Source organism: Hemitrygon akajei, chromosome 23, assembly GCF_048418815.1.
Source record: "Hemitrygon akajei chromosome 23, sHemAka1.3, whole genome shotgun sequence".
NCBI lineage: Eukaryota > Metazoa > Chordata > Chondrichthyes > Myliobatiformes > Dasyatidae > Hemitrygon > Hemitrygon akajei.
In genome coordinates, this window is record NC_133146.1 from 20,620,148 (window position 1) to 20,692,236 (window position 72,089).

At 43.2% G+C, this 72,089-nt stretch overlaps 2 protein-coding genes across 7 annotated transcripts in view; one reads left to right on the top strand and one right to left on the bottom strand.

The window, feature by feature from the left end:
• Positions 1-9,278: 9,278 nt before the first annotated feature.
• Positions 9,279-47,413, top strand: LOC140715239 (inorganic pyrophosphatase-like). The gene is made up of 11 exons (XM_073027139.1): positions 9,279-9,480; positions 10,138-10,202; positions 12,007-12,060; positions 17,371-17,490; positions 18,635-18,721; positions 24,488-24,614; positions 29,471-29,598; positions 30,510-30,595; positions 36,796-36,865; positions 46,048-46,087; positions 47,227-47,413. Exons 1-11 carry the CDS (start codon positions 9,294-9,296, stop codon positions 47,256-47,258), a joined length of 996 nt encoding a protein of 331 aa, XP_072883240.1. The 5' UTR covers positions 9,279-9,293; the 3' UTR covers positions 47,259-47,413.
• A 3,226-nt stretch (positions 47,414-50,639) lies between these two features.
• slc25a16 (solute carrier family 25 member 16) overlaps positions 50,640-72,089 on the bottom strand; it is a 67,015-nt gene continuing 45,565 nt past the window's right edge. For all 6 annotated transcript variants that reach the window (XM_073027140.1, XM_073027145.1, XM_073027142.1 and 3 more), the window contains 4 exons: positions 69,294-69,360; positions 68,721-68,883; positions 63,613-63,681; positions 50,640-52,347 (listed from right to left, as the gene is read on the bottom strand). In XM_073027140.1, the coding sequence (XP_072883241.1) occupies positions 52,191-52,347; positions 63,613-63,681; positions 68,721-68,883; positions 69,294-69,360 (456 nt within the window). In that variant the 3' untranslated portion in view covers positions 50,640-52,190. The remainder of the gene's footprint in view (positions 52,348-63,612; positions 63,682-68,720; positions 68,884-69,293; positions 69,361-72,089) is intronic.

Below are 72,089 nucleotides of genomic sequence, written 5' to 3' on the forward strand. Positions count from 1 at the left end.
CTGATTAAACCCCTCAGGCTGGGAATCACCCTGCGGGTGATAGGGCATGGTCCTCGACTTCTCAACTCCAAGCATGCCCAGTAACTCATAAATGAGTCTGCTCTCGAAGTCCTGTCCCTGGTCACCATGTATCCACCTGGGAAGGCCATAATAAATGAAATACTTCTCCTATAACACTTTTGCCACTGTAGTCGCCCTCTGATTCTTGGTAGGAAAAGCCTGAGCATATCTGGTGTAGTGGCTCGTGATGACTAAGACATTTGCCGTGTTGCTGGCATCGGGTTCTATTGACAGGAAATCCATACACACCAGGTCCAAAGGCCCTGCACTCTGCAAGTGGGACAAGGGAGCTGCCTGCGTAGACAGTGTCTTCCGCTGTATACGTTAAATGCACGACTTGCAGTATTCTTCAACCTCCAACTTCATTTGGGGCCAGTAAAACCGGTCTCTGAGCAATCCATAGATCTTGTCCACCCCCAAATGTCCAGAATCATCATGAAGTGACTTCAACGCAATCCTCCGATACTCCTCGGGCAGAACCAGCTGGCAACGCCGAGGCTGGTCCGTGGGTGACGTGACCCGGTGTAGGATCTCCTTCCGCAACTGCAACCGAGGCCATTCTCTCAGTGATGGAGGCACCGCTGCATGTTTTGTCTTCTCAGCCTGAGCCACGTCACCCTTTCTGACTGCTGACCAAAAGATACCGATGCCCAGGTCACCTCGCTGAGCAGCTGCCACTTCCCCAGAACTCAATTCTGGTAACTGGTTTGTCTTCAGAGCAGTCAGGTTACAGTAAACATGGGGGATGGCATCATCAGAAGCCCCCAATTGATCCACTGTTCAATCCGGCCTCTCCTTTTCCTCTGCCTTCACAGTGATGGCAAACTGACACATGGCCTTCACCCCAGGGGCAGGAACGCTCTCCCACTCCTCGTCCCTGACCAGTCCCTCATGCCCCCGTCAGGACAAAGCATCCGCATCAATGTTCCGGCTCCCCGGCCGGTACTTCAGGCTGAAATCATAGACGGACAACACCACCAACCACCGATGGCCAGTGGCATCCAGTTTCACCGAGGTCAGGATATAAGTTAGGGGGTTGTTGTCTGTCCTTAACTCAAACTTGGCCACGTAGAGATAGTCACTCAGCTTATCCACCACCGCCCATTTCAATGCCAGGAATTCCAACTTGTGTGTGGGATAGTTTCTCTCGGGGGTGACGAACTCTGGCTGACAAACGCCATGAGCCTCAATCCAGTGCCCTGATCCTGATACAGGACGCCCCCTAAACCCTCTCGGCCGGCATCTGTGTGGAGCCCATGGGGCTCCACAAAAGACAGCACGGGCGCCTGCATCAGCAATTCCTTCGGTGACTGAAAAGCCTCCTCACATTTTACATCCCACCTCTGTCCAAAGGGCTCCGACGGTTTTAAATATTCTCCACCCTCCTGCCCTTTCTCCCCCCTTCCTTTCTTCCCCAAGGGAGGGTAACCACACAGAAGCTGATTCAAGGGGTGACTCACTTTGGCATAGCCCTTCACGAGTCTCTGATAATAACCACAGAACCCAAGGAACGAGCGCAGAGCGCTCACCGTCCGGGCCCTTGGCCAAGTGGTCACCACTTCTATCTTAGCCAGGTCTGTAGCTACTCCATTCCATGAGATTATGTGTCTGACATAGCTAACAGATGTTTGGCAGAACTGGCACTTGTTCAGGGAAAGTTTTAACCCTTCAGGGACCGTCAGCAGCCTCACTTCGTGTTCCTCCAAGGTGGATCCAAATACTATGAGGTCATTCAGATACACCAAGACTTCAAGCAAGTTCATATCCCCCACCGTCTTCTCCATGACCCGCTGGAAGGTTGCAGGGGCTCCCGATATGCTCTGGGGCATCCTTTTGAACTGGAAGAATCCCAGGGGGCATATAAATGCCGTCTTCTCTTTGTCGGCCTCCCTCATCGGGATCTGGTAATATCCATTCCTCAAACCCAGCACACTCAACCACTTCGCACCACTCAGACAGGCCAGCGCGTCTTTGTATACTGGTCAGGGACGGTGCGCCTGTTCAGAGCCCTATAGTCCACAAACATGCTTACCTTCTTCTTCCGGGCCACTACTATTGGAGACGCATAGGGGCTTTGAGACTCAGTGATGATCCCAGCTTCCTTCAACTTACACAAATGCTGCCGCACATCATCCATGTTTGCGGGGCCAGTCGCCGTGATCTCTCGCTGAATGGGGTGTCCTCGGTCTCCCGGATAGTGTGACGAGTGCTCTTGGAACAACCCACATCAATCAAACTTGTCAGTGGAAAAGACACCTTCCAGCTTCAACATCTTCTCTACCAGCCTCCTTTTCCAACCCGGCGACACCAGGGAGCCCCGAAGTTGAACGACTCAGCGGTCAACTTTCCCCCTTTTTCCAATAGTTTCTCCCCGGGGCCTCTAGACATTACTGTCACCAGGAACAAATGCGCCAGGGGCGTCCCCCGCTTGAAGATGACCTCCCTCTTCGTACTGTTCCTGACTATCACTGCCATCCTACTCACCTGTACAACCAAGGGCTTCTGCAATTCGGGCCTCGCCAGTACCCCAGCAGGAAATCCCAACTCCCCCTCGTGGTCTTCCGGAGCGTACACTAAGAGGGCTTCACCCTCAGGCACTCCGGGAAATTTGGGGGTTCCCATCACTCTTGCTACTTCCCCGGGCCGTATCACCATCGGCTTTGACTGGGTGAACCACACAGTCCCTCGTTTAAGTTCGGTATCTGGCCCAATGCAGCCACGCACTTCCTCAAAAGCAGCTCAAAACACTCGGTGCACGGACAATTTCCCCAAAAAGCTCTCACCCGCCTTCTCCTTGCAGGCCCCCATGAGACTCCTCACACTCCTCACTCCTCACCAGAATTGAAACGCCGCCCGTCTCAACAGGGTCCAGGCAAACCAGCACCACTGTATCAAGAACCTCGGACACTCCCACATCGGCCTCCGAGAACTCCAGTTTCACTGACAAACAACCGTCGTATGAATAATCACCTGCACTGATACCCCAAATCTCCAGTGCCCTGAATGGTGTCAAGGGTAAATGCTTCAGATACCAGTTGTAAAACGAACAGTACAGTAACGTGACCTGCGACCTGGTGTCGAGTATGGCTTTAGCGTATATTCCCTCTATTCATAGCAGCATACTGGAGCGTGGTCGCACTAAGCCTTCAGGAATAGGGTCTTCTGCTTTCGGGAGTTCCTTGGTACATTGCTGGAAACATGTTCCCCCAAAGACACCAGGCCATTCCCTCACCGGGTCTCCTCTAAGTTTCCTGACACCTCTCCCTGCTTAGAAACCCGGGGGCTCGCTCTCCGAGGGGCTTCTGGCTGCTCACATTCCTACTGGAAATGTCTCTCTTCCCCACAGTTATAGCACACACTACCGGCTGCCCCTCTTCTCGTGGAACCCTGGCCACCCGCAGCCCTCTGCACGGACCATCCCCTGGGGAGGGGCCCTCGCTACCAATCCTATCATACAGAGGGTCCACACCCGCCGTGAACCCCTGGGACATCTCAGCTCTCAGCTCTGCCACCATCTCCTTTACCATTTCCCGGGTGGATCGGCCCCGGTCACTTCACCACAAGGGGTGACTACCGAGGACAGTACCCTGCTGATGGGGTCCTCTCGCGCCCCCAACGCGTTCTCCTCCCACACCTCTCTGATCAGCTGAACCAATGAGAGAGGGGGCGCGTTTTACGGAACTGTCGGAGACCCTAAGCAATCATGTTCTGGGGCAGGGCGCCCTTGGCTATCTAGTCCATCTTTAAATTACCCACCTCAGCCGCCCGAATGACCCCCCCCCCCCCCCCCCGGTGCCACATACAATTTAGCCGTCTCTCTTGCCGAAAAATGTACGTAGAAAGCTTCTCCCCTTCTCCTGTTCTGAACCCCCCCCCCCATGAGATCCAGTGGGCTCCCTGTCATACCAAAAGCTCTTTCTAATGCATCTAGATACTCAGCAAGGGGAGCAGAGGGCTGGTTATCTGTCACAGTTCGTACTACATCAGCCACCAACCCCCTCAAACTTTCAACGAATCTCTGTCGCTTTTCATCATCTGCCACTCATCTAACAACTGAGAGGTCTGCTCCACTCAGGTCTCATACTCCTCTCCCCCTCGGGGGTGGGCGTTATTCCAGAAAAAATTCTTAGCTTCCGGTGGGTCCCTCTGCCTGTGCACTGGGCCACTTATTCACCAGGGAGGTAAGGGCTGATGCCAACTCAGAACCCTCACTTCTCACTGGGGGACGGGGACTAATTAAACTTTCCAAATCCCACCACTCTTTCCCCTCTCTCCTCAGAAACAAGAGAACCCTGTCTTTGAAATCTGCGCCCCCAACTGCGGGCAACTCAGCTTGTGACCCAGACTGCTGGGCTCCCTTCTCCTCCTCCCCGACAGTATGGACAGGCTATGGCCTCGCCTCACCTGGGTCACCGATAGAAGCTGGCAGTCCCACCGCCGTTATGTCAGCACTGATCTAAATTAAAACAAGGTCTGAGCCCACCATTTTATCAAACCTTCACGCTACGATTTCAACTTTGCCAACAGCTTTAACCATACTCAAAAATCAAATTAACAATTCATCCAGGGTACGAATATCCACCCCACTCAACATGCACGCATTAATTACCGGCAACCCCAAGGAGGCACGCCACTGCTCTACCCCAGCAGCATGCATACCAGCACAGATTTAAACAGGGCAATCACACAGCAACCAATGGAATCAATCCCAGACGAGCCCCCACAATTGTACCCCTCAGGCTCGCCCAGCTCGTGTTCATCTAGGGAAACAGCCTTTGGCCCCGTCAAACTGAGAAATCACATTTCTGTGGATGCTGTGTAATGTACCCCCAGTTACAAACTCACAATTTAAAATATCAGACAGTACACCATATGCAATTAAATGATTGAACTCTATTAATCTTAATCTGAATATAGGGTTAGTAATGAAAATTTTAAAAAGGGCCCAAGTCAAGTCAAAGTCACATTGGAGCCCACTCAGTAGTCCTTCTTCCACCATCGGTCTCCTCTGTGCGTCGCCGACCTTCGGACCCTCAGATCCCAGTCCACTCCATCCGGTGGTCTACCAGCTCTCTCCACACGTGTCTTCCCTCTTCATCTCTCCTTGACAAAAGACTGCGAAAAAACATCTTTCCAGATTCACAAGACACAGCAACAATCTCTTATTGGCTAAGATGCATCCTGTTACCTCCAGTCATAACCCAAACATTGCTGCTACAGAGAAACCGTTATATCAGGAGTGAACATTACAAAGAAGCCATTACATTAGCAGTGAAACTTTACAGCACGTTACAATTGCTTTAAACAGGTCCACCAAGAGTTGGAGAATTCCACTACCATGCCTCTGATGTCACACCATGACCATAAGCGTGTCAATACACCTCTGGACCAGCCAGGACACCTGCTGTAACTCCACCCATGGAACACAGGACCTGAGTCGGGTGTCTTGTCCGAGTTCCAGACAGGTTCGTTATTCCAGTTTCAGTGAATTCTTGGGAGGGGGCAAGCAGGGTAATGTGAGGTGTAGGCTCTGATGCTTAACTCACAACCACCGACATTGAGTTGGGGTTCCATTTAAGAGACTGATGGCGTAATGACAGGAATTGTTTAGTGAGCTACAGTATGTTCTCTGTTTGAAGGACAGTAAGGGAGGTGTTACCGTTTCCCTTAAACTTACAACACCTGTTGTTTTATTTGCAAAAACCTACACTTTATTTTATTCCTGTTTTCACTGATTTATAGCACCAGTGGTAAAGCAAATACTTCTACCAGACAGTTCTTCCTCTCTAACCTTTTTCCTAGCTCCCTAAACTCTGTCTGGGGCATCTTGTCATAATTTTGTAAATGGTTTTTAAACCTCTGCTTAAACCATAAGAGAGGTAGGAGACAGGGAGAGGGAGAAGGAGAGGGAGAGGGAAAAGGAGAGGGAGAGAGAGAAGGGGCGGGAGAGGAAGAAGAAGAGGGACAGAGGGGGAGGGGTGGAAGAGGAGAAAGGGAGGGGGAAGGAGCAGGAGAGGGAGAGTGAAGGAGAGAGAATGAATTTGACTGAGGCTTTGACTGTGGGGGAGGAAGTTTGGTGAGGTGGGAGAAGCAAAGAAGAGTAACGACAGATGAGAGAACTGGGGAGGGTGAGGTAATGTGAAGAGCGTATAAGATGGTAGGAAATGCGATTGCAATATTAAACTGTTTGGAGGCTGAGAAGAAAGAGAGAGGATACTCAAAAGAGCTGAGAGGGAGGAGCGGGTAGGTAGCGGGGAAATGGGCAAAGGGAGGAGGACAAAAACGTGGAAGAAGGTCTGTGAGAACTGGGAAACAAACGTGTGTTACAGAGGGTCAGGAAGGATTGCGGAAGGAACAAAATATGGTTTTTGAGAAGGAAGAACTGTGGTCAAACTCTTGAAGAAGTGTCAGAGTAAGAATTCTAGGCATATGGATGGATAAAAAGCTGACGTGGAAGCATCATATCAGTGAAATAATTGATAAATGTAAAGGAGCATTAAATATTCTCAGGTGTCTAAGTGGGTATTCTTGGGGTACTACACGAAAATCTTTGTTGACCATTTATTTTTGTTTGATTAAATCTGCACTTGACAGATCTGTGTGGGTTATGGATCAGCTTCATCTTCAACTTTAAAATGATCGGACGTGATACAAGCACAGGCTTTAAGCTTGTGTTGTGGTGCAGTAAGGTCGTCCCCCTGCTTTGATTTTACTGGTTGAAATGGGGCAATTACCCTTACAATTGTGGAGGCTGAAGTTGATGATCGCATATTGGATTAATTTGAGGGGCAAAGAAATGACAATCCTGTTGGAGGACTGTTGGGAACATCACAAGAAGTGTGCTTTTAGTTTTGGGTGGCTGGGTTCTTATCACACTAGGATTAGGGTTTTGTTGGAGTATGCAATATGTCCCACTGTAGCTTTCTCAGTAACCCCACCTTGGTTTTTGCAATGGTTTTGGTTGATTTTAGGTTACATGTTTTAATAAAGTCTAAGGATTCTGTTACGCCTGAGAGTATGTTGTCCATCAATATATTAAGGCAAATTATTATGATATGTTAACTATTGTTACTGATGGATCAAAAGATAATTTAACTGGGAATGTTGGTGTGGCTGCTTTGTGCCTGAATTACAGGTAACAATAAAGAATCGTCTTACTAACCATTTATCAGTATATACAGCTGAATTGGCTGCCGTCATTTTGGGCACAGTGAGTGGAGGAAATTTGCCCTTGCAAAGTTGTAATTTGTTCAGATTCCTTTTCATTTTGATGAGTCTTAAAACAGGTCATTCTAGCAGTAGGTCAGATTTACTGTCGTAAACTCACCAAACTTTATTTCATATTCAAAGTATTGGTTTACATGCCTTCTTCTGATGGGTCCTTGCACATAGAGGTGCTGAAGGTAATGAGTGGGTTGATTGTTTAGCTAACAAAGCTGTTAAAACTTCAACAGTGGATTTATTTCTTCCACTAGCAAATCAGAAGTGAAGGGGTTGGTAGGATTAAGAATTATGGAGTTTAGGTAAGACTTGTGGGATAATGGGCATAAAGGGGAGACAGCTTTAAAGAATACATAAAACTGTTGGGTTTATGAGAGAAGGGTGTAAAACAAGGGAAGTATATTGACTCAACTTAGAATTGGGCATACTATGCTTAATTAGTCCTTATAGCTTGTTGGAAAATATCATTCTGGGTTGCGTAGGTTTTGTCATCATCATTATTAAGCATATATTATTACCGTTTGAAGCATATAAGGTTAATAAAATCAAACACAGGCTTCATTACAATCTTTCGGGATTAATAATTTTCATTTTAAAACTTTATTAAGTTATGGGAGTGACTTTAATTCACAGTATCACCTTTCACTACCTAAATAGGGCCTTTTGGGGTAATTTTGTTTTCATTTGAAATAGAAGGAGTAAAGGTTTTATTTCCCAATTCTCTACACCACACTCTAATAATGTACTTTTAAGTTGGACTGCCAACTGCTATTAAAAGGCAAAAGAACAGCGAGGAGGTAGCGGGTTGAGACCTTGGTAAGCCCGTTCATCATTCTTAACATGGACCGCCCAACAGTGCGGCAGATGATTTTTTTAAAACATTTTTTAATTTTTATTGAACACAAACAAAAACAGAAACACTAAACATTTGCTAACAAAGCCAGGGAATCACACATAAGCAGCAACAAATATATAACTATTAACTTTAAGTATACAAATAAACAAGAAAATCCACTCTAAATACTTTTGGACAGAAGGAACTATATCTAAATGGAGTCACAAAACAGAAACATTCACAGAGATAACCCGAAACGTTGACAGATTTGTACAGTCTTTACAACCTTCTGGTTATGGGAAGTTTTCGGAGTATTAACGTATAGTTTGAAGTCTGACGTAAAAAATATAAATGAAGGTTTCTTATTGCTGTATTTGCATTTATGGATATAAAATTTGCTGTAAATTAACAAAAGATTTATGATAAAGAAATGATCCCTATGAGATTTGGTATTATTAGTAAACCCAAATAAGGCATTTTCAAAACAAAAAGTAAAATCCACATTAATATATTGATCTATAAATTGACAAACATCAACCCAAAATGTTTTAACATATTCACAATCCCAGAACAGATGAAATAAATCCTCTGGATATAAACCACAAAAAGAACAGTTAGTTTCAATATCATAATTAAACCTTGCCAAATAAACATTGGTTGGATAATATCTATGTATAATTTTAACAGTAATTTCTCTAATTTTATTCCTCAATAAAAATTTATTAAGTAAGCCCCAAATACTCCTCCACCTCAGATTCTCCAAGCGACTATTCCAAAAACTAACAGCCGTGGGAATAGAAGTAATGTCTTTTTGAAACAAACTTCTAATACCTTTATTATTTTTTTAAAAAGGACGGAGGAAAACAAATCTTTCCTACAGCTGTACTGAATGGATGCAAGTTGGGTAATTCAGCTACCAAATATGATGTATTTCTAAACAACATAGTTACACCAGAGGGAATTGCATCCATAACAACAGCAAATTCTTTTGGAGTCACAGGAAATTCAAAGGTGGATAAAAACTCAGTACAACTCAATAAAGTACCGCTTGAATTAAGTAACTGTTTAACTAACAAAATATTATTATCAAACCAATCTTTATAAATCAAAGATTTATTCTGATAAGCTGTGTTGTGGTTACACCAGATAAAGTAAAAGAAATTGAAACAAATGGACGATGCCAGCGCGGCAAGGACGCCGGTGGCGTCAGCGGAAATGGGCGGAGTCTGTCGGAAGTGCGCGCAAGAGCCAACGGCGCGCTGCAGCGAGAGCGGATCGGATCGGATCGGAGACGTCAGCCGGCGCCATGTACCGGGTGGAGGAACGGGGCCGAGAGTACACCAGCTCCTACAAGCTGTATTTCCGTAGGTTTTGTAAAGCAGGGACACGGGGGGATGGGAGGACGGAGCGGGGAAGGTGGAAGGAGGGTCATTGCCACGTACCGCGTGGAGAAACGGGGACGAGTGTACTGTATCTCATACAAGGCGATGAGGGAATTGAGCACATCAGGCAGCATCTATGGTGATGAAAAGAGTCGCGCTGAGGCCCTTCATCGGGACTCGGCGCGAAATGTCGAATGTTTCCATCTCCATAAATGCTGCCTGAGCTGTGCTTCCCTCCAGCGTTTTGTACGTGTCATTCCGGATTTTGTGTGTATGGCAGACTATATATACCTCCGTGGGGTTGTAATGCAGCGCTCCGCTACACCTGCCCACTTTGGGCATCCATTGATGTTCAGCTGTGTGCAAGGGGACGGGGATGAGAGGGCGATTGAGGCGCATGGAGAAGGCGCGATGTGGGACGTGAAAGTTGGGAGGAGGATGGGTCGGTGCAGGGCGTGGGAGAGGGGAGATTGGGAAGGAGGAGAGGAGCTAAGGGGGAGAAAAGTGATGGAGGTGGGAGTCGAAGCAGGTTAGGGGTGAGAAACTGAGTTGGAGAAAGGGGGGGTATTTGGAGGCTGAGTGGTAAGGGGAAGAGGGACGGGAGCGGTCACTTACGATTCTGTGTTCTGTTATTTATAGGCAATGCTCAGGGTCAGATGATTTCTCCTTTCCATGATATCCCACTTTGGGCTTCAGAGTCACAGGTAGGACACTAGGCTAAAGTGTGTTTTTGCTCATCTCTCCGTGTGTGTTCCTCTTCATCTGTCAGGTGTCACTTCGTGGTGAACTCTGATTTTGCTTGGAAGGCAGGGTCTTCATTTTAACTGGGTCTAAATCCTGATTCTCATGCCCCTACTACGTGGTGGGGGGTGCACGAGGCTTTAGGCTCAAGTAAAATAAGCATTACATTCAAGACTGGATGTTATTTTCTGGCAGATATATCTTTCCTTCTCTTGACTTTTTATGGCAGACTTCTCTACATTGGCTTTTTTTGCCATGCTAACTATCACTGTTAGAGTAGAAATTTCCTAAATATTAAGAGTGAAGGTAGTACATCAGTTGTCCATTATTGATTCCATCCCTCTCTTGGCCCTTGACCCCTTCTCAAACACGCATTGTCTTCTGACAGTTAGTGATATAAACCTGAAGTTTAGGTCTCTTTATTTCAAAGCTTTCTAGTGATATTTCACCTGTTGAGACTTCTAAAAGCAAAGATTATCCATTTGCTTCTCCACTGAGACCTTCCAGATGTTAAGCTCAAGCTAGAACAGGACGTGAAAGATGGTGTTGGCAGGAGATGAGATGCAGGTTTATGATCTGATTCTATTTTTGTATTTTTTCTTATGAAATAGAAGGCCATGACAGAACAATCCCATTCCTTCACTGAAACCTAATTCTTTGTGCCCATTATTTATTTAGCAATACAGCCCCTTACTGCCCTTTGAGCCACGCCACCCAGCTGCCCTGTTGCATGGTCATGGTACAACTTACAATGTCCAACTAACCTACGAATAGTAGGTTAGACTAAGACTAATAGGCACTGGAGAAGTTTTTTCCCTACTGCGATCACTTTGCTGAACAGTTAACTGCCGGTTAACTGTCGGCTAACTATTACTTGGATTGCACTACCTGTATGTATAATCTATATTTTCATTTATATTTATCATTATTATTGTTATGAGCAGAGAGACAACATCTGCCGGAAGTAAATTCCTTGTATGTGCATAGGTACTTGGCGATTAAAGTCTGATTCTGATTCTGATTCTTTGGGCTGTGGGAGGAAACCAGAGCACCAGAGAAGACCCACGCAAAGTATGGGGAGGAGGTACAAAGAGGATGCTGGGATTGAAGTTCAACACCCCAAGCTGTAACAGTGTTACGCTAACTGCTACGCTCCCCTTCATTATTTTTCCCTGTCATTTAGTGCCCCCTGATTTTTTCCCCCCACTTGGCACATACACCAAATAACCATCAGGTCTTTGAAATGTGACAGTAAACCTGAGCATGTGGGGGAGGTCCAGGGAGAATGGGAAGACTCCACAGACTGGACTGGATGTCACTGACTTTATACGTATAAAGACACGCTACATTTGGCTTGAATACTGGCGACAAAGTTAACAGCTGCTTTTTTTTTTATGGGCTGCAAGCCTTAAATATGCCACAGGGAGAGGAGGGAAAAGTTTAGTTCTTGGATTTTCCTAATCATGTTATAAGAACTTAAGAAATAGGCCATCTGGTCCATTGAGCCTGCTCTGCCATTCAATAAGATTGTGGCTGGTCTAGCTATGGATTCATCTCCACCTACCTGCCTTTTCCCCATAACCTTTAATTCTCTTGCTTCGATGTTTGATCATTACTAATCTTAAATACAGTCTGTTATTGAATTATTGCTGCAATTACTCTGATGACCTTTCATATGTGTATAAGGGCGTGTATGCGCTGGCAGGCCAAACAATAGGAATCTGATAAATAGTGTTCATTAATGCGTAAATATGAATTCACTTGCAGAATGTGTTTAACATGGTTGTGGAGGTTCCTCGCTGGACCAATGCAAAGATGGAGGTAATTCTTATTTCTGTCTATTAATAACTTCATTGTTAAATAATTTGTTATTTGCTTTCAATTTTAGTTATTTCTTAAAAGTTTCCAACATATTGAATAGATTATTTTTAAAAAGTTTGTCAAATGTGTTGCAAAAATTGATAATCTGGGTTTCAGCTTCATGGCAATCAGTAGCCCACACCTTTTATTGGACATAAAAATGGGATCTTTTGTTACACTTGTACATTGACCTTGACTCAGTACACCTGTTGCCTTAATTGATCAGTACTTGGAACAGTGATTAGGTTTTGATTATTGAAGTTGACTCACGCCACTTTCTGTCTGATGTAGTGAGATTTATATTCAGTTATTTTCTCCTGCATTGATTGATGAGCTGAGTTGATTTGATGCCTTGGCACTCAACACTGCGGGATTACGTATAAATCCTCTTAACAGGTTGCATCAAAAAGTCGTTGATTCAAATAAGATTTAAGAGGATTTGTGGATCTGCAATATTTAGTGGTAAGATATTGGGCTAGAATGTCTGACTTGTTGGCCGGCAGCTGACTATTATAATTGCTGATGTTTCCTGTTAGATCTTACTGTAAGGTAGATTTTAAAGTCACTTGTCAAAGCTAACAACTGACTAGTTGCCAATGAAACTGGTCCCTTGCCCTGTGGCTGGGAAATGAATCTGAATTGTAAATGGTGACATGTGTAATACATTTGAACTTTGGCTTTTGCATTGGTTGGTAGCTTAGATCCCTGAGAAGCAGCAGGAAGGAAGGAACAGGGGCTCTAATAGCACAGAGGTGTGATTCAAAAAAGATTGATGTGAAATCTTTTCCTGGAAATGCAATATAATTGATTACACTTAAGGGAAGGTGAAAGGTTTTGATTCTATGTTGCTATTATATTGATTAGTTGTTCTCGCTACTGATAAAGTCTCATGCTATTAAAGCATTAGAATACTGTATTCCTCACTGCATATTGCATCTACTGTAATGTGCTTGTTTTTAAACAGCTATTATTATACTTCTCACTCTTATGATTAATCTGCGCACCCGTGAGTCTAAATAAGAGATTAACTGTAGGACTGTAAGATAGAGGAGCAGAATTAAGCCATTTGACCCATCCAGTCAGCTCAGCCATTTGATCGTGGCTGATCCATTTCTCCCTCAGCCCAGTCTCCTGATTTCTCCCCATATATCTTCATGCCCTGGCTAATCAAGACACTATCAATCTGTAACTTAAATCTACTCAATGAATTGGGTTCCACAGCCACCTGTGGCTATGAATTCCACAGATTCACCACTCTGACTAAAGAGATTCGTCCTCATCTCCGTTTTAAATGGATGCCCCTCTATGCTGTGGCTGTGTTCTCTGGTCTTAGACTATCCCACCATAGGAAACACCCTCTGTATTGAGGCCTTTCACATTTGATAGGCTTCAATGAGATCTCCATTCTTCTGAATTCCAGTGCGTACAGGCCCAGAGCCATCAATGATCATCTCATATGATAAGCCTTTCATTCCCAGAATCACTTTTGTGAACCTCCTTTGAACCGTCTCCAATGTTAGCATGTCCCTTCTTAGATAAGGAGCTCAAAACTGAGAATCAAATGGGGCTGCCCCAGTGCCTTAACGTTATATCCTTTTATGTTCTAGTCCTCTCGAAATGAATGCTGACATTGCATTTTCTTCCTCACCACTGACTCAATCTGCAAATCAACCTTTAGGGAATCCTGAACAAGGACTCCCAAGTCCCTTTGTACCTGGGATTTTTGAATTTCCTCTCCATTTAGAAAATAGTCTGTGCTTTTAATTATTCTATCAAGGTGCATGACCATAGACTTCTCAACACACTGTCTTCCATCTGTTACTTCTTCACCTATTCTCCTAATCTTAGTCCTTCTCTAGCCCCTCTGCTTTATCAACACTACCTGCCTCTCCAACTATCTTCGTATTGTCTACAAATTTGTCCACAAAGCCATCAGTTACATCTTCTAGATCATTGACATATTATCATCATCAGGTGCCCTGCCCAGTTTGAGATTTGACTACCATAGCCACACACTCCTGTTTTGGGTCAAGTGGATCAATTCATTGGTATTCATTTCCAGTTCTCTGGCTGCTGTCTCCATCATTTGTCAGTGCCTTCCTCTTGCTTTCTTCCCTTCAGTCTTTCCCTTAATTACCATGCATTCTAACTCCTCTTTCCTAATCACATGTCCAATGAAGTTACGTTGCCTTTTCATCATCTCATACATTATTTCTCTTTTTGTGCTTGCTCTGTTCATGACATTCTCGTTAGATATTCGTTTCGTCTATGATATTTTTTGCATCTTCCTCAAAAACCATATCTCCACTGCTTCAATTCGTTTCTTCATATTACTAGATATTGTCCAACATTCTGAGCCATATAACATAACTGAATAAACGTAACATTTCAGTACTCTGAGGTTGGTTGTCATGCCTAGTTTAGTGTTGGTCAGTATACTTTTCATTCTCGTAAAGGTGTCTTTTGCCATCCCTATTCTTTTGATGTCCGTGTCGCACCTGCCATCTGATGTCACCCAGCTTCCTAATTAGCAAAACTTCTGTATTTGGTTTATGATTTCCCCGTTTATTCTTAGCCTGCATATAGGATTCTCCTTCTTTTTGGATATCAGCATACGTTCTGTCTTTTTGCAATTGATAGACCCATTTTTGCACTTCCTTCAACAACTATATCAATTAAGTTTTGTAGTTCTTCCTGCATACTTGCAGTTAACACAGTGTCATCCGCATGTCTGAAATTATTGATGTTTTCACCACCAACTTTGATTCCCAAGATGTTTCTTATTTTTTGTAAATTGTTTCACTGAACACATTAAACAAATCAGGGGAGAAAACACACCCTTGTCTAACGCCTCTCTTGATTTTCGTAAACTGACTCACTTCCCCATCTATTCTTACAGTGGAAGTTTGTTCCCAGTACAGATTTCTGATTAGGCGGAGGTCTTTTGAATCTAGTTTCCTGTAATATTTCAAATAACTTCTTGTGCTTCACTTTATCAAATGCTCTTGTGTAGTCAATAAAACAAACAAATCTTTTTGCACTTGAATAGCTCGTTCTAATAGTATCCTTAACATCAATATAACGTTTAAAAAAAAGCAGCCCCACCACTGAAACACCACTAGTCATTGGCAGCCAACCAGAAAAGGTTCCCTTTATTCCCAGTCTTTGCCTCCTGCCAATCATCCAACACTCTAGCCATCTAATATCTTCCTGTAAAACCACAGGGTCTCAACTTTTTAAGCAGCCACGTGTGTCAAACCCTTTTTGAAAATCCAATTACACATCATCCACCAATTCTCCTTTGTCTATCCTGCTTGTTGTTTCTTCCAGGAATTCTAACGGATTTGTTAGACAAGATTTGGAAATCATGCTGACTTCAGCCTATTTTTAAAGTGCATAATATTTATAAGATGCATGTAATCCAATGTACCTGCATGTGGTCTACATCCTTCCATTCCCTGTCTGTATAAATGCCTCGGAGTATGCTGATATATCTGCTTCCACTAACTATCCGGGCAGTGTGTTCCAGTCATAACTATCTGTTTAAAACAAAGATCATGCCATGTAAATGTCCTAATCTTTCCCTTCTCACCTTAAATCTATGCACTCTAATTCTGGAGATTTCTGCCCTGTTGGAATGATTCCATCTACCCTGTCAATGCATCTCATCATTCTATCAGGTTGCTCCTCAGCCTCCAAAGCTCCAGAGGAAACAGTTCAAATATGTTGATCCTCTCCTCCTATACTTCCTAATGCAGGTGTTACAAGGATTACCTCTTGTAATAATGATCAGAGTGACACAGAGACTGTCTGTAATTAGCCACAAGTATCTTTATTGTCTAAACTAACAAGTATGTGAATTCATACACTGTGTACCTGTGTGCACACCTGCTAGGTATCTCTGATTCTTGGATAGTCAAAGAGTAGAAAAGGTAATACCCAGGTAATAAAGGAGCCTATGTTGACTAGGCATTCCTTGTAATCCTAATTCACTCTCTCCATGTGTTCCATCGCTCACCCTTGTACCTGTGATGGTTATTCTTCGAAGTGTCTGCTTTTATATTCATTCCATACCAATTCAAGTGTGCATTTCAGTGTTATTGGCTGTTACATCATCCGAATGACCTTTAACACCTTTTTGGTAGCTCTGTTCCAAGTCAGCATCCATTTATTGCCCTTCTTTCACAAATGACAACTAGTAATTTATGGCTCTTTGCTCTCAATCAGTAACCAACTCGAATCACTCAGGATAGACATAGACCCCAGCATTCACAAACCTGCATGTTATATGCAACCAAAGAACACCGTACAAATAACTTCTTATTTGGAAATGATCTCTAATCCAGCTGATTACGTGGAGCTTCATTGTGTCTACTTTACAGTACTAATCAAGCCAAGCAACTTCAGTTCACTATATGAAAGACACAGAGCTGTTCCACAAAATCCTTTTTGACCTCTTGGTAAGATCAAAGACAATTGGTCTGTGTGCTTCCACTCTCATTGATTCATTGGAATTCACTCAATTGCAGACTGTAATTTTTTCTGGCCAACACAGACAACATCCTGGTAAAGAACTGCTACAGGCTCTGCAAAACCTCTACATCCTTCCTGTAATGCAACGCCCATACTCCAAATGTGAGCTAACCAAAATTTTGTACAGCTGCAACATATACTTCCTGACTTTAATTCTTAAGATTAGTGTCGTGGAAACACTAACTAAGAACACCAGAGTGACTTCGAGTTTCGTTTTAAGAGTTCATTAACATGATATCATGGAGAGTCTACTGCAGTCTCCACCACCACCAGAACTCTGAATTCTAGGTTATACAGAGCTCATTTATACTGCAAGACTAACAACTTCACATAACTTTGTTTGGCATCCCATAGTCAGTACAAGATCAATAATTTAAAACACGTCAGTTATCTCTCAGTGCGAGTCTAACAGTTCTTCCTGCTTCCTGTTATCAGGACTCATAATTTACCCTAGAGACATCCTCCCTCCTGGTTCCAGGGGCCTAGTATCTTATTAATTGGAATTCTTGATACTGCGCTTATCATCCAAGGTTATTCTCGATACGTATCAGCAGTCTTAAGCCCAGCTGCTCCAGAATGGTCATGTATCCCATCAGACACTAGTTTTAAACATTTCTGCCACAATTAGATACAAGATTAAATTCTGTGGCTGTTGATCAACGATTCCCCATAGAATTGCCTTTGTGCTTTCAATTTCCTTAAAAGGGCAATGAAATTTAACTGAATTTTTACTTTCAGATTGCAACAAAGGAACCATTGAATCCAATCAAACAAGATGTTAAAAAGGGGAAAATGCGATTCGTGGCAAATATTTTCCCCTATAAAGGATATATTTGGAACTATGGAGCTCTTCCACAGGTAAACGTGAAATTATTTTCTGTACATTTTACTTAATTCTCATGAGTCCACAATTTGCTTTAAGGTTCTGTCTTGTTGCAGATTACCCACTTTGATTTGAATTCTGTTTTAGAGTAGCTCGATCAGAAAAATGCTTATGTACTGCAAGGGTGAAAGCTGAATTAATTTTTAGAAGGTTAAGTGAATTTTGCTGTATTAAAATAAAGTCAATTTGGGCAAGCAATTAAAGTTCCCTGACTTAATCACTTATCATCCCTGAGGTCTGACATGGTCGTTCTGTCAAAAACCTCAAAGAAGGTGGACGTGGTAGAACTTGCCATTCCTTGGGAAAACCCGAGGTGTTTGAACATAAGAAAGCCAAGTACCAGGAGCTGGTAGAGCAGTGACACTGCTGGAAGGCACAGTGTGAGCCGAAGGAAGTGAGATGTAGAAGCTTTGTGAGCTGCTCGCTGTGCAGAACCTACTCTCTCCTTGGCGTTATGGGGGCTGCAAAGAAAGCCATCAGGACCCTCACAGAGGCTGCTGACTGAGCAATGGATCCAGAGGTGTGACCCATGGATCACAAGCCTGGGCCTGCTCAAACCTGGCTGTGCCACCTGGATGAGTATATGTGACGATGAAAGACCCAAAACACCTGATAAATCCAGGTTACATCACTGATAATGTGGCTCAATTCATCCTAGGGTTTATGTCAGCATTATTCTTTGTGAATACTGATGTGATTGTGCTTGTGTTATTGGTGATTGTTCTTCCACTGGTGAAAATTTATTTCTTCTTTAGTCATTCTTCCCCTCGTTACAGTTTTATAGAACCATTTTCATTCACCTTCAGAGACCCCTGTTGTGTACTTCTGCAGGATCTGATGAAGAGTCTGGATCAGAAATATCAACTGTTTATCCCCTTCCATAGATGCTGCCTGACTTGCTGAGTTCCTCCAGCATTTTGTATGCGTTGCCCAGGATTTCCTGCATTTGCAGAATCTCTTGTCTTGGGGTTAAATTAATTACTGGACAGGATAAGTAAATGGTCTGAAAGGAGTAATATGGTCAGAGGAAATTGTTGAGCTGTGTGGATGTTATAAACTACGAGCAGTTAAGCCAATAGTCCTTTATCTGTAATTCTCACTTTGCTTTTCTTTCTCCAGACATGGGAAGACCCTACCCATACTGATGATTTGACTCAATGTCGTGGAGACAATGATCCTATTGATGTCTGTGAAATTGGAACCAAAGTACGGCAGTTGTCTGGTGCTTGCGAATTACCTTCTGTTGTCTTTGTGGTTTTTCTGTACTGTCATTCCCTTGTGTCTTTTTGATTCTGGGTGTTTTCCTTGACCGTTCTAAAGGGTACAGCATATTTTAGTCTTTGCTGTCTGTCTTTGATGCCCACTCCTCCAAACTTTTGGGGCAAAGTAATTAGATGGCAATCAGTCATAAAGCAACACTGCATAGATGTGGGTTCTTTGGCACAATTAGTCCAACTGCCCAGGATTCCCTCCCAGCTAATCTAATTATATTAAGTTCAGACCAATCCATGTACCTACGCAAGTGCTTCTTCAGTGCTGCCACCTCTGGCTGCTTCACCCATATACTGGTGTGAAAAAGTTGCCCCTCAGCTCCCTCTTAAATTTTTCCCCTCACACCCCCTTTACCCCCTAGTTTTGGACCACTACCCTGGAGAAAATATTTGCCACCCACCATGCCTCCCATAATTTTAAACATTTCTAAGGTGTCACCCTTCATTCTGCTACATTCCAAGGAATAACACCTTGCTGGGCCAATTTCTCCCTGTATCTCAGGCCCTCTAGCCCTAACATCATCTTCTTTAGCTTCACTGCACTCTTTCTAGTTTAACCACATCTTCCCTATAACACAGTGACCAAAGCTGGTCATAGCACAGTTTGATTTTCCAAAATATATCACCTCGCAGTTATCTGTATTGAAATCCATTTTCCATTCCTTGGTGCACTTTCCTAACTGATAACAATTCCTCTGTAATCTGTGATGACCTTTACTATCAACAACACCTAATTTTGTCATCTGCCAGTTTACTTTTCCAGCATTGTGTATTCCCATCCAAATTATTTATATAAATAATGAATAACAAGGCAGGAACCTACAGGTAGATCTGAGGTCTTTGAGTTTGATTCTGCCAGTTAATGTTGGATACAGAGAAACAGTTCAGTGTAAGTCTGTGGGCAACAGGATGTAATCTTAGGCCACACCTTCACACTATCAGTATATTTACCTTCAGTATTAGCATTGGTTTAGGGACAGAGAAGAATTTTCCACACTTTGATCATAAAATTACGCATGACCTAATTAGCTCAGGAAGGAAGTAATTGAAAATGTGAATTAGCAGTTCTGATGTTAGATAATGTTACAATTTTATAAATAGAAAATTTGTATTTGTTTACTTTTTTATATTTGATTCAGTTTTTCCTTTCTTTCCATTTATCTTTGCATTATTCTGTTTCCATCCTCTCTCTACAAAGAGTTGACACTAATCTCCTTCACAGCTAAAAGATAACATTAGAAGCGAGAGAAAAATCTTGGTGATTAAGGACAATGGACAGATTCCAGAAGACATGCCAGTATATAGAACATGGAACATAGAACAGTACAGCTCAAGAACAAGCCCTTCAGCCCACAATGTTGTTGTTCGTAAGCCCAGCATCCATACTGAGTATAGGCTGCCAACAGCAGCTCACCAGAGTCTTCTGTCCTGGGCTGATAGACGGTTGATTGCCCGTGTGGCTTCCACTTTTAACATATGACAATGCATGTTCTAGGCGAAGATTCTTCCTCTCCAAAGATGAGGTCTTTGGAGCCTCTGTTGGTGTTTCTGTAGTTCTGGGTTTTTGTGGGATGGTCCCCTTGTCCAGCCTTCCTTTCACAGTTGGGCTTGGGGGGTGGAGTTCCACAGTGTTGTGCTGAAACAATTAAATTAGTTATTGAAAAGTAACTAAACTAATTCCTTCTACCTGTGCAATAACCATCTGCTTTCATTTCCCACATGTTTGTGTGCCTGTCTAAGCACCTCTTAAAAGTCCCTAATATATCTGCCCCATAGAAACATCAGGATTTTGTTTTGGGGGTGGGGGGGCCTACCACCCCACGCAGCACATTCCAGGCACCAAAAAAAAACTTGCTCCTCACATCTTTGAGCGTACTCTCCCACACTTTAAATACGTGTCCTCTGGTATTAGAAATTTCAACTCTGGGGGAAAAAGATACTATTTGTGCCTGCCATAATCTTAACCTCGATCAGACATCCCCTATCCTTGGCCGCTCCAGAGAAATCAACCCAACCTTTATTTTTAATAGCATATACCCTCTAATCTAGGCAACATCCTGGTAAACCTCTTCTGCACCCTCTCCAAAGCCTTGAGATCCTTTCCAAAACTATATAATATTCCAAATGTAGTCTAACTAGAGTTTTATAAAACTGCAACATAACTTTATGACTTCTGGACTCAGTGCCCCGACTACTCAAAGCAAGCATGCCATATGGGTCTTTAACCATCCTATCAACCTGTGTAGCCACTTCTAGGAAGCTATGAACTTGGACCCCAAGATCACTCTACTCATCAGTTCTTGGCCTTAACAGTGTACTGTCTCTTTACATTTGACCTAACAAGATGTAACACTTCACACTTGCTGGGTTAAACTCTTTATCTGCCATATCTACAACTGATCTATGTCCCGCTGTATCCTTTGCCAGTCTTCTATAAAACCACCAATTTTAATATCATCTGCAAATTTACTAACCCACCCATCTACATTTTCATCTAGGTCATTTATATACATCAGGAGCATCAGAGGCCACAGTACCCATCTATACTCATCCCAAGTACACACACTTGTGTTCATAATCTTCTGTGCTTATCATTCAGATATTCTTGTGCCACCACTTTCAAGAAATATGTTCCAAACTTCACTGATGGAGAAAGCCTTGCTGAAATCTGCTTGTGAAACACAATTAACTGATCTGAAAGCAGACGCTGGAGCAGCTACTGGGTATTGTGATAGTGTGGTAAACCATGGATTGCTGTTCATATTGACACTATTGACAATAGACAGTAGGTGCAGAAGTAGACCATTCGGCCTTTCGAGCCTGCACCGCTATTTTGAGATCATGGCTGATCATCTACTATCAATACCCAGTTCCTGCCTTGTCCCCATATCCCTTGATTTCCCTATCCATAAGATTCCTATCTAGCTCCTTCTTGAAAGCATCCAGAGAATTGGCCTCCACTGCCTTCCGAGGCAGTGCATTCCAGACCCCCACAACTCTCTGGGAGAAGAAGTTTTTCCTTAACTCTGTCCTAAATGACCTACCCCTTATTCTCAAACCATGCCCTCTGGTACTGGACTCTCCCAGCATCTGGAACATATTTCCTGCCTCTATCTTGTACAATCCCTTAATAATCTTATATGTTTCAATCAGATCCCCTCTCAATCTCCTTAATTCCAGCGTGTACAAGCCCAGTCTCTCTAACCTCTCTGCGTAAGACAGTCCAGACATCCCAGAAATTAACCTCGTGAATCTACGCTGCACTTCCTCTACAGCCAGGATGTCCTTCCTTAACCCTAGAGACCAAAACTGTACACAATACTCCAGGTGTGGTCTCACCAGGGCCCTGTACAAATGCAAGAGGATTTCCTTGCTCTTGTGCTCAATTCCCTTTGTAATAAAGGCCAACATTCCATTAGCCTTCTTCACTGCCTGCTGCACTTGCTCATTCACCTTCAGTGACCGATGAACAAGGACTCCTAGATCTCTTTGTATTTCTCCCTTACCTAACTTTACACCACTCAGATAATAATCTGCCTTCCTGTTCTTACTCCCAAAGTGGATAACCTCACACTTATTCACATTAAACGTCATCTGCCCACTCACCCAGCCTATCCAAGTCACCCTGAATTCTCCTAACATCCTCATCACATGTCACACTGCCACCCAGCTTAGTATCATCAGCAAACTTTCTGATGTTATTCTCAATGCCTTCATCTAAATCGTTGACGTAAATCGTAAACAGCTGTGGTCCCAATACCGAGCCCTGTGGCACCCCACTAGTCACCACCTGCCATTCCGAGAAACACCCATTCACCGCTACCCTTTGCTTTCTATCTGCCAACCAGTTTTCTATCCATGTCAATGTCTTCCCCCCCCCCCCCCCCCCAATGCCATGAGCTTTGATTTTACCCACCAATCTCCTATGTGGGACCTTATCAAATGCCTTCTGAAAATCAAGGTACACTACATCCACTGGATCTCCCTTGTCTAACTTCCTGGTTACATCCTTGGAAAAACTCCAATAGATCAGTCAAGCATGATTTACCCTTGGTAAATCCATGCTGGCTCAGCCCAATCCTATCACTGCTATCTAGATATGCCACTATTTCATCTTTAATAATGGACTCTAGCATCTTCCCCACTACTGATGTTAGGCTGACAGGTCGATAGTTCTCTGTTTTCTCCCTCCCTCCTTTCTTAAAAAGTGGGATAACATTAGCCATTCTCCAATCCTCAGGAACTGATCCTGAATCTAAGGAACATTGGAAAATGATTGCCAATGCATCCTCAATTTCCAGGGCCACCTCCTTTAGTACCCTAGGATGCAGACCATCTGGACCTGGGGATTTGTCAGCCTTCAGTCCCATCAGTCTACTCATCACCGTTTCCTTCCTAATGTCAATCTGTTTCATTTCCTTTGTTACCCTATGTCCTTGGCCCATCCATACATCTGGGAGATTGCTTGTGTCTTCCTTAGTGAAGACAGATCTAAAGTACTTATTAAATTCTTCTGCCATTTCTCTGTTTCCCGTAGCAATTTCACCTAATTCATTATTCAAGGGCCCAACATTGTTCTTTAACTATCTTCTTACTCTTCACATACCTAAAAAAGCTTTTGCTATCCTCCTTTATATTCCTGGCTAGCTTGCGTTCGTACCTCATTTTTTCTCCCCGTATTGCCTTTTTAGTTAAGTTCTGTTGTTCCTTAAAAATTTCCCAATCATCTGTCCTCCCACTCACCTTAGCTCTGTCATACTCTGATGTAGGACTGTAAGACATAGGAGCTGAATTAGGCTATTAAGCCCATTGAGTCTGCTCTGCCATTCCATGATGGCTGGTTTATTATCTGTCTCAACCCCATTCTCCTGCCTTCTCCCCATACAGTAACCTTTGATGCCCTGACTAATCAAAAACCTGTCGACTGCTGCTTTAACTATACCCAATGACTTGGTGTCCACAGCTCTCTGTGGCAATGAATTCCACAGGCTAAAGCAATTTCTCTTGATCTCAGTTCTGAAGGGACGTCCCTGTATTCTGAGGCTATGCCTCTCTTGTCCTGGACTCCCCCACTATCGAAAAATCCTCTCCATGCCCATTCTGTCTGGGCCTCTCGGTATTTGATAGGTTTTAATGAAATTCCTTCCTCATTCTTCTAAGCTCCAGCAAATACAGGCTGAGAACCATCAAACACTCCTCAGACGTTAACCCTGTTGTTCTCAGGATCATTCTCGTGAACCTAACTCGTGAGGTTAGAAAGTAATTCTGAAATAAGAGATTGGTGTGCTGTGATTTTTTTTTTTGTCAAATCATCTTCCAAAGGCAATTGTCTGAATATTCTGCAGATCAGTTTAGTCCTTCCATCATTTGTTAGAGATGATGAGTCCAATCAGACTATACTCTGATACTTACATACCCAAATATTGTACACCCATTCCGTAGCAATCATTGTGGCCCTAATAAAATGTGGGATGATCCTCCAAGCACATGTAGATTGATTTTTGAATAGAGATTAAAAAATTGAAAAATTAGAAGCAACAACTTACAAATGAGCATGGAATGAGGTAAAACTGCCGCGATTTCTGAAATCTTCACAATTTATATTGAGTATATTTTAGCCACATGAAAAAAAATGTTGACAGTGAAATGTTCTGGATGCAGCTTATAACAATTTTAAGATTTTTTTAAAATTTGGTTTCAGGTGTGTAAAAGAGGTGAGGTTATCCAGGTAAAAGTTCTGGGTATCCTGGCAATGATTGATGAAGGTGAAACTGACTGGAAGATTATTGCAATTAATACTGAAGATGCTGATGCAAATAAATTTAATAGTAAGTGTTTACAGACTTTAACTTGTGCATATTCATTCACTTAAATTCGGTTCAGAAATTTTTATATCCCTTGTGTCCAAGGGAACTTAGCACAGTAAATCAGTTGTAAAATATTTCAAACAAAGGCTATATTTTCCTACACAACAATGAGTATTACAAAAGGTGAAATTGGGATGAATTGTTGGCCATGATTTTTGGGGACTGGTAGAATAGCTCAAGGTTTGGGGGATCGCACACTAAGAATAGTCATAGAACACTACAGCACAGAAAATGCTTCTTCGGTCCATCTGGTCCATTCCGAACCATTAATCTGTCAAGTTCCATTGAACTGCACCTGGACCATAGCCCTCAGCACCCCTCCACCCCTCCCATCCATGTACCAATCCAAATTTCTCTTGTATGTTGAAATCAAACCTGCTTTCACCACTTGTGCTGGCAGCTCATTCCACATACTCACCAACCTCTGAGTGCAGAAGTTCCCCTTAAACTTTGCATCTTCCACCCGTAACTTCTGACCTATAGTTGTAGTCTTACCCAACCTCAGTAAAAAAAGCTTCTTTGCATTTACCTTATTTATACCTCTCATAATTTTGTATACCTCTATCAAATCTCCTCTCAATCTTATGCATTCTAGGGAATAACGTCCTAACTTTCAATCTTTCTTTATAATTCAGGTCCTCAAATCCTGGCAACATACTTGTTATTTGCACTTTTTCAATCTTATCTTTCCTGTAGATGGGTGACAATACTGCAAATGAGGCCTCACCAACTTCAACATAATATCCCAACTCCTGTACTCAGTAGATTGATTTATGAAAGCCAGTGTGCCAAAAGCTTTCTTTAGGACACTATCTACCTGTGAAACCACGTTAAAGGAATTGTAGATCTGTATTCCCAGATCCCTCTGTTTTACTGAACTTATCAGTACCATAAAACTCACTGTGTAAGACCTAACCAGGTTTATCCTCTCAAAGTGCAACACCTCACACTTGTCTGTATTAAATTCCATCTGCCATTTCTCAGCCCTTTTTTCTTGTTGGTCCAGATCCTGCTGCAAGCTTTGAAAGTCTTCCTTGCTGTCCACTACGCCCCCTAATTTCAGTGTCCAGTTCAGCATGTTGTCACCTACATCATTAATATAGATGTCAAACGACATGGGACCCACATCACCCGTCAGAAAGACAACCATCGACAACTACTCACTGGCTTCTGCAAAGCCAATTTCTAATCCAATTTACTACCTCATCTTGAATGCCAAGCGACTGAACCTTCATGACCAACCTCCCATGTGGGACATTGTCAAAGGCCTTACTAAAGTCCATGTAGACCAGATCCATTGCCTTGCCTTCATTAACATTCCTGGTAGCTTCCTCAAATAACTAAGCTTGGTGAGACATGACTGGCCATGCACAAAGCCATGTTGACTTTCCCTAATCAGTCCTATCTACTTGTATATCTGATCTCTTAGAATACCTTCCAGTAACTTTCCCATTACTGATATTAGGCTCATTGGCCTATAATTTCCTGGCTTATTCTTAGAGCCTTTCTTAGAACAACAACTATCCTCCAATCCTCTAGCACTTCATCTGTGGCTATGGATATTCTAGATATCTCTGCTGGGGCCCCTTCAATTTCTGCACTAGTCTCCCACAGGATCTGAGGGAACACATTGTCAGGCCCTAGCAATTTATCCATCCTAACTTGCCTCAAGTCTGCAAATACTTCCCTCTCTAATCTATATAGAGTCCATTGCCTGACAACTGTAGACTCTGTGTCTGTTTTCCAAGTAAACACAGATGCAAAAAAAAAATAATTAAGATCTCTACTACCATCTCTTTTGGCTTTGTACATAGATTATCACTGATCTTCCAGAGAACCAATTTTGTCCCTTATCTCTCAAAAACATAAGTTCCTTAAACCTTTTATCCTTGCCTTTTATTCTGACAGGAACATACAGCCTCTACTCTCAAAATTTTGAAGGCTTTCCATATACCAATTACACCTTTTCCAGAGGACAACCTGACCAATCCACACTTATCAATTTTGATGGTATCAGAAAGCCAGATCCTTTCTGATACCATTAAAATTGCCCTTACTTCAATTTAGAATATGAACCCAAGGACTGGACCAGACCTATTCTTTTCCAGTGTTCCCCTAAACGAACTTCTGTCACCTGCCCTGTCTCATTCCCTAATAGGAGATCTAGTATTGCACTCTCTCTAGTTGGGACTTTTTTGTAGTTATTAAGGAAACTTTCTTGAATGTTTTTGACAAACCTTAAATTAAAAAAGAAATAAGGGGTAAACCATTAAGACTGAGTTGAGGAATTTCTTCACAGCATGCTATGAACCTGTTTATATCTCTTACACAGCAAGTGGTTAAAGCCCAATGATTAAAATCTTTCAAGAAATTTTGGGTATTTTATGGGTTAGAGGGAGGAACTTGGTACAGGGCACTGAATTTGGATGATCAGCCATGATATTGAACAGTAAAGTTCAACAGGGATGCCTAATCCTATGGTTCCTATTTTTCTATACATTGTTACTTCTTTTTATGCTGTATGTAAATGATTTAGATGATGGAATAGATGGCTTTGTTACCAAGTTTGCAGATGATATGAAGATTGGTGGAGGGGCCGGTAGTGTTGAGGAAATGGGTAGGATGCAGAAGGACTTGGATATATTAGGAGAATGGGCAAGAAAGTGGGAAATGAAGTATGTTGGAAAATGCATGGTCATGCACTTGGTTGAAGAAATAAATGTGCAGACTATTTTCTAAATGGGGCGAAAATTCAAAAATGTGAGACGCACAGAGACTTGGGAATCCTTGTGCAGAACACCCTAGGGTTAACTTGCAGGTTGAGTTGGTGGTGAGGAAGGCAAATGCAATGTTGGCATTCATTTCAAAAGGTCTAGAATACAAGAGCAGGGATATGATGCTGAGGCTTTATAAGGCACTGGTGAGTCCTCACCTTGAGTATTGTGTACAGTTTTGGACTCCTCATCTTAGAAGAGATGTGCTGGAATTGGAGAGGGTCCAGAGGAGGTTCACAATGATAATTCTAGCAATGAACGGGTTATCATACAAGGAGTGTTTGATGGCTCTGAGTCTGTACTCACTGGATTTTAGAAGGATGAGGGGGATCTCACTGAAACCGCTCAAATGTTGAAAGGCCTAGACAGAGTAGATGTGGAAGGGATGTTTCCCGTTGTGGGAGAGTCAAGGACAAGAGGGCACAGACTCAGGATAGAGGAGCACTCTTTCAAAACAGAGATGCGGACAAATTTCTTTAGCCAGAGGGTAGTGAATTTGTGGAATTTGTTGCTACGTGCAGCTGTGGAAGCCAGGTCATTGGGTGTATTTAAGGCAGAGATTGATGGTTTCTTGATTGGATGTGGCATCAAAGGTTATGGGGAGAAGGCTGGGGAATGGGGTTGAGAAGGGGGGGGGAAGAAGGATCAGCCATGATTGAATGGCGGAGCAGACTCGATGGGCCAAATGGCCTAATTCTGCTCCTATGTCTTTGGTTTCATATTCAGATCTACGTTGCTGCAAAGGCCAGCCTTTATTACTCATCTAATTATCATTGAAGGCTGTGGCTGGAAGTCTTCTAAAAAGAATATTTTCACAGTACTGACAGATGGAGAGTTTCAGGGTTAGATGCAGTAACCAAAAATAAATACTTTAAGTGGATGCTTCAAGACTTGGAATGCCATCACCTGCAGATTTTCCTTTGTATTTGTGGTGAAAGAAGTCATCTGTTTGCAATGCTGTCAGTGGGGTTGAGCAAGTATCTTCAATTCAAGTTTAATTGTCATTCAACCATACATAAATACAGCCAAATGAGACAGCATTTTCATTGCAAATAATATTCCAACCAGTGGTGGTGGGAATAAATATTTTGTGTAGTTAACTTCCCAACATGTCCCTGAGATGTGGGAAAAAACTGGAGCACGAGAGAGGGCCCCAGAGTCAGGTCTCTGGCGTCGTGAGGCACTGGCACTACCTGCTACATTACCATGTGCCGCAGTTTTATTGTTCCTTATTTTAGGGTGCTTTTTTATTTTCTCTACTAAGCTGCATCACTTGAACTTTATTAATTTGCCTCTAAACTACTTCAAACTTGTTTAAACTGTTGCATATTTCCATAAAATGGTTGGTATCATCTTAAAACTTTGATGTGCCAAATGGCAGTGAACTTGTCCCATATAACTTGGACTCTGTACTTGCTTAGTATACCCCTGATTCCATCTAACAACACATCTAAAAGTTTGGAAATTGGTTACAAAAATATTATTTCATTCCCAAAGAGGAACAGATTCAGGTTTTCCTGAACAATTTAGCATATAGTTGTAACACATTTGTGGTTTTACAGGGTCCTTCCCTTGTACAAGAAGTTGCATCTTGTGGCGGCCACCACTCCCTGGCCCCACATCTGTACTGAAACCTGAAAATACCCACTATAAGGAATCAAAGCGACTTGTACAACAACAAAAAAGCCAACTTTTAGTTAGCTTTTCTCTCACTATCACTTAATGACACAATGGGAAGTACTTGGAAATTAGCGTAGAATGTGCTGTTTGCAACACTGTCTCCCCATAAGTTAACAATTTTTAGCCAGTAATTACAGCAACGTCTTCCTGTTGTAGTGGGGCATTTTTTAGAATCCTGTTTTATCACCTGAAAATTTGCACATCGTTCCACCTCTTCCCTGCTCTCTTATTCACAGTAGTTATCCTTACAGGAAATAGTAAAGCATTTTATTTTAATTCGATGTATTTTGTTCTCAGAACCCAGAAATATCCAAATTGCCATCTTTTTTGAATTTTCTGACTGATTTTTGTGATTATTCCTAGATATTGATGATGTGAGAAGGCTAAAGCCAGGCTATCTGGAGGCCACCGTTGACTGGTTCAGGCGATACAAGGTGCCTGATGGAAAACCCGAAAACCAGTTTGCATTCAATGGTGAATTCAAGGATAAGGTATTGTGTCAAACAGTGCATTTCACTCTGTTTCCGTATACATGTTATAAATAAAGCCAATCTTTTTCTTTTATCTTTTAGTACTATTTTGAGTTAGCGCAGTTTCTTGTGGTCTTTGCAGTCATTTAGCAATCTATGGCTTTCTTTCTATAAATCTTATGTATGTATCTGTTTTACTTTTGTCTTATCATTAACAATATTTACTCCTCTCCAGCCTGATGAGACCGCCTTTACTGGTGTGTATAATCAAATGGAGTTTCCTTTTCACTCAGTGATCCTTCCTGTGTGCTAATTTGGTAGTTCCCTATACTTATTAGTTAACTCTTACATTCTTTTGCAACACACAAAATGCTGGAGCACCTCAGCACATAAGGTAGCATCTATGGGGGAAACAGAGTCAGCATTTCAGGGCGAGATGGGTTTTCTGTCAATTGAGCCTCATTAAGTTATCATTGGAACTCATCGACATGGCGTCCTCATCTTATGCTATAAATGATATTCCCTTTGTCTCCTCCATCCCATTGACATTTTCTCTGAAATTTCAAACTAATTTGTTTTTTCTATCCTAGTCACAGTGCTCCTTCCCAATTTTCTGATGCAAAAGTTTACATTTCCCTTTCAGCAGTCAGATTTGTTTACTTCCCAGCATTCATGTTTCTACTTATTCTCCAGCATCTTTATTTTAATTTTCATCACTATTCCAGAGATGTTCTTGTACCTTCAGTAAACTCAAGGTCATCTGCCTTTAACATCTTTTAATTACCATTCACTGTGAATCTAAAGGGCAATGCCCCTTCAATGTTTGTAAGTAACGATATTTTAATCTGCACATAACCGCTCTGTGGCTTGATTGAAATTACTTTTTAAGTAAGTGTGTTAAAATTTATTAATGCAAGGATATCTACTTTCAGGACTTTGCCATTGAAGTGATCAAACACACACACACATTTTGGGAAGCTTTGATAAAGAAAACTTCCTCTGTTGGAGAAATTAACTGGTAAATATCTTAATGATTAGTGATCAAATTTAAAGAAATAAATATGGGTTTGCTTATCATCAATCATTTTAAAGTGGCCTGACAGTGAAATACTCTGTGGGAAGTGAGTATGTGTGACTCTATTGAGTCTGTGCATCAGTCTGTCTTCCATGTTAGAAATAGGTATTCTGGAATTACCATCATTGGATCTGGTGGATTGGTGATGTTGGGTCTTTAAGTGCATCTGAGGAGTTGGTGAACTTGGACTGTAGGTTCATACTTTCCTTTCCACTCAGCGATCCCTCCAGCGAGCTATTTTTGCTAGTCCCATTTAATTGCTCCTGAGATAACTCTCACATTCTTTTGCAACATACAAATGCTGAAGCAACACAGCATGTCAGACAGCATCTGTGGAGGGATGCTTAGGTTTGTAGGGATGCTTTTGGGGAAACAGAGAGGTGAATTAGGGTTTAGGGATAGGGATGTAGGGGAATTAGAGATCAGGGCAGAGTCCAGGCCCCCCAGTCCATGATATGTACATGTGATGGTGTATATTTGTGGACAGAAGTTGAGCCAACAGCAAGGACTCAGGCTGGTTGGTGCCCCAGTCAGTGAGTCAACAGTAGGTTCTGGGATTCTAGGATTGGAGTTCCTTGCCACAGGAGGCATGAGGCCCAGTAACTCATAGGTACTTGAGTTGGCAAGACCAGAGTTGGAGGCCTAGTGTTTGGAGTTCCATGATCAGCGAGTTCAGGTTCTCATCCAGGGTCTGCATTCGTTATTTTAGTACGTCCTGGTATCAATGCCAAAAATTAAGACCAGAAGTTGATTCGAAGGTCGAGGCCTGATGGCCAAAGCCCTGAGTCTGCATCTCTGAATCCACTGGAGTCCAAAGACTGCTGTCCTGGGGTTGCAGGACTGTGTGTGGGTGGAAAGAAGAAACTGGCTTGTTTTGCTGTTGTTGTTTTATTGTTTATTGTGTTTTGTGTTGTAATGTGTGGTGACACATATGGGCTGCCTCCAGCACATCCTTGGGTGTGTTAACACAAATTATGCATTTCATCATATGTTTGTGTACATGTGATGTATAAATCTGAATCTGAAAATAATGTAGCAGTTGTGTGTTGCTGAGCTGGAAGTTGTGAATGGCAGGTCAGTCGTGTCCTCCGCTCCCAGCAAGGGGGGAGGGAGGGAAAAAACTAAATCTTAATTAGTGGGATTTCACTGATGTCACCTTACGAACCCTAACCCGTGCATCTTTGGAATGTGGCAGGAAGCCAAAGCACCCATCGAAACCCACACAGTCACGGGGAGAACGTACAAACTCCTGGATGATGGCAGAATTGAACCTGGATCACTGGTGCTATAATAGTGTTACACAAACTGTTGTTACCATGCCACCCCTAAGTGCATGTGGAAGGCACGTTCACAAACATTTATATGCAGCAAAGTAATTAAGATAAATGCTGGGACCGAGTGTGAGTGTAGGGAAGTCCTGCCCCATCTGTATGCAGTATTGATGAGACAATACCCAAAGGCATTTGGTAATGTGCATTTAGCAGGTTAATCTGTAAAGGACTGGCACACTACACAAACTCAGTGATAGCACTACTATTTGCAGACCATAGAAGATACTGGTGAACTGTTTTTCAGACTAGAGGTCTGCTGTTAAAGTGTTGGGACCTTAGTTTTGATCCCTATATTAATAACCTGAACTTGGGTATACCTGCAAGATGTAATTTCTAAATTTGCCCATGGCTATATTATGAACTAAGGAGAGGATTGTGATAGACTGTAGCTGGATGGTGGAATGGGCAGATAAATGGTATCAAGTGTATCGAGATTTCATTGGAACAAAGGAAATTACAGTGGTATGAGAGAGGAACTGGCCCAAGTTGATTGGAAAAGTAAGCTAGATGGAGGGATGGTAGAGCAGAATTGGATGAAATTCCTACAAAAAATAAGGAAAGTGCAGGAAAAATATATGCCAAGAAAAAAGAAAATCATGAATGGAAAAATGGCACAAATGTGGCTAACGAGAGAGGTTAAGGCTAAAATAAAAGCAAAAGAGACAGTGTACAAGGAAGCAAAAATTAATGGGGAAACTGAGGACTGGACGACTTTTAAAAACTTACAGAAGGAAACTAAGAAAGTCATTAGGAAAGAAAAGATGAATTATGAAAGGAAGTTGGCAATTAGCATAAAAAAGGATACTAAGAGTTTTTATAAATATATGAAGAGTAAAAGAGTGACACTGGTAGATATAGAACTGATTAAAAATGATGCTGGAGAAATTATAATGGGTAACAAAGAGATGGCAGAGGAACTAAATGAGTATTTTGCATCAGTCTTCACAGTGGAAGACATTAGCAACATGTCTGATAGCCAGAGGTCTCAGGGAATAGAATTAGGTACAGTCAAGATTACTAGAGAGAAAGTACTTGGGAAGCTAAATGGACTAAGAGTAGATAAGTCTCCTGGACCAGATAAGGTGCTCCCATGGGTTCTGAAGGAGGTGGCTTTGGAGATTGTAGAGGCATTAGAAATAATCTTCTAGGAATCAATAGACTCTGGCATGGTTCCAGAGGACTGTAATGTCACAAATGTAGTTCCGCTGTTTAAGAAAGGAGGGAGGCAGCAAAAAGAAAATTACAGACCTATTAGTCTGACATCAGTAGTTGGGAAGTTATTGGAGTTGATCCTCAAGGACAAGATTATGAAATACCTCGAGGTGCATGACAAGATAGGCCCAAGCCAGCATGGTTTCATGAAGGGAAGATCCTGCCTCACCAACCTATTGGAATTTTTTGAGGTAATCTCAAGTAAGATTGACAAGGGAAAGGCTGTGGATGTTGTGTATTTGGATTTTCAAAAGGCCTTTGATAAGGTGCCGCATAAGAGGCTGCTTAACAAGATGAGGGCCCATGGAATTACAGGAAAGATATTGGAACGGGTGGAGCATTGACTAATAGGCAGAAAGCAAAGGGCGGGAATAAAGGTTGCCAGGGGTTGGTGTTGGGGCTGCTTTTTACACTATATATCGATGATTTAGATTATGGATTAAATGGTTTTGTGGCTAAATTTGCGGATGACACCAAGATAGGTGGAGGAGCAGGACATGTTGAAGAAACGGAAAGGTTGCAGAGAGACTTGGTCAGTTTAGGAGAGTGGGCAAAGAAATGGCAGATGAGATACAATGTTGAGAAATGTACGGTTGTACATTTTGGAAGAAGAAACAATCGGGCAGATTATTATTTAGATGGGGAGAGAATTCAAAAATCGGAAGTGCAAAGGGACTTGGGGATCCTCGTGCAGGATACCCTAAAGGTTAACCACCAGGTTGGATCGGCAGTAAGGAAAGCGAATGCTATGTTGGCATTCATTTCAAGAGGAATAGTGTATAAGAGTGAGGAGGTGTTGATGAGGCTCTATGGGGCACTGGTGAGACCCCATTTGAAATACTGTGTGCAGTTTTGGGCCCCCTATCTTAGAAGGGATGTACCGATGTTGGAGAGAGTTCAGAGAAGATTTACGAGGATGATTCCTGAAATGCAGGGGCTAACATATGAGGAGTGTTTGTCGGCTCTTGGACTGTATCCATTAGAGTATAGAAGAATGAGAGGTGATCTCATAGAAACATTTCGAATGTTGAAAGGGTTGGATAGAGTAGATGTGGAAAGGCTGTTTCCCTTGGTGGGTGAGTCCAGGACAAGAGGCCACAGTCTTAGAATTAGAGGGTACCCATTTAAAACAGAGGTGAGAAATTTTTTTAGCCAGTCGTGGATTTATGGAATTCGTTGCCACATACAGCTGTGGAGGCCGAATCATTGAGGGTGTTTAAGGAGGAGATTGATAGGTATCAAGGGATACGGGGAAAAAGCCGGAAATTGGAACGAGATGGGAGAATAGTTCATGGTGGAGTGGCGGAGCAGACTTGATGGGCTGAATGGCCTACTTCTGCTCCTTTGTCTTGTGATCTTGTGAAATGGCCAATCTAGTTTAATGTGGAGAAAGTTAAATATTACACTTTATTTCTCCCTCTTCTGTTTACCAATGCTAAGAAAAGGTTTTTTTTTCTAAAATGCTTGAGGAAAAAGACCTGGGAGTTTGTGAGCACATTTCATTGAAATTGGTAGGGCAGGTTAAGAAAGTGCTTTGGAAAGTGTAATTCTGGGCTTTGTCAAAAGGCATATATAAAATGTGTGAGGAGGGCACGTTAGTCTTTGCAGACCACTGCTCTGTCCGCAACCTGGGTATTATATTTGATTCTGGTCTTTACATTGTAACAAGGGTACAAAGGCACTAGGGAGGGTCCAGAAATTATTTATGAGAATGGTACATCTTGGAAGGATAGCTGAGAGGCTGCACGCCACCCAACGGGCCACAGGGCCCAGAGCATGGGGTGATGGACTGCGCTCCACCCAACGCAGAGTTTGTTTTCTCTTTAAGGCCAAGAGGTGATTTGATAAAGAGTACATAAAATGATGTGTCCAAATGGAGCGGGAGTTTGCTGCTTTTTGCAGAGGAATAAGGGCAAGAATTGATTTGTATAATTATAAAGGGAAAGAAAGCTATGGGGAACATGTAGTGCACTATAGATGTGCCGGAGATCGTCTCCTGTGGCCTTCAAGGCAGAACTGGATATTGCATGAAGAAAATTAATTTCATAATCCATCTCATCAGATTGATAGATCGATCTTATCCACCCACCTTTGTCCTATCTTTACAAATTTTCTTTGAGTTTATAGATCCTTGAATGTGGCAGTACTCGAATAATTTGCTTAGGAAGGCATAAGGGATATTGGTTTTTATTGTGTACTGAATACAAGAGCGGAGATTGTGCCCCAACTTTATAAAACCTGCATTTCATCTCAGCTGGAGTACTCTGTGCAGTTCTGCTCGCCGTGCTGTGAGAGGGCTGGAGGTTCACTGGGCTGTTGCCTGGCATGGAGCAGTTCAGCTATGAGGATAGAGTGGAGAAGCTAGGTGTGGTTTCTCTGGAATGGAGGATTAAGCTGTATAATATTGAGAGTTATGGTTAGAGTAGCCTGCAAAATAAATTTTCCCTTTATCAGAGGTGAATAAAGCTAGAGGAAATAGGGGTAAGAAATTTAGAGGGGTCTTTGCTGTCCAGAAAGTGGTGAGTACTTGGACTGTACTGCCCAAGAGTCAGTGATTGTATTTGAGAAGTGTCTAGACCAGGGGTGGGCAAACTTTTTGACTTGTGGGCCACAAAGGGTTCTAAAATTTGACAGGGGGGCCGGACCAGGAGCAGATGGACGGAGTGTTTTGGTAATACACCTCATAAGAGAAAATAAAATATCATGGGATATGTAGAAAACATGTGCTTTAATTTCAATTGAAAATGAACAAATGCATTGCAACAAAATATCTGTCTTTGAAGTCCCATGGTATTTAGCTATTTATTGAAATGACTTTTAAAACACTGAAAATTAAATTAATAAAATACAGCTTTTTTTAATAGTAACAGTCATTATTTTAAAGCACTGAAAATTCTGTTATCCTTCAAGATATTATCATCATCACTCTCCTCCTGACTCTTTATTTCAAAAACGGTAGGAGATGCAGGTCTACTTGTCCTGCTCCTTCTTATTCAATTGTCCCCTGTGCCAAAACTCAACAACGACCAGTGTCACTGACAGAACAGTGACAGCACGCCAGTATGTGGAGCGCGTTATTTGATCTGGAGCGCATTTTTTATTTTGAGAACGTACGTGCACCTGCGCACTACTCATGTCCATCACTTAACAGAAATGACATGTAACATGTAAGGCTTATTGAAAAAAATATTTTCAAATGCATTTTTTACATAACACAATGAAGAAACTTATTTTTAATTTCAGTGGGAACAGTGTTGTTGGTCTCCCTTTTTAGCCAGCGCATCAAAGTCTGGATTTAGTTTTGTTGTGGCGAAAACGCCAGAATTGCGGGGAAAAAAACGTTAACAAGGTTTATTAATATAATTTCATCAAGTTCTGCGGGCCGGATTTAAAAGCTTAACGGGCCGCAGTTTGCCCATGCCTGGTCTAGACAAACACTTGAATTTCCTAAGCATAGAAACTATGGGTGAAGTGCTGGAAAATGGGATCGATACAGATTCAGCCTGCTGGTCAGCATGTACGTGGTGGGGCTGAATTGTTCTATGTGAGTGACTGCTGTAGACTTTGTTCTGCTTACCAGATTCTCATTTCTCTTCCTAGTACAAACACAACAGTATCTGGAAGTCCCTTCATGTGTTCTGAAACAGATGCTACTGCTCGTATAGAAAATGTAAGTATACTGTTCAAAGCGATAATCTCCTGTTTGCTCTTGGATGTGTACTGTTGTGAGGTGCCTTGTAAACTCTATTGTATTGTATCCATGATTCTCTGCCTCTGTACCTCCCTCTGCAACTGGTTATTTAGGAGACCAGTCAGTACAGATCAGAAATAACACTTCCTTCTGCGCTGACAATCAAGACAAGCACACCTCAAGCATGTGCGCTTAACCTGTTACTCTCCTCCCAGTCCTCAGTGAGGGATCAGCAATGAAAAGAGAAGGCAGCTTCAAGTTTCTGAGTGTTGACATCTGTAAAGATCTGTTCTGGACCTAATATAATAGCCGTCTTTGTTATTGCATCGATATTCCATTATAAATCTGAGGAGATTTAGTATGTCACCAAAAATTATAGCAAATTTCCACAGATGAGCCATGGAGATCATTCTGACTGATCACATCACCGTCCAGTATTGAGGCACCAATGCACAGGATCAGAAAAAGCTGTGGATAGTTGTAAGCTCCATCATAGACACAAGCATTTCCAGCATCAGGGACATTTTCAAAAGGCAATGCCCCATAAAGGCAGCAGCCATCATAAGGACCCTTCACCATCCAGTACATGACTGCTTCTCTTTCCCTACTTACACACTCAATTCCCCTTAAAAATTTCACCTTTTCCTTCACCCCATAATTTCAGCCAAACCCAGTGGAAAAGGCCAATCTATATCCCTCATAATTTTGTATACCTCTGTCAAATCTCCACTCATTCTCATGTGGTACAGATAATAAATGTCCTAATCTATTCAAACTTCCCTATTACTCAGGTCCACAAGTCCCAGTAATAACATTGCAGATCTCTGTACTTTCAGTTGTATTAATCCTTCTTATAGGTAGGTGACCAGAACTGCACGCAATATACCAAATTAGTTTTCACCAATACTTATACAATTTCAACATGCCAGTTCCTGCACTCAGTACTTAGATTTATGAAGGCCAGTGTTTCAAAACCTTTCTAAACGACATCTACCCGTGACATCACTTTCACAGAACTGTGAATCTGTTCCCAGATCCCTTTGTTCCATTGCACAGGGAATGGTATGGACTGTAAGTCCTACCCTAGTTTATACATTATTATCCTGGTCTTGATATTGATGACAAAAAAACCACAGACCCAGCACCAGTCCCTGCATCAGACCACTAATCACAGGCCCCAGTCAGAGAGGCAACCATTACTACCACTCTCTGGCTTCTTCCACGAAGCCAATGGCCAATTCAGTTTACTTCTTCAACTGGATTGCCAGAGTGACTGAACTTTCTTGACCAACTTCCCATATCAGATCTTGTCAAAGGCCTTGCTAAAGTCCACGTAGGCAAAATCCACTGCCTTTATCAACTTTCCTGGTAACTTGCTCAAAAAAAAATTAGATTGGTTAGACATAACCTACTATGTAAAAAGCTATTTGCCTATCCCTAATCAGTCTCTATCTATCCAAATACTTGTATATCCGTTTCCTTATAATACCTTCCAATAATTTATCCACTACTGATGTCAGACTCACTGGCCTATAACTTCCTGGCTTATTCTTGACCTTTTTTTGAAGGACGGGGCAACATTAATTATCCTCCTGGCACCTCACCTGTGGTTAAGGACATTTTAAATACTTCTACCTGGGTCCCTGCAATTTCTGTACTAGCCTCCCACAAGGTCCAAGGGGACAACTTATCAAGCCCTGGTGACTTATCCACTGTAATTTGCCTCAAGCCATCAGCACTTCGTCTGTAATTTCACCTCACTGCTGTTTTGCCTCTGTTCTATTCACTTTGTGTCCATTTCCTGAGTAAATATAGATGCAAAAATTCCATTTAAGATCTTCCCGTCTCTTTCGCCTTCATGCATAAATGAACATGCTGAGCTTCAAGTGGATCAATTTTGCAATTATTTTGCTTTTAATATATTGTGGAAACTCTTAGGATTCTTCTTTAGTGTGTCTGCTGGAGAAACCCCATGCCCATTAGCGCTCTTGATTTCCATTGTAAGTGTTCTCTTGTATTTCTTATACTCAAGTACCTCATTTGTTCCTAGCTGTCCATGCCCACAGTACACCACCTTCTCCTTAGCCAGGGCCTCAATATCCCTCGAAAACCAAGGTTCCTAAACCTGTTATCCTTGCCTTCTCTTCTGACAGGAACATACAAGCTCTGTATTCTCAGAATTTCAGTTTTGAAGGCCTCCCACTTACCACACACACCTTTGTCAGAAAGCAATCTATCCCACTGCACACTTGCCAGGCCCTTTCTGATACCCGAGGACCAGTCCTATCCTCCATAAATATTGAAATTATACAGTATTTATAATTACCTCAAAACTAATGATCACTACATCCAAAGTGTATGTTAATCTATATTATCTTACAATTTCTGGCCTCACTAACACTTAGCATGGGTAGCAATCCTGAGATCACCACCCTGCATGTCCTATTCTTTAACTTAGCACCTAATTCCCTGAACACACTCCGCAGGACATCATCACCTTTCCTGCCTGTGTCATTGTTAGCGATGTGGACCACAACCTCTGACTGCTCAACATCCTGCTTAATGCTACAGACTCAATCCGAGATGTCTCTGACCATGGCACCTGGAAGGCAACAAATCATTTGGGAATCTCATTATTGCCCACAGAAACTCTTCTTTGTTCCCCCATCACTACTGCTTCCCTCCTCTTCTCCCTTCCCTTGTGATTCAGCCTCACTGCCAGAGAACTGACCTGTTGCTTTCCTCTGCTCGGTCACCCTTAACAATAGCCAAAGTGATGTACTCACTATTGAGAGAAGTGGCCACAAGGCTACTCTGCACTAGCTGCCTATTACCTGTCCGTCTCCTGACGATCATGCAGTTACCTGTGTCATGCACTTTATGTGTAACTACCTCCCTGTATCCTGTCAATCAGCCTTCCAAATGATCCAGAGTTCATCCAGCTTCAGCTCTCTAACGCGGTCTGTAAGAAGCTGTAGCTGGATGCACTTCCCTGTAGTATGTGCTGCCATAAAACATCAATCTTATGATGTATGTTAGTGACAATAAACCTAATTATGAATGTACCCAATGCAGAACAAGAGGCAGCTATTTGACATTTCAGTCAGAAGGTTTTGACATGAAAGGCCAGCACATATTGTGCAGTGTCAGTGAAGATCACTCAACATTGCTTCAGATTTAGTTATGGAGAGGAAATCACTGATGGAGCAACTGAAGATCAGGCCCAAAATAGTGTCTTGATGAACTTTAACAATATCCTAGGGTTTAAATACGGTATGTACCTTCGGGAACCAACTTATGAAAGAGGAATTAACTCACCTGGGCAAGTTCCTTTACATTGACTTCAATCTTAATAGTGTTCTCTCATGCTAAGCACATAGGATGCCTTTCACCTTTTGAAGTTCAGCTATTTCACACACATCTTGACATCAAGATGGTATTGACTTAAGTGTGGTTATAAAGTTGTAAAGCTGAAATTTGTGAGAATCAATAATTCTCTTCAGAATCAAATTTATGACAAAAGTGATCGGAACCTCAGGAGGTGGTGGAGACAAATGATCTTCTTGCCATTTCTAGATAACAGTGATTATAAATATGCAAACCATACCTTTAGTACTTGCATGTTTGGCTTCTCGATCACAGGTTTGAGGAGTTAATGAAATTTCTGTGTAATTGTCCAACATCACTTACAACGGGAAGTGGCAGACTATGGAGATTTATCCAATTGACCTGAAGAATGCTTAGTCATTTTAACACTCATTGCTGTTGTGCATTCATATAGTCTTGAGTTGCAGCTTCAAAATAGTGCTTTGTGGCGACCCACTTCCCAGCGCACTCGAACCGGCTCACAAAGTGGCGCGCGCTGGCATTGAGGCCGGTCCCAAAAAGGGCGCCAGGCCTTGTTCACCAGCAAGGGGAAAAGCCCGTGCGCGGGACGGGACTGTAAATACAGCATTCCCGCCCGGGGAGGGCGGGATCAGGAAGGCTTTAAAGCGAGGCCACGAAGTTTGAATAAATCTCTTTTGCGACTGCAGCTCACCGACTCCGTGTCGTTATTGCAGCGCTGCGTGTAGCACACTGCTACAATTGGTGACCCCGACGGCCCAAACGATATTTGGGCCGAAGATGAACGACGCCCCATCTGTTCATGCAGTTTCGTTAAAACTGCCAAGCTTCTGGATGCTGCGACCTCACCTATGGTTCCAGCAAGCAGAAGCCCAGTTCCACATTCGGCAGATAACCTCGGATGCCACACATTACTACTACGTGGTGAGCTCCCTCGACCAGGAAACAGCGGCCCAGGTTGAGGAGTTCATACAGTCGCCCCCAGAGGACGGCAAATACACAGAATTCAAAGCCTTGCTCATAAGGACTTTAGGGCTCTCATGGCGCGAGCAAGCTGCCCGCTTACTGCACCTGGATGGTTTGGGGGACAGGCCACCGTCGGCTTTGATGAACGAGATGCTCTCCCTGGCCGGAGGTCACAAGCCCTGCCTCATGTTTGAGCAGGCATTCCTGGAGCAGCTGCCCGAGGACATACGCCTGTGGTGGTGGCCTGGGCGGACGTGCTGTGGAAAGCCAAGAAGGAGAGTGGGGCGTCCGTCGCACAGATCACCAGGCCACGCTCCCAGCAGCAAACCAGACCAGGCCCAGCCGCAGAGCCCGCTAACCCCAGAGGCAGGGGTGAGGAGGCCAACGAACGATGGTGCTTCTACCACCAGCGGGGGTGTCACCGCGTTCACGGACCACAAACCTCTTACCTTTGCGTTCACGAAAGCATCCGACCCCTGGTCGTCCCGCCAGCAGCGACATCTGTTCTACATCTCCGAATACACGACAGATGTCCGGCATGTCTCAGGAAAGGACAATGTCGTGGCGAATGCACTCTCCCGCCCTAACATCCAAGCCCTGTCCCAGGGGGTAGACTATGAAGCACTGGCGGAGGCGCAGCAGGCAGACGAGGAGATCCATAGCTACAGGACTGCAGACTCCGGTTTGCAGCTCCAGGACCTCCCTGTAGGCCCAGGTGAGAGGACCCTACTCTGTGACATCACCACCGGCCAACCCCACCCTGTCATTCCAGCAGCCTGGCGGCGGCGCGTTTTCAACTCCATTCATAACTTAGCGCACCCCTCCATCAGGACAACCGTCCGGATGGTAGCCAACAGGTTCATTTGGCACGGACTCTGCAAGCAGGTCAGTGAATGGGCCAAAACGTGCATGCACTGCCAGACAGCCAAGGTACAGCGGCACACCAAAGCTCTGCCGCAGCAGTTCCACCCCACCCGCCGGCATTTCGACCACATTCATGTGGATATCGTGGGCCCCCTGCCAGGGTCGCGAGGAGCGTGGCACCTCCTGACTATCGTGGACCAGTTCACAAGATGGCCAGAGGCGGTCCCGCTCACCGACACCACCTCCGAATCCTGAGCCCGAGCACTGATTGTAACCTGGGTATCTCGCTTTGGTGTACCGGCCCACATTACCTCCGACAGAGGCGCCCAGTTCACCTCCAGCCCGTGGTCAGCTATGGCCAGCCCTTTGGGGACACAGCTGCACCACATAACTGCTTACCACCCACAGTCGAATGGACTGGTGGAGCGTTTCCACTGTCACCTGAGGTCGGCTCTCATGGCCTGCCTCAAGGGGCCTAACTGGGTGGATGAGCTTCCCTGGGTCCTGCTCGGAATCCGCACGGCGCCCAAAGAAGTTCTGCACACCTCGTCAGCCGAGTTGGTGTACGGCGCACCCCTGGTTGGCCCAGGAGAGTTCATAGCAGCCCCAAGGGGGCAAGAGGAAGAACCCGCAGCAGTCCTGGGCAGACTACGCGAGAGGCTTGGTACCTGGCCCCCATACCCACTTCACAGCATGGGCAGATCCCGACCTGTGTACCCAAAGACCTGCAAAACTGTAAGCTCATTTTTGTACGACAGGTCGGACATCGGGCACCGCTACAGCGGCCCTACGAGGGGCCGTTTACAGTGATCAGAAACAACGGGTCCACATTTGTGCTGGACATTGGGGGGAAAGAGGAAGTTTTCATGGTGGACCGACTCAAACTGGCCCATGTGGACTTGGCGCAGCCGGTCGAGATTCCGGCACCGCGGCACAGAGGCAGACCTCCCAAACAGAGTCCGACCCAGACTGTGGACATTGGGGAGGTGTATCGCCGGTTCTGGGGGTGGGGTTATGTGGCGACCCACTTCCCAGCGCACTCAAACCGGCTCACAAAGTGGCGCGCACCGGCATTGAGGCCGGTCCCAAAAAGGGCGCCAAGTCTGCTTCACCAGCAAGGGGAAAAGCCCGTGCACGGGACGGGACTGTGAATATGCACCCCCTATAGCATTCCCGCCCGGGGAGGGCGGGATCAGGAAGGCTTTAAAGCGAGGTCGCGAAGTTTGAATAAATTTCTTTTGCAACTGCAGCTCACCGACTCCGTGTCGTTATTGCAGCGCTGCGTGTAGCACACTGCTACAGCTTCACTTTTAAATGTGCTGCTCTTGGCAGACTAGTTTGATTAGAATCGATTGTTCAGTGAGACTATATGAATCATCTTTTCGAATTGTATTATGGACACCCCAGTAGTCCACTGGAGTTGGAGAACAAATACATAGGGAAGTCGTAGGTAAGAATGATTTAAGATAATGAAAGGCATGTACATTACAACATCAAATGCATTGCTTTGTGTCAATGATCAACTCAGTCTGAGGATAGCACTGTTTCTAGCACCAACATAGCATGCCCACAACTCACTAACCCTATCCAAATGTCCCCTTATTGACAACCCAGTTGATAATTGCTGGTGCTGTGAAGCAATTGAGCTAACTGCTACACTACTATGATAGGTTTTTAAAGTAGGTGACTTCCATCTTATTGACTGGGACTGTCATACTGCAAAGGGTCCAGAATTAAATGCATCCAGAAAAGTTTTTTCAATTAATGTGTAGATGGCCCTACTAGGGATGGAGCAACACTTCGCTTAGTGGTAGAACATTTGTAGAACTGAGACCTTATTACTATTAGCTTTCACATAGCTATGGGAAAAGATAGTACTGGTGCAGAAGTTCTAGATTGAGGCAAGGAAAATTTTGACACATTAGATGGGAACTTGCAAAGTTTGATGGGCTATCCCACTTTTTTTTTAAACTCCCCACCTGCTACATGTTTTTTTTTCCTGCAAGCAACCTCTCCCATTCAACCTTTGCAAGCTCCTATCTAATGCCTTAAACTTACCATGTCCCCAATTAGGAACTTAATTTGTGGACCATCTTTTTCTATGTAAGAGCTTTCCTACGGACACTTCAGCTTGTATTATTTATCTGTAGTTTGAGTGTTGCCCCCTCTTTTGTACAGCCATGTACATATTATTTGGAAAAAAAAAGCCTGGACACATTTAATAAATTCTACCTATTGAAACTATGGCAGTCCAGTCAACATAAGAGGATTTGAAATTGCATATTACCTCAACCTTATTCTTACAGATTTATGATCTTCCTGCATGATAGCTCCTTTAATACCTGTTGAATATTGCATTTCCAGCTAAGGATAGTTCCACCCTCGCTGGTCAATCCCTTACTATCTTAAGAATGAACATGATATTCCTCCTAATAAAAAATGCAATCCTCCCCTTACCTCCACCTCTTTCATGTTATAGCATGTTTGTACCCTGCAGCATCTAGTTGATAACCTACCCCCTTCCTCAACAATGTTTCCAGTATGGCTGGAATATCCCAGTCTCATCTTTCAATCCATGCCCTGAGTTCCCCTGCCTTACCTGATGCTCTTGTGCAGTTTATCAGTCATTCCTTGCCCCCTATCCTATCTACAGAACTTGGTCACTTTAACATTTGTACTTCCCTCAACTATCCCATCTGTCACCTGCATACCAGCCTAGTTTAATCCCTCCTAAGTAACACCTGCGAATCTCCCCAACAAGGTATTGGTTTGCCTCTGGTTCGGATGCACTCGAGGTGAACCCAATGATCCATATACCTAAAGCCCTCCCTCCAGTACCTGCTCCTTAGCTTCACATATAACTGAACTATCTTCTATTCCTTGCCTCACTGTCTTGTGGCATGGAGAGTAATCCTGAAATTGCAACCCTAGAGGTTCTACTGAACTTTCTTTTAGGGCCTCATCTCTCTTCCTGCCCGTATGTTTGGTTTAAGAAGGGATTTCACGACATGCCAGTTTTATTAAACTTGATTCTGGTACCAGACTGCACCATGACATTTAGCTGTTCACCCTCCCTTTTCAGAGTTCTGTGCTTAGTCAGACATCAGGAAGGCAACACACCATTCCAGAGTTCCACTTGCAGTCATAGAAATTCCCTGTTGCTGTCCTGGACTTTGCCCTGCCCTGCTTTACTGCTGCTCCTCCTTTGTATCCTTCCTCACCACCACAAACAGTATGCAATTTGGTATTCTTGTTTAAGGAAATAACCACAGGAGATTCCTGTGCCACTTGCCTGCCTCTCCTGTTTGTCAGCTATTTATGTGCCTGATCCTTTGAGACACACATTTTTCATTGAACTGTCTGTCCCTTGCCATCTACAATTCCTTAATCTAGCCATCCTTGCCTTTCACCCTTACAGAAACACACTGGGCCTGAAGTCTCATTTCCCACCCACAAGCATCCTTTTCAGGGTCATGTCTTGTTCTATTGAAATCAGTTATCCTGCAAATTCATGTTAAATCTGGAGCATCCTTATCCCCCTTCATAACCGTCTTGAAACTTAATTTGGGACACTCCCCAAATTGCTCACCCATTTCCACTTCCACTACTCCTCTACTAGCATCATCTCCCAAAATTGGGGCTGGGGGAGATTTAATATTTAGAATTCAAGAAGGCTTTTGATGATGAAAAACTTCAAGTTGCAAGATCAGTGTTTAAGACAAACAGCAGAAGAGCAAGTGGAAGGGAAGTGGGGTGTAACCATTGTTTTATTTGATATTGCCACAATTTGAAACAAACTACTTGAAAGGAAGCAATGTTTATTATTTTCAAAGGGTAACTGCATTCACAATACACTGATCTGGGTGGAACAATATGTGAGTAGGTCTAATGGATAGTTCTTTCAAAGACCAAGTGGCAGTTGTTTATCTTGTTCTGTTACATGTTGTGGGACTCTTGATTAAGATTTCTGTACTTATTTCGTGCAGTTACCAGAATGTGGATCAGGTGATTCAGCGTCAGTGGATGGTAAGTGTTAACTGAATTCTGTCAAAATAGTTGGCTTCAGCTTGAACTTTCTACAGTGCACTCCTGGCAAATCGAGCAACTATTAGAAACATTAAAATCCTAAAATCTACATAATTTTTAATTTGCCAGATCAAGAATAAATTCACTTATGGTCGCAGATAAAACTTCACATGCTATTACTGATTCAAGAGATAGGGCATTATTTGTAGAGAGGAGCATTAAGATTTGCTGAAAATTGAAGTGAAATATCTTGCTCTATGCATGGATGATTTCTGACATTTTAGATCTGTTTATAGGTTTGTATTTTATTTCCAGTATTCTACTTATGTATTTTCTTTAATGCTGGGCATATCAGAATCGGGCTTTTACCACTGTCTGATAAAGATGTGGCATTGTTGGCTAAGTCAGCAATTTGTTGCCCATTCTTAAATGTCCTCGCTTGTCCACTTGAAGGCAGTTCAGGAAGTTCATATACACACAAACCTAAATATGGAAGTTGCACTCAGGCCGTATTAGGTAAGGACAGATTTTCAGAAATGGGCAACTTTCAACTATGCAACCATTAACTCTTGATGCAGTTCTGCAGTGATGCTTGGTTTGAGGTTGTTAATGTTCAAAATGAGCCAGGAAATTACAGCCTAACATCAGTGGTGAGAAAGTTATTAGAGGGATGGGATCTACCTGCATTTTAAAAGGCAAGGACTGATTAGGGATAATCAGCAAAACTTCTTGCATGGGAAATAGTACATCTGAAATTTAATTGAGTATCTTCAAGATTGAGGGAATGGTGGTAGTAAATGTTGTCTACATGCACTTCAGTCTTTTTTAAAATCCTGCATGTTGGGCTGATGTGAAAGGTTAGATCACATGGGATCTAGGATGAACTAGACATTTTCATGAAAAACTGACTTGTTGAAAGTAAGAGTGATTGTGAATAGTTGTTATTCAGATTGAATGCCTGTGCCCAATGGTGTGGCACAGGCATTACTGCTGAATCCACTGCTCTTTTTCATTTATATTAATGATCTGGATGACAATCTTAATGTGGTTAGTAGATTTGCACCACTGGCTGTGTTAATTGATAAATAAGGTTCTCTATAATTATGCTCCATGTTCATTTGGTCTTTGTTTCTCTGCAGTGAACAACTGGTGGTTTGAGAAAAAGAATTGAGTGAAGAACTTATTATTGCTGCTGTAATCCAAATTATTCACCTATGTTATCTATACAGCAGCATTGAAGGAAATGTGAAGATGACTACTAAATGTACAACTGTTTTGAGTAGTATTTTGATAATTTAATTGCCCAATAAATATTCATGATCTGTCTGTTTGTTTTATCTGTTATTACTCGAGATCCACAATGGATTATGGTCAGGAGGTTCTAGCTGTTAAGGATACATTTAGAACATCTCAAACATATTCCTCACATACCCTGTGCATGGATATGTGACCACTCAGACCATGTCTACAGCACCTCACAAACCTCAATAACTTCTACCATTGAGCAGCAGGTGTGTGGAAACCATCAGTGGCTCAAAACTCTGAAATTGTCATTTTAACAGATTGTGCAGTATTATCAACAGTTCAGAAAGACATACCCTAAGTCATACTTTATGCTACTTTCCTCTCTTATAAGATGCCATCTTCGGCTCTTTATCATCACTACCTCTTTAACCCAGCTTCTGTCATTATTTCCACAATCCACTTCTACATTATCAATCACTGGCTTGCTCTTACTCTGCCACTTCCAACATTTTATAGTGCACATCGCCCCTCTCTTTCAATCTAAAATGTCCCCTACCCATTTTCCTTCATAGATGTCGCCTCACTCACTGAGTTCCTTCAGTATCTTCTACATTGCTCTAGATCCAGCATCTGCATTCTCATGTCTTTGCAAGATGGTTGTTTGCTTCATTGAAAATTGTGCCATGTACATATCCAAATCACTTAAATAATGAGTAACAGTGCCCAACACTGACTCTGGGGCACCCTGCTAATCACAGGTATCTTGACCTTTAGCCATCACCATCTACTTTATCATTGAGTCATATCTGATCCACCTCACCAGCTCCCCCTTCCAGATGAGCCTGCCAGCTGGACTTTGCAAACGCCTTCTAAACTCCAAACAGACAACATCCCCTGCCCTCCCTTCATTCATCCCCTAATTGTCTCTTCAAAAAAACTCAATATTGAGGACACTAAGCTCACTTGTCTTTAATTTAGGTGCTTTTTTGTTAAATTCTCTTCCTTTGTAGCATATTGTTATTGTATGCTTAATCTTGCACTGTATTAATGCTCCTCATTGGGATTTGGGGTTTTTAATTTTGTAAAATGTTTTGAAAAACTAATTTAAATTTTTTTTTAAAAAACCTCAATATTCATCAGACATAACTTGCCTACACAAAACCGCATTGACTATCAAAGTGATGTAAATCTTGTCCCTCCGGTAACTTCCCCATAAATGAAGTCAAGTTCGCTGGGCTGTGGTTCTCTTGTTTATCCTTGCTACCCTTCAAGGATAATGGAACAAAATTAACCACCCTCCAGTATTTTGGAACTTGACTAATGGTTCACAACAAAGCAAAGATCTCTACAAGGTTTCTGCAATGTCTGCTGGCCTCCCATGTGACTGGGATGTGCACTAGACAAATCCTCTGGATTTGTCATAGCTTGAGTTAAAGACTGCAACTACCTCCTCTATGCAGTATTTGTATCATATAAATATTGCCTCAGTACTTATTACCCTCATTTCTTTGCATTCCATGATGCTCTCCTTATTGATATTGAAAATCTCAGCCATCTCCAGCGGCTAACACATCAACAGCACTAATGGTATTTAAGAGGACCTTTTTAGTTTGTCTCCAAAATACACTGGTTAAGGCCACTACGAACACACCTGCAATCTCTGTCACTACAGAGCAAGAATTTGGGCTCTTTGGCCTAATAAGTCTATGCCAACCATGGAACCCACCTATGTTCTTACATACCCCTGAAAGGTTACTCCTCCTCGCCTAACCCTTTGATTGCTCTTTTCGGCAGCTCCGGAGAGGGGGACACACACCTAAGTCAGACCAAACGTCACATACTGTCTTTTGCCTCTCTTTTAGCCAGGCGTGCAGTCTTGCTCAGGTTGGGGAATGCTGCCCCGCCCACCCATGCTCAGTGGCTTAGGGACATCATGTCCAGTCTATACCTTGAGAAGATTCGTTATTCAACTCTCAATTCAGACATAAAGTTCCAAAAGTTGTGGGGACCCTTTCTTGAATATTTTCAGAATTCCCAGCCAAACTAAAGGTTCATCCCTACTTCCTTTCCTCTGCACATAACTCCCTGACTTTCAGCATTCTCCAGTAAAATTCTATGAACTCAGACGTGTAAACATACAGCAGTTTATGTGTTACACCTTCTCTGTACCAATGCAGCTCTGGGGATAAAGGTTCTGTTTAACCCTTTTTGCTAATGCAATGATGGCCTGGAGTTGGGAATTGGAGGGGTAGGTTGGGGCAGGGAGGCAACCAAAGCATGCTTGTACTATGGGTGCAACTCTTTCATAGATGTGAATTGTACATTTCTTAAGTACTGCACAAACCTCCTTTGTACTATGCTTTCTTGATTTAAAAAACCAATAAAAATATTGCTGAGAAAGGTCGCTCCTCAGCCTTCCATGCTCTAGAGAGAAGATCCAGAGTCTATCCAATCTCAAAAGCAGCCCTCATCCCCACCCTCTGGTAAGGTAAGTAAGATTAAATTTGTCACATGCACATCAAACATAAGTGAATGACCTACACAGTCCAAGATGTGCTGGGTACTGTGCAAATGTTGCTATCTTCCAGATACAACTTAGTGTGCCCACATCTTTGGGTATATCTTTTGGGCTTGTTATATCTTTGGAATTTTGGATGAAAGCAGAGTACCTGGAGTAAACCCATGCAATCATAGGGAGCACATACAAATTCCTTATAGACAGAGGTGGGAATAGAACCTGCATCTTACAGTTGGCGCTGTAAACTGTTACACCATACTGCCCACATTTACTCTTACCATCCACCTATCTATGGCTTTCATAGTTTTAAACCTTTCTATAAGGTTACCCCTCATTTTTCTACATTGCAAAGAATAAATACCTAGCCTAAACAACCTCTCCTCATAATTCAGGCCCTCTAATCCTGGCAACATTTTCATAATCTCTGCATTCTTCCTAGCATAGGGGAGACCAAAGCTCCGGGGCATAGATTTAGCATGAGGGGGAAGGATTTAAAGGAGACCTGAGGGACAACTTTTTCTGTAGACAGGATGGTGGTATATGGAATGAGCTGCCAGAGGAAGTGTTTGAGGCAGGTACAAGTTTCATTTAGGAAGTAATTGTTAGGTCCATATAGGGGCAAGGCTTAAGAGGGATATGGGTAGAACATAGGAAATTGGGACTAGCTGGGTGGGCACTGTGGTTGGTGTGGACTGGTTGGGCTGAAGGGCCTATTTCTATTCTATATTGCTGCATGATTCTAAATTAGACAAGCCTTAAACTAAACAGATGTTAAAGTAGATGGGGTGGTAACAGCATGCTTGTGTTTATTGATCAAGGCAGTGGATACAAAAGTTTTGACATATTACAACTGTACAAGACAGGCTTGGAGTATTGTACACAATTCTGACCACCTTTCAATAGGAAGGATGTCATGAAGCTAGAAAGGGCACAAAAAAGGTTCAGAAGGATGTTGGTGGGAGCCGAGTGGGCATTGTGATTGGTGGATTGGATGGGCCAAAGGGCCTATATTCATGCTATATTGCTCCATGAGAGATTAAGGGACATTCTGGGCACAGAAGACTGAGGAGTGATCTTATAGAGATATACAAAAACAAGAGGGACACAGACAGTGAGCAGGGACGCAGAGCTAGAGAAAAAAGTGAGAGACATAAGGAGCAACATTTAAAAGATATTTGGGTAAGTATGTGGCTAAGTAAACTTTGGAGGGATATGGCCCAAATGGTATTAGCTCAGGTTTTTATTTGCATGGGTGAGTTTGGTTAAGGGACATGTTTATGAACCATTTCTGATACCTCTGCAATTAGAAATGGATAATAAATAATGACCCAGCCATTGCTGCTGTGAACCAGTAGAAAATTACTAGAATTGATTTCTGAAAATTATGTGTATGATTTTCTGCCTTCAGTTAATCCGGACAAATACAAAGGACCAACATCAAGAGCATTTCCACAAACACTGACAAGGATTTACTGCAGCTGAAGATTACAATGAATAAATAGCTAGAATCAGAATTCTGTGACCTTGGTGTATTAAACATGCATAAGAGTTTTGTGCCAGATTCCGCGCCAATTTTGTACCTAGGCATTGATGAGATATATTGCGGACTTTTTAACCGCCATCTTATTTCCAAACCTTTGTGAGGTACTCCTAGATTTTATACTGAAGTCATAGTTTTTCCTCAATTATCTGTTGACGGAGGCAATGGGCACAGCATTGTCCAAAGTGACCATTTCATGAATACTTCATTTTATGTCAAACAGCTTGAGCTGTACTTTCCAAGTCAATGATTTGTCCACAAATGCAGTGAAATCTGAAATCAGTATATACAGCAGATCTTTTCCTCAAGGTGGCTTAAAGGAGTGCTCCCTCTGAGTTGAATACAGCAGCTTCTGCCAGATCTGGTTGTCATATCTCAGTTACAGGTTCCAAACGTATGTATGGAGCCGACTCACAACTGGGTCAAGAGATATAGCCAATTGTTTGAGAGGCTATGAATTTCAGCTTCACAAGAGAATCAAATTCAACAGTCTTTGCTGACACTTCATTGTAGTACATGACAGTGCAGCACAGTCAAAGATGACATCCATCAGATGATAGTTTAATCAAGATCTATCTTCTCTCTTGGATTGGGATAGAAGAATCAATGGCATAACTTTGGAGAACTGCCAAAGTAAAATTTTGGTCAAAGCACACTGAGGATTATCAACCCTAATCACAATCACTTAATTAAATACATCGTATTTTAGTCTCCACATATGGTTAGAACAGTCCTCACAGGGAAGTAATTTCATCAGTGACATACAGGGTTGTGATGATGAAGTCAGTCTTGCAACGTCCTTAGTTCAGATGAAGAATTTGTCTCATTATTTCATAGGTAGTAAATGCCACAGCCTGAGATGGGATACAGCGAATATAATTTAGAGAAAGCCCCCGGTATAGGCCCTTCCGTATACCATGTTCCTTGTAGACATATCTCAGGGTCTTGCACATTGTTCTGAAAAAGATAATAAAAAAAACGAGATCACTACCATGCAACCACAAAGGTGCCACATTTATCCCCTCACCAAAATGACTGTTGATTATAAAATTTGAATTAGCTTTAGGAATGCTAAGGGCAGCTATGTAGCTAGATTATGGAAAGGAACAAAAACTGGGATATATCATATTGTGGGTGACTTCAAGTTCCCCAACACACACCACAGAGATGGAGCAGAGTTTGTCCAAGAGGGTTTCCCTGAAATAGTATGTACTGTAGGTTGTCCAAGTAAAGGGGAGGCAAACTGCATCTTGTACTGGGAAATATGCCTAGACAGGTGATTGACCTTTCAGTGGGTGAACACTTGGGAAACTGTGATCATGACTCCTTAACCAACGAATAAGGATATGAGTGTTTCTTGTAGGAAAGTATTAAGGAAGAGTTTTTATGAACAAATCCACATCTAATACATGGAAGAATCAGTTTGTTGCAAGACGGAAGAACAAGAATGGTAAGACACAGGAAACTTGGGTGATGAAAGAGGAAGCTGGTCAGGAAGAATAATCAAACAAGGCAATTAAGGAATAGAAAGGAACCAGCAGAGACCAATAAGAGCTAAATGGGGTCATAAAAAGTCTTTACTGAGTAGGATTTAAGATAATCCCAAAGCATTCTGTACATACTTTAAGAGCAAGAGGATAACTAGGAAGAGGGCAAGACTACTCGAGGATAAGAAAGCAATGTGCTTGGAGATGGAGGATCTGGGTGAGATCCTAAATTATCAATATTTACCGAGAAGGATGCAGAGGACAGCGGCAGCTCATTCCACACTCTCACAACCATCTGAGTGAAGAAGATTCCCCTCGTGTTACCCTTAAACTTTTCACCTTTCACCATTAACCGTTGACTTCTGGTTGTAGTCCCAACCAATCTTACTGGAAAAAACCTGCTTGCATTTACCCTATTTTACCCCTCATAATTTTATATATCTCTATCAAATCTCCTCTTAATCTTCTAGTTCCAAGGAATAAAGTCCTAACCTATTCAATCTTTCCTTATAACTCAGGTCCTCCATAGCCGGCAACATCCTTGTAAATTTTCTCTGTGCTCTTTCAACCTTATTGACATCTTCCTTGAAGACAGGTGACCAAAACTGCACACAATATTCCATATTAGGGCTCATCAACATCTTATAGAACTTCAAAGTAACATTCTATCTCCTGTGCTCAATACTTTGGTTTATGTAGCTCAATGTGCCAAAAGCTTTCTCTACAATCCTATACACCTGTTACGTCACTTTCAGTGAATTTATAAACCTGTATTTCCAGATCCCTTTGTTCTACTACATTCCACAGTGCCTTACAGTCCACTGACCTACCCTGGTTGGTCTTACTGAAGTGCAACACTTCACGCTTGTCTGCATTAAATTGCATCTGCCATTTTTTTCCAGCTGTTCCAGATCCCTCTGCAAGCCACAATAGCCTTCCTTACTGTCCACTACACACAAACTCTTGATGTCATCCGCAAATTTGCTGATCCAGTTAACCACATTATCATCTAGATTATTGATATAGATGGCAAACAACAATGGATTAGGCACCAATCCCTGCAGCACCCCACAAATCACAGGACTCCAAACAGAGAGGCAACTATCTACAACCACTCTCTGGCTTCTCCCACAAAGCCAATGTCTAATCCAATTTACCACCTCATCCTGAATGCCAATGGGCTACACCTTCTTGACCAGCCTCCCATGCAGGAACCTTGTCAGATCCCTTTCTAAAGTCCGTGTACTTTATTGCCTTGCCTCCATTAACTTTCCTGGGAACTTCCTCGAAAAACTCTAAAAGATTGGTTGAACATGACCTACTGCGCATGAAGTCATGCTGACTATCCTGAATCAGTTCATGTCTATCCAAATACTCACATATCCACTCTTTTACAATACCATCCAATAACTTTCCCACAACTGATGTCAGACTCAACAGCCTATTAATTCCTTGGTTTATGTTTAGAACTTTTCCTATGGCTATCCTCCAATCCCCTGGTACCTCTCCTGTCACTATGGATGATTTAAATATTTCTGTTAGAGCCCCAGCAATTGCTGCACTTGCTTCCTACAGGGTCTAAGAGAACACCTTGTCAGGCCCTGAGAACAAAGTACTACAGTACAGCCCTTCAGCTCCTGATGTTGTACCAAACTAATTAGCATCTTACTAAGCTAATCCGTTTACCCTATCCAACATCTGTATTCCTCATACTCTGGACATTCTTGTGCCTAAGAGCTTCTTAAACACCTCCACTACTTCCCTTAGAAGCTCATTTCAGGCACCTGCCATGCACATTTAGCCCACACATTTCCTTTGAATTTGCCCCTCTCACCGTAAATACATGTCTTCTAGTATTAAACATTTTGACCCCGAGAAAAAGATACTGTCGGTTCTCTGTCTATTCCTCTCAAAATCTTATAAGATCCAAATAGATCTCCTCTCAGCCTGTGCCACTCCAGAGAAAACAACCCAAGTTTGTTCACCCTCTCCTTATAGCACATTCCCTTTGATTCAGGCAGTATCTTGGTAAATCTCTTCAGCATTTTGAAGCTGGAACTGGATGAACTCCGGATCATTTGGGAGGCAGAGGGGGTGATAAGTAGGACGTATAGAGAGGTAGTTACACACAAGGTGCAGAACACAGGAAACTGGTTAACAGTCAGGAAGGGAAAAGGGGTTAAACAGCCAGCCCAGAGTACCCCTGTGGCTATCCTCCTCAACAGCATGTTTGGTTGCTTTGGATGCTGTTGGGAGGGATGACTGAGCAGGGGAAAGTCACACTAGGCAGGTCTCTGGCACTGAGTCTGCCTCTGTGACTCAGAAAGGAAGAGGGGAGAAGAGGCAAGCTGTGGTGATAGGGGATTCATTAGTTAGGGGAGCAGAAAGGAGATTCTGAAGGTGAGAAGGAGATTCCTGGATGCTATGTTGCCTCCTGGACTCCAGGGGTTGGGAGATCTTGGCTCGAGTCCTCAGCATTCTTAAACGGGAAGGTGAACAGACTGAGGTCGTGCTCCATGTAGGTACCAATGGCATAGGTAAGAAGAGTGACAAGGTTTCTGCAAAGGGAGTTTGGGGAGCTGGATGCTACGTTAAAGGGCAGGGCCTCCAGGTTTGTGATCTTAGGATAACTATCTGTACCACCTACTAGTGAGGCCAGAAATAGGATTATATATTTTAACATGTGGCTAAGGACTTGGTGTAGGAGAGAGGGCATAAGATTCTTGGATCATTGAGTTCTCTTCCAAGGAAGGTAGGATATGTACAGAAGAGATGGCTTGCACATGAACTGGAAGGGGACTAAGCTTCCACACAGGAAGCTGTGCTGGTGCTGCATGGTTTGGTTTAAACTAGAGTTGCAGGAGGATTGGAAGTAGAGTGCCAGAACAGTTGGTGGAGAGGTTGTGGAAACAGATGTTGGTAAGACCTTAGACAAAGTCAGGAATCAGAAGATTGAGCGTGGTGCGACTAGTCTCCTGAGCAGTGTATGTTTCAAAGCAAGAAGTATTGTAGGAAAGGAGGATAAGCTCGGCATGGATCAATACCTGAAATTATGATACTGCAGTCATTCGTGAGACCTGGTTGCAGGAGGGGCAGGACTGGCAGTTCAGTACTCTGGGGTTCGGTTGTTTTAGATGCGACAGAATGGGGGGGTAGTTAAAGGAAGGGGGATGGCGTTACTAGTCAGGGAAAATGTCATGACAGTGCTCCATCAGGACAGTCTGGAGAACTCGTCTAGTGAGGCATTATGGATGGAATGGAGAAATAAAGAAAGGTATGACTATGTTAAGGGGCTATATTACAGACTACCCAAAAGTCCGAAGGATTGAGAGGAACAAGAGATTGCAGACTTGCAAGAAACACAAGGTTGATATAGTAGGTGACTTTAACTTCCCACATTTTGACTGGGACTCCCAAACTGTAAAAGGACTAGATGCGATAGTTTGTCAATTGTATTCAGGAAAGTTTCCTTAATCAGTATGTAGAAATCCCACAAGAGAGGTGTGCAATACTTGATCTGCTATTAAGGAATGAAACAGCAGGTGACAAATGTTTGTGTAGGGAAGCTCTGCATCTAGTGATTACACTGCCATTGGTTTCAAAGTAAATGTTCAAAAAGATAGGACCACAGATTGAGATTCTAAATTGGAGAAAAGGCCAATTTTGATGGTATCAGAAATGAACTAGCAAGTGTGGATTGGGACAGGCTGTTTTCTGGCAGAAGTGTCTTTGGTAAGTGGGAAGCCTTCAAAAGTGAAATTGAGCATACAAAGCCTTTATGTACCTGTCAGAATAAAAGGCAAAGATAACAAGTGTTTTTAACAGATACTGAGGATCTGGTTAAGAAAAAAAGGAGATGTATAGCAAGTATAGGCAGGTAGAAACAAATGAAGTATTATGGACTATAAGAAATTCACATGCACGAGGAAATCTGCAGATGCTGGAAATTCAAGCAACACACACAAAATGCTGGTGGAACGCAGCAAGCCAGGCAGCATCTATAGGAAGAAGTACAGTCAAAGTTTTAGGCCGAGACCCTTCGTCAGGACTAACTGAAAGAAAAGATAGTAAGAGATTTGAAAGTAGAAGGGGGAGGGGGAAATCTGAAATGATAGGAGAAGACAGGAGGGGGAGGGGTGAAGCTAAGAGTTGGAAAGGTGATTGGCAAAAGGGGTACAGAGCTGGAGAAGGAAAGGATCATAGGATGGGAGGCCTAGGGAGAAAAAAAGGGGGAGGGGAGCACCAGAGGGAGATGGGGAACAGGCAGTGATGGGCAGAGAGAAAAAAAAGGAGGGGGGAAGGAGGGGCATTAACAGAAGTTAGAGAAATCAATGTTCATGCCATCAGGTTGGAGGCTACCCAGACAGAATATAAGGTGTTGTTCCTCCAACCTGAGTGTGGCTTCATCTTGACAGTAGAGGAGGCCATGGATAGACATATCAGAATGGGAATGGGATGTGGAATTAAAATGTGTGGCCACTGGGAGATGCTGCTTTCTCTGGCGGACAGAGTGTAGGTGTTCAACGAAACGGTCTCCCAGTCTGCATCGGGTCTCACCAATATATAAAAGGCCGCACCGGGTGCACTGGATGCTCACAGGTGAAATGTCGTGTCACCTGGAAGGACTGTCTGGGGCCCTGAATGGTGGTGAGGGAGGAAGTGTAAGGGCAGGTGTAGCACTTGTTCCACTTACAAGGAGAAGTACCAGGAGGGAAGATCGGTGGGAAGGGATGGGGGGAACGAGTGGACAAGGGAGTCGCGTAGGGAGTGATCCCTGCGGAAGGGGGGGGGGGGGTGAGGGAAAGATGTGCTTGGTAGTGGGATCCCGCTGGAGGTGGCGGAAATTACGGAGAATTATATGTTGGACCTGGAGGCTTGTGGGGTGGTAGGTGAGGACAAGGGGAACCCTATCCCAAGTGGGGTGGCAGGCGGATGGGGTGAGAGCAGATGTGCGGGAAATGGGAGGGATGCGTTTGACAGCAGAGTTGATGGTGGAGGAAGGGAAGCCCCTTTGTTTAAAAAAGAAAGACATCCTCTTCGTCCTGGAATGAAAAGCCTCATCCTGAGAGCAGATGCGGCGGAGACGGAGGAATTGCGAGAAGGGAATGGCATTTTTGCAAGAGACAGGGTGGGAAGAGGAATAGTCCAGGTAGCTGTGAGACTCAGTGGATATAGTAGATATCAATAGATAAGCCGTCTCCAGAGATGGAGACAGAAAGATCAAGAAAACTCCAAGCCTATACAGGTATCCGTCCCCCTCTTTTCCTTCACTACATCGACGACTGAGTTGGCGCTGCTTCCTGCACGCATGCTGAGCTCATTGACTTCATTATCTTTGCCTCCAACTTTCACCCTGCCCTCAAATTTACCTGGTCCATTTCCAACACCTCCCTCCCCTTTCTGTACATGAATGTACAAGGGTATACGTGCTATCGTAGGGACAGAAATGTGGGCAGAGGGGGTGGGGTGGCCCTGTTGGTGAGGAATGAGATTCAGTCCTTTGCAAGGGGGGACATAGGGTCAGGAGAAGTAGAGTCTGTGTGGATAGAACTGAGGAACAGTAAAGTCAGCGGTGAGCGCAGGCTTTAAAAAGCGACCCACTTTCAGGAGCGGGCAACGGAGCGGAAGTAAGGAGTGCTCGTGATTGATATACGACTGGAGATCGGAGGATCAGCCGTTGTAGGTAGGCCGAGACCCTCGGACCTACCTGGAGAATACCTGAGGAGGAAGGTAAAGCTGCACAAGCTCGGGTGACGTCAGCAGCGAGCGCGGGCTTTAAAAAGCAACCCACTTTCAGGAGCGGGCAGCAGAGTGCTGGACTTTGGCTCAGCGGGCTTCGGCGCAAGAGGACTTCGACAAGAAGCCTGTTTTTCATTTATTCTGACTAATCTAGGATCAGGTAATGGGGGAGACGGTTAGAGCAGTGGTGTGCTCCGTATGCAGTATGTGGGAGGTCAGGGTCAACACAGTTGCTCCTGATGACCACACCTGCAATAGGTGCATCCAGCTGCAGCTCCTATCAGACTGAGTTAGGGAATTGAAGCAGGAGCTGGATGAACTCGGGAGGCAGAGGCAGAGATAGATAAGAGTTATCGGGAGGCAGTCACACGGAAAAGACAGGAGGTAGGCAAATGGGTGACAGTCAAGAGAGGCAGGGGGAGCAGACAGAGAGAGAAGAGCACCCCTGTGGACGTTCCCATCAAAAATAAGTATACCGCTTTGGATACTGTTGGTGGGGATGACCTACCAGGAACAAGCTGCAGTGGTCCTGTCTCTGGCACTGAGGTTGGACCCTCGACTAGGAAGGGAAGGAGGGAAGAGAAGAGAGCGGTATTGATAGGGGATTCTATAGTCAGGGGGGCGGATAGGAGATTTTGTGGGGAAGATCGGGAGTCTCGGATGGTATGTTGCTTCCCTGGTGCCGGGGTCCGAGACATCTCAGATCGGGTGCAGGTTATTCTCGAGAGGGAGGGCAAGAATCCAGATGTTGTGGTCCATGAAGGGACCAATGACGTGGGTAGGATGAGTGAGGGGGTCCTGCATAGGGAGTTCAGGGAGTTAGGTGCGAAGCTGAAGAGCAGGACCTCCAGGGCAACAATCTCAGGATTGTTACCTGTGCCACGTGCGAGTGAGGCAAGGAACAGGAGGATTATAAAGATTAATACGTGGCTGAGAGGATGGTGCAGGATGGAGGGCTTCAGGTTTGTAGATAATTGGGCTTTGTTCCAGGGAAGGTGGGATCTGTTCCGAAGGGACTGTTTACACCTAAACTGGAGCGGTACTAACATTCTTGCAGGGAAGTTTGCTAGTGCTTCTTGGGGGGGTTTAAACTAAATTTGCAGGGGGGGGGATCCAGAATGTGAGAGAGGATAGTGAGAGGAAGAATAAAGGACAGGTGGGGACTACACGGTTCCGGAATATTAAGTGTGTAGTAGAGGAAGGTGGGGCGGAACAAGTGATAAGGAGGACTCATGTACAGAGGGATGGTCCGATGGAACATGGAGTTAAATGTGTTGAAAGAATAAGTAAATTTAGGAAGGACAACAAAATTCTAGGGGCGTATAGCCCGATGGGAGTTCAGGGAGCTGGGGTAAGCACAATAGGCAGCGATTCAAACAGAGAGAAGAGAAATGGGTTAAAAATTCTATATCTGAATGCACAAAGTGTCAGAAATAAGGCTGATGAGCTTGAAGCCCAGGTGCGAATGGGTAACTATGATGTTGTTGGGATAACGGAGACATGGCTGCAGGGAGATCAGACCTGGGAAATGAATGTACAAGGGTATACGTGCTATCCTAGGGACAGAAATGTGGGCAGAGGGGGTGGGGTGGCCCTGTTGGTGAGGAATGAGATTCAGTCCTTTGCAAGGGGGGACATAGGGTCAGGAGAAGTAGAGTCTGTGTGGATAGAACTGAGGAACAGTAAGGGCAAAAGGACCCAAATGGGTGTTGTCTACAGGCCATCAAACAGTAGCATGGATATTGGGTGCAAGTTGAATAGGGAGTTAACATTGGCATGTGGCAAAGGTAATGTCGCAGTAGTTATGAGGGATTTCAACATGCAGGTGAACTGGGAGAATCAGGTTGGTGCTGGACCACAGGATAGGGAGTTTGTAGAGTGCCTACGGGATGCATTCTTGGAACAGCTTGTACGAGAGCCGACCAGGGACAAGACTATTCTGGATTTAGTGTTATGTAATGAACCGGATTTGATAAGCGATCTCGCAGTAAAGGAGCCATTAGGAGGTAGTGATCACAATATGATAAGCTTTTATCTGCAATTTGAGAAGGATAAGGGCAGCTCGGAGGTGTCAGTGTTGCAGTTGAACAGGGGAAACTATGGAGCCATGAGGGAGGAGCTGGCCAAAGTTGACTGGACGGATAGCCTAGCAGAAAAGACAGTGAAACAGCAATGGCAGGTATTCTTGGGAATAATGCACAAGGTGCAAAATCAGTTCATCCCCCAGAGAAGGAAGGATTCAAAGGGGGGAAGGGGCCACAGTGGTTGACAAAGGAAGTCAGAGATTGCATAGCATTAAAAAAAAGGAAATATGACAGAGCTAAGGTGAGTGGGAGGACAGATGATTGGGAAGTTTTTAAGGAACAACAGAACTTAACTAAAAAGACAATACGGGGAGAAAAAATGAGGTACGAACGCAAGCTAGCCAGGAATATAAAGGAAGATAGCAAAAGCTTTTTTAGGTATGTGAAGAGAAAGAAGATAGTTAAGAACAATGTTGGGCTCTTGAAGAATGAATTGGGTGAAATTGTTATGGGAAACAGAGAAATGGCAGAAGAATTTAATGAGTACTTTAGATCTGTTTTCACTAAGGAAGACACAAGCAATCTCCCAGATGTATGGATGGGCCAAGGACATAGGGTAACAGAGGAAATGAAACAGATTGATATTCGGAAGGAAACGGTGATGAGAAGACTGATGGGACTGAAGGCTGACAAATCCCCAGGTCCAGATGGTCTGCACCCTAGCGTACTAAAGGAGGTGGCCCTGGAAATTGCGGATGCATTGGTAATCATTTTCCAATGTTCCTTAGATTCAGGATCAGTTCCTGAGGATTGGAGAATGGCTAATGTTATCCCACTTTTTAAGAAAGGAGGGAGGGAGAAAACAGAGAACTATCGACCTGTCAGCCTGACATCAGTGGTGGGAAAGATGCTAGAGTCCATTATTAAGGATGAAATAGTGGCATATCTAGATAGCAGTGATAGGATTGGGCCGAGCCAGCATGGATTTACCAAGGGTAAATCATGCTTGACTAATCTGTTGGAGTTTTTCGAGGATGTACCCAGGAAGTTAGACGGGGGAGATCCAGTGGATGTAGTGTACCTCGATTTTCAGAAGGCATTTGATAAGGTCCCACATAGAAGATTGGTGGGTAAAATCAAAGCTCAGGGCATCGGGGGGAAGGCATTGACATGGATAGAAAACTGGTTGGCAGATAGAAAGCAAAGGGTAGAGGTGAATGGGTGTTTCTCGGAATGGCAGGTGGTGACTAGTGGGGTGCCACAGGGCTCGGTATTGGGACCACAGCTGTTTACCATTTACGTTAACGATTTGGATGATGCATAGAAAATAACATCAGCAAATTTGCTGATGATACTAAGCTGGGTGGCAGTGTGACATGTGATGAGGATGTTAGGAGAATTCAGGGTGACTTGGATAGGCTGGGTGAGTGGGCAGATACTTGGCAGATGGCGTTTAATGTGAATAAGTGTGAGGTTATCCACTTTGGGAGTAAGAACAGGAAGGCAGATTATTATCTGAACGGTATAGAGTTGGGTAAGGGAGTAATACAAAGAGATCTAGGAGTCCTTGTTCATCAGTCACTGAAGGTGAATGAGCAAGTGCAGCAGGCAGTGAAGAAGGCTAATGGAATGTTGGCCTTTATTACAAAGGGAATTGAGTACAAGAGCAAGGAAATCCTCTTGCATTTGTACAGAGCCCTGGTGAGACCACACCTGGAGTACTGTGTACAGTTTTGGTCTCCAGGGTTAAGGAAGGACATCCTGGCTGTAGAGGAAGTGCAGCGTAGATTCACGAGGTTAATTCCTGGGATGTCTGGACTGTCTTACGCAGAGAGGTTAGAGAGACTGGGCTTGTACACGCTGGAATTAAGGAGATTGAGAGGGGATCTGATTGAAACATATAAGATTATTAAGGGATTGGACAAGATAGAGGCAGGAAATATGTTCCAGATGCTGGGAGAGTCCAGTACCAGAGGGCATGGTTTGAGAATAAGGGGTAGGTCATTTAGGACAGAGTTAAGGAAAAACTTCTTCTCCCAGAGAGTTGTGGGGGTCTGGAATGCACTGCCTCGGAAGGTAGTGGAGGCCAATTCTCTGGATGCTTTCAAGAAGGAGCTAGATAGGTATCTTATGGATAGGGGAATCAAGGGATATGGGGACAAGGCAGGAACCGGGTACTGATAGTAATTGATCAGCCATGATCTCAAAATGGTGGTGCAGGCTCGAAGGGCCGAATGGTCTACTTCTGCACCTATTGTCTATTCTTGATCTTTCTGTCTCCATCTCTGGAGACGGCTTATCTACTGATATCTACTATAAGCCCACTGACTCTCACTGTGCTGTAGTACTTTGTTCTCAGATACATTAAGTTAAAGGCTATTGAATCAAGAAATGCATCTTCATCTTGCAAAAGAAAAATTGGATGTTTTGAAAAGGGTAACTGTATGATACAGTTGAGCTTAATTGAACAGGGTTAAGTGTTACAATGAAATAAGCATTCCTGGTGATTCAGTTATATTTTACATAATTTATAAACACATTTAGAAGTTACATTAAGATAAAAGCCACTAAATCAAACAATCCTTTCTCATATTGAAAATGCGATAGTGGGTATTCTGAAGAAGGCAGGCATCTTTGTAATTTGGCTGAGCTCCAAAACTATGTGTTACAGAGAAATAAATGCTTCCAAGTGATACAAAATCATTCTTTACATATAAAGCATAGCTTGAAAATACATAGTTTTCTTAAGGGAAATCCTGTCTAGCAATTTTTTGTACTTTGGTGTAATATCCTTTCAATGTTCATAGACATTAAAACTACTCATTATAGCATTCAAATTATTTCAGCCAACGATTTGGATGTACTTCAACTTTGTAAAAATCATCTTACAACAGTGCAGAGAGGAAAAACATGAATTTCTATTTTCCTGCTGTTACCTAGAGCATTTTTTGTTTACATTCAAAGGCACTTACACATATTTTTCAGCCTCAGTCAAAATGGAGCCTAACTGCATTCGCCGTCGAGCCACATCTAGTGGATACCTGCAAACACGTACATTCCTAATTACAGCAACAAATAGGTCTGTTGATTATGTAAGAAATAAGCAGTATATAGTTTTATAACCTACATACAACATCAAGCGGCACTGTAGTGTAGTGGTTAGCCCAATGCTTTACAGTATACTCTCACTTCTTTTTCTCAATATATTTCTGAAGAAACTCTTTTATATGTTAGCTAACTTGCCTTCATATTTAATCTTTTCTCTCCTTATTGCTGTTTTAGTTGCCCTCTGTTGGTTTTCAAAAGCTTTCCAAACCTCTAACTTTCCACTAATTTTTGCTATATTATATGCTCTCTCTTTTGTTTTTATGCTGTGTTGACTAACCTTGTCAGCCACGGTTGCCTCACCCTCCCTTCAGAATACTTCTTCTCAGGAATGAATCTAACTTGCACCTTCCAAATTGTTCCCAAAACTTCAGCTACTGCTATTCTGCTGTCACCCCTGCTAATGTTCCCTTCCAATCAATTTTGGCCTGCTCCTCTCTTCTGCCTCTGTAGCTCCACTTTAATACTAATACATCTGATTTTAGCTTTTCCCTCTCAAACTGCTGGGTGAATTCTTTCATGATTACTGTCTCCTAAGGATTCCTTTATCTTAAGCATCCTAATCAAACCTTTCAATTTTGCCTTCAACTTACTCTAAGGTAAATTATTATCCCTTTATAAACCTTTTTATTGTTTTCTTTATTCTAGAGACTTTTGTAACCTCTCCTATAGTCACTTACTTTATCTTCCAAACTGTTGAACTCATCCCCACCAAATATTTAGTTTAACAACACAATTTAACCCATTCCATTGACTGCCATTTTACTCAATCAACTGCCTATCCTTCCTCAGTTTCACTACACACTGCTTCTACCTGGTATACCAACTTCTCCATCTTCTGTCATATCACTCTGGTTCCCATCGCTTTGCCAAATTAGTTTAAACCCACCCTAACAGCACTAGCAAACCTGCCTGCAAGGATATCGGTCACCTTCATTCAGGTGTAACTCCCACCCCCTCCTTTTTATATAGTCAGAATAGATCCCAATGTGACAGAAATGTGAAACTCAGCCCCCTGCACCAGCTCCTCAGCCATGCATTCATCTGCTACATCATCCTTTTCTTACCCTCAATAGCATGTGGCACAGGCAGCAATCCAGAGATTGCTATACTAGAGGTCCTCTTTTCAGCTTTCCACCTAACTCCCTATCTTCTCTCATCCATTTTCCCCACCCATGTCGATGGCACCAATATGTCCCACAACTTCTGGCTGCTTATTCTCCCCCTTTATAATTCTGTGAACCAGGTTTAAGACATCCCTGATCCTGGTACATGAGAGGCAACATACCATCCGGGTGTCTCTTTCACGTTCCACAGAATCTCCCTGCCTGCTCCTCTTATCAATTGAATCTTCTAATACCACTGCAGTCTTCTTCACTCACAACTACCCCCGCCACTTCCCTTCTGAGGCAGAGCTGGGCTCAATGCGAGAGACCTGGTCACTGTAGCTTTCCCCTGGTAGATTCTCTCTCTTCCCCCCCCCCCCCCCCCCCAACAGTATCCAAAGTGGCATACTTATTACTGCGGGACAGCCACAGAGGTACTCTGTACTGGCCGATATTCCCTTCCCTCTGCTGACCATCACTCAGCCTCCTGCAACTTTAGGGTGACTACCTCCCTGTAGCTTGAATCAATCACCTCGTCATTCTATCATATTAGCTGAAAGCCATCCAGCTGCAGCTCCAGTTAATCCACATTCCTGTTGTAATGTAATGATCGGTATGGATATCATGCAAAACCAGATTTTTTTTGTTGTACATCAGTACATGGGATAATAATACACAAAGTCTCCAGGAAAGTGTGTTGCCTCCCTGGTGTCAGGTTTTAGATGGCGCTGGTGGAACAGCAATGACTTGCTGGTAGCAAACAAAAAAATATATAAATTACTGTATGAAACATACTTTTTCTTGGATATGATCACTGCAATCAATAGCCTGTAAGTTCCCTTTTGGAGCTGAGCTTTTGAACTGCCTGTACAACCTGGCATTTTTGCAGTGTGAACTGAAATCTCAAAGGTGCAGGACGGTTGCGAAATGGCAGGCAAGGGCTGAATTGAGGTGGTGCAGCCTAGGTCTGAGAGCAGGAAGAAGCCAATATTTGCTTATTGTTGGAGCAGACTTGGGAGGCAATTCGATGCAGCAGAACTGAGGCAAAGCGAGCAGAGGCAAGTCAGAGTCGAAGCAGTGGGGCCTGTGCCCAGGTCTGAGAAACAGGAATGACCGGAGGTTTGCTGATTTAAGTACAGGCCAAATTGAAAAGGTCAATGTGTTGGGGCCAGAGGCAAGGGATGGGCCAATGTTTAACTCGCTGCTCTGTGAGGTTTACTCATCTGTGCGCAGAATAAGTCTGTGACCTATAATTAACAGGCTCCTGGATCAACTGCAGTGATGACTGGCTTCACGGATGTGGACTCACTTTTGTGAACTTCAGTTCTGAATTTTATTTGCTTAACCTTTATTATTTGCATGATTTGTTTGTTTTTCTGCCCAGTTGGTAGTGGACAGTCTTTTTTACATTCAAAGATTCAAAGTACATTTACGATCCAAGAACGCATACATGTCTGCTTACAGGCAGTCACAAAGCAAGAAACCCAAAAGAACTTAAGTTTAAAAAAATAAAAATAAAAGACCAACACCCTATGTACAAGAGAAACGGATTTAAAAAAACACAAATCATGCAAATAATTAAAGCGAGCAACAACATTCCAAACCAAATTGATTTCTTATATCCGAACCCTGGAGTAGCCTGGAATAGGCCCAAAGCCTCACTTATCAGTTCATCATACTAGCGGGCACACAGCACAGCAGCTGGGGCTGTCTTCATAGGCTCATCACCAGGGAGAGAGGAGTGACCATTGCAGAGAGTGAGTGAAATCTGCTCTTGCCTCAGATCCTCATACCCTGTCTTTTCAGTCCATCTAGGCTGGCGTTTAAATTGTCCAAACAATGGATCATACCTTGCATTGTACCCGAGAACCACTGCAGCAAAAGGGTCCAGTGCCCTGGAGGGAAGAGTAAACATTGTGGAGAGCGAGTGAAGTAGGCTCTCGCCTCCCATCTGGCCAGTGTTTAAATTATCTAAACAGTGGATCATGCCTCGCACTAGGACCCTGCCACTGCAAAGAGCTTGGGGTCTAGACTATACCGCCCAGCGACTTGCTCTGGGCCCAGACTTCGCCACCCAGCACAAGCTGTTCTCAAGCCCTTCAAATCAACTTGGCACCCAGAGCTATACAACCTCACACTCAGGACAGTTGGTAGGGCATTGGAAATCCTCTGTCCTGGCCCCGACTTTTCCTCTAGGCACCAAGAATGATCAGAACTCCACTACCCTGCCCCCAACTTCTCTCCAAATGGCTCACTCCATCTGCATCAATAAACAGGTCCTTAGGCCCATCTAGTCCACGCCAAAACCATTTAACCTGCCTATTCCCATCGACCTGCTCCATGACCATAGCCCTACTATCCATATACCTATCCAAACTTCTCTTAAACATTGAAATCGAGCTCACATGGACCACTTGTTTTGGCAGCTTGTTCCACACTCTCATAACCCTCTCAGCGAAGAAGTTCTCTCTCATATTTCCCTTAAATTTCTCAGCTTTCACCCTTAATCCATGACCTCTGGTTGTAGTCTCACCCAACCTCAGAGAAAAAAGCCTGTTTGCATTTACCTTATCCATACCCCTCATAACTTTGTTATTCTCTATCAAATCTCCTCTCAATCATCTATGTTCTAAAGACTCTTTCCCTACAACACCGGTCCTCCAGAGCCAGCAATATCCTCGTAAATTTTCTGATGAAGGGTCTCAGCCCAAAACGTCAATGGTTTACTCTTTTCCATAGATGCTGCCTGGCCTGCTGAGTTCCTGCAGCATTTTGTGTGTGTTCCTTGTAAATTTTCTCTACACTTTTTAGACCTTGTTTACATCTATCCTGTAGGTAGGTGACCAAAACTGCACACAATACTCCAAATTAGGCCTCACCAACATCTTATACAACTTCAATATAATATCCCATCTTCTATACTCAATAAATTGACTTATGAAGGCCAATGTGCCAAAATCTTTCTCTGTGACCCTCTCTACCTGCGACGCCACTTACAACAAATTAGGTACATGTATTCCCAGATCCCTTTGTTCTATCACACTCCTTGGTGCCCTGCCATTCACTGTGTAAGACTTACCCTGGTTGTACCAACCAAAGTGCAACACCTTGCATTTGTCTGCAATAAACTTATACTGCCATTTTTTAGCCTATTTTTCCAACTGATGCAGATCCCTCTGCAAGCCACAAAAGCCTTACTCACTGGCCACAACTCCCCCAACTTTGGTGTCATCTGCAAATTTGCTGATCAGCACAATATCAAGGGCAGAATTCCCCGTTCCTTTGCTGTACTGTTCTGTATTCAGTGTTCTACAATTACCAATCGTGAAGTATTTCTACTTTAAATGAACTTAAGTGCTATCATGAAAGGCTGGATAAACTTGGGTTGTTTTCTCTGGAGCGCCAGAGGCTGAGGGGAGATCTGAGAGATTTGTAAGATTATGAGAGGCATAGATAAGAGTAGACAGGGAGTATCTGTTTCCCAGGTTTGAAATGTCTAATACCAGAGGGGATGCACTGAAAGTGAGAGGGGGTAGGCTCAAGAGGGATGTGAATAGTTTTTTTTTTTTACTCGGAGTGGTGGCTGTCTGGAATGTGCTGCCTGGTACAGTGGTACAGGCAAATACATCAAAAGCTTTTAAGAAACATTTGGATAGGCACGTAGATGTAGGGAAGATGAGGGGATATGGACATTGTGCACTAGGAGGGATTAGTGTTGGGTGTTTTTGATTTGGCACAACACTGCGGGCCAAATGGCCTGTTCCTAGGCTGTACTCTTCTATGTTCTCTATATGAAACTGCCTCAGTACAGTTTGATACCTTTCTCTACCCTCTTTTGTCATATCTATGAAGATGCAAAGAAAACTTACGATACTGTTTGAGCAATCGCTCCTGCTGTTCCACCACACACCAAATTCACATGGGATTTTAATACCAAAACATTGGGATTATCAGAAGAAGGTTTTCCTAGCAACTCAGGGGCATGGCTGAGTCCAATGCTCTTCAACGTGCCAAATGTGAAGAAGGAAATTCCTGTAAATAATAATACAAAATAAATGACTGGAATAAGTAAGATCAACAATGCTGTTGATCATCAGTGAAGACAGATGCAAAATACTTATTTAGTTTGTTTGCCATTTTCTTGTCCCTCATTACTAGCTCTCCAGTGTAACTGGTCCAATATCTACTCTTGCCTCTCTTGTCCTCCTTACGTATCTGAAAAAGTCTTTTGGTGTCCTCTCAGATATTATTGGCTAGCTTACCTTCATATTTCATCTTTACCCCCCTTATGGCTATTTTAGTTGCCTTCCGTTGTTCGCTAAAAAATTGAGAGTATTTACCAAATTCATCATAACTCATTTACCAGTTACAATCCAGTCTACTACTTACCCTTCCAAATATAAGCTAAATGAGAAAAGATTTATGTCAAATCTATAGATTACCTGCATAAGGAGCCATGCCAATGATAGTAGGAGTTAGGCCTCTATAAAACCCTCGAAAACCTCCTTCCTTAGAAGCAAACAAAAAGAAAACAAAACTTTAATAAAATAACGATGCAACTTCTTGCTACCATTTTACTATGAGTTACCACCTAAAGGAGAGTTAACAGGTTTAACTCTTGGGACTGCCAGTAAAGCCATCTACTTCCCAGAAATCCAACAAAATGAGCTAAATTCATAGTCATAGTTATAGTCATAGAAAAGTACAGCACAGAAACATGCCCTTCAGCCCATCTAGTCCATGCCAATGCATTTAAACTGCCTAGAACCAATGACCAGCACCCGGACCATAGCCCTCCATCCCCCTACCATCCACGTGCCTATCCAAACTTCCCTTAACGTTGAAATTGAGCTGGCATGCACCACTTGTGCAGGCAGCTCATTCCACTCTCATGATCCTCTCTATAAAGAAGTTTCCTCTCATGTTCTCCTTAAAACTTTTCACCTTTCACTCTTAACCCATGATCTTTAATTGTAGTCCCACCCAACCTCAGTGGAAAAAGCCTGCTTGCATTTACCTTATCTATACCCCCTCATAATTTTGTAAACTTGTATCAAATCTCCTCTCAATCTTCAACATTCCAGGGAATAAGGTCCTAACCTATTAAATCTTTCCTTATAACTCGAGTCCTTCAGGCTCACCAACATCCTTGTAAATTTTCTTTAGACTCTTTCAACCTTATTTACATATTTCATGTAGGTAGGTTACCAAAACTGCACACAAACTCCAAATTAGGCCTCACCAATGTCTTATAAAACTTCAACATGACATCCCATCTCCTGTACACAATACTTTGATTTAGGAAGACCAATGTGCCAAAAGCTTTCTTCACAATGTTATCTATCTGTTCCTCCACTTTCAATGAACTATGGACCTATATTCCCAGATCCCTTTGTTCTACCGCACTCCTCAGTGCCCTGCTGTTCACTGAGTAAGACACAGATAGATGGATACTTAAATGAACCCATGGGAAATTACAGTGTCACAGTAGCATAACAAGTACACAGATATAAATATTAAAAGAGAAATGTGTACTGGAAATGCCGTAATACAACCTTAAATCTAGAGTAGCCTCCAACCTGATAGCATGAATTCCTCAATGGCAAACTGCTCACTGCAAGCCCTAACCTGGTTTATCCTCCCAAAGTGCAACACTTCACACTTGTCTGCATTAAACTCCACCTGCCACTTTTCAACCCATCTTTCCAGCTGGTCCAGATCCCACTGCAAGTTTTGGCAGCCTTCCTCGCTGTTCACTCTGACCACAATCTTGGTGCCATCTGCAAACTTGCTGATCCAGTTTACCACATTATCATCCAGGTTGTCGATACAGTTGACCCAGTACTAATCCCTGTGGCACAGCACTCATTACATGCCTCCAGTCAGAGAGCCAACTATCTACTATTACTCTCTGGCTTCTTATGTGAAGCCATTGTCTATTCCAGATATTGTAAAAGAATTAGGGGCAACATTATAGGCATTTTTTTTAATTATGAGAAATGTAGATAAGGTGGACAGTAACAGTCTTTTCTCTAGGATAGAGGAGTCTAAAACTAAGCAGCTCAAAATTAGAATGAGAGAGAAAAGATTTAAAAGGGACCTGAGGGACAACTTTTCTTAGAGGGTGGCAAGTGTGTGGAAAGAGCTGCTGGAGGAATTGGTTGAGATAGGTATAATAGTATAATTTTAAAAAAAGTTGCCCATAGGTATCTGGAAGGATATGAGCTGAACAAAGGAAATTAAGGCTAGCTAGGTGGTTAGCAGGGACTTGCTGGACTAAAGAGTCTATATCCATGCTGTACAGCTCTGCAACTCTTTAATTAGTACAGCTAAACACTGCAGGCCAAATACCTATTATTGTGCTGCTCCTTTATATGATTTAAATTATTTTATACAAGATCTGTCAGATGCAGACCATTTTATTTACCACAAGAATTCACCACTGTCCTTACAGTGGGTGTCTACATTCCCCTTAGTGCTAATGCTAAAGAGGCGCTCTGTGAGCTGTATGGGGCTATTAGCAAACTGCAGAACGCACACCCTGATGGACTGTTAATTGTTGCCAGAGATTTTGACCAGTCAAACCTCTCCCCAAATTCCATCAGTATGTGGACTTTGCAACGAGAGGGGAGAACGCGGTGGACCTTGTTTACACAAAATCCCCGACGCATACCGGCGGAGCCCTGCCCCCACCTCAGTTACTCAGACCACATCTCTGTTATGCTAATCCCAGCATTCAGACTGCTCGTCAAGTGCTCCAGACCAGTTCTGAAGCAGGTGAAAAGCTGGCCAGCAGGAGCCATCTCTGTTCTTCAAAACTGCTTTGAGCACACTGACCGGCACATGTTCAGGGAGGCTGCAACCGATGGCGACTCTACCAACTTAGAGGAGTACACGGCATCAGTGACTAGCTACAATCAGCAAGTGCATCGATGATGTCACTGCGTCCAAGACCATCACTACACACTCCAAGCAGAAGCCATGGATGACCACAGAGGTGTGTGCGTTGCTGAGGACCCGTGACTCCACCTTCAGAGCAGGCAACAAAGCAGCCCTAACAATAGCGAGGGCCAACCTGTCTCGGACCATCGGAGAGGCAAAGCATGCACACGCCCAACAAATCCACAGCCACTTCCAGGACAGCGGCGACATGCGGCGCATGTGAAAGGGCATTCAAGACATCATCAACTACAGGACAACATCACCTGACTGTGCGGATGATGCCTCCCTCCCAGATG

Coding starts and splice junctions, on each gene's coding strand:
- LOC140715239 (XM_073027139.1), top strand. CDS start 9,294: ATGCCAGCGCGGCAAGGACGCCGGTGGCGTCAGCGGAAATGGGCGGAG. Junction 9,481..10,137: donor CTCCTACAAGCTGTATTTCC/GTAGGTTTTGTA, acceptor TGTTATTTATAG/GCAATGCTCAGGGTCAGATG. Junction 29,599..30,509: donor ATGGTGAATTCAAGGATAAG/GTATTGTGTCAA, acceptor ATCTACTTTCAG/GACTTTGCCATTGAAGTGAT.